The sequence below is a fragment of the Microtus oregoni genome, unplaced genomic scaffold, assembly GCF_018167655.1.
Source record: "Microtus oregoni isolate MIOR12 unplaced genomic scaffold, Mior012 000016F_ref0000370, whole genome shotgun sequence".
In the NCBI taxonomy this organism is placed as follows: Eukaryota; Metazoa; Chordata; class Mammalia; order Rodentia; family Cricetidae; genus Microtus; species Microtus oregoni.
This window is the reverse complement of record NW_024543075.1, coordinates 316,433-373,011: the sequence shown is the minus strand read 5'-3', so window position 1 is coordinate 373,011 and position 56,579 is coordinate 316,433. Positions and strand designations below refer to the sequence as shown.

Here is a 56,579-nt window from a genome sequence, read left to right as displayed (position 1 = left end):
AGTAATACAAGTTAGGATAGAAAGTAAATTAGGTACAAAACTTTTGACTCACTAAGATAGGATAAAAAGTAAAATATTTTCTCTAAGTTTGCCAAATAGAAGATGGCCTGGACATTGTAAATGTAATTCTTAGCTGATAATTGTTCTTATCATATATAGTTTTACTATGTTAGCGTTAAAACTTTTTCTTTAGACAAAAAGGGGAAATGTTATATTTGTACATTGTGTGAAAATGTATTGCTGTGAATGGTATAATAAAAGCTGAACAGTCAATAAATAGGCAGGAGGTATAGGCGGGACTTCCAGACAGGGAGAGAAAGGAGGAGGAGGAATCTAGGCACACAGGAGAAGCCAGAAGACACAGAGGGGAAACAGGAGGTATAAGATGGAAGAGAGGTAAAGGCACGAGAGATGTAGATTAATATATAAATGGGTTAATTTAAATTATAAGAGCTAGTTAGGAACGAGCCTAAGATATAGTCTGAGCTTTCAGAATTAATAAGTCTCTGTGTCGTTATTTGGGAGTTGGCTGGTGGAACAGAAAAGGACTCGCTACAGTGGGGAAGGCCCACATGCTGTTGCACACAATACCCACCCACTCCTGCTCTGCTCCCTCCCCTCCCCTAAGCACCAACTCCATGAACCCCCAAGAGGGAAGGCCAGAGCAGTGTGGCCCACACCATCTTGACATCAACAAGAGAGGTAAAACTGGGAGATGCTTTTAAACTGTATCATGCAGATTCCATCATGGTGCCCGAGTGACATCGCAGGGACAACAGATGATGCTCAGACCAAGAGCACATGTGTGGGAGGTCAACATCCAGGCTGAGAACCAAGGGACAAGAAGACAAAATGCAAAGAAGGTGGCAGCCAGTTCAAAGACCCAGGCAGGGCCTGGCCAGGGTCTCAGCACTTTGTCCCCAGTGTGGTCAGGCTAGAGGCCACAGCTTGGTCCCCACAAGCTGCCTGGGTGGCTGATGACTGACCTGCTCTTGCTGCCTCCCTGATCCCTGCAGAGCAAAGGAGCGTAAACACCAACAGGGTTTGCCTTTCGAGCCCCAGAGCCCCCACCCCAGAGGGTCTGCAGGATTCTGGGTGACACGCTGGGTAGGAGAAGAAAGTACATGTCTGTTTGTTTGTTTGTTTGTTTCGAGACAGGGTTTCACTGGCATCCTAGGCTGGCCATGAACTCACAGTGATCCTTCTGCCTCAGTTTTGTGAGGCTGAGATTGCAGATGTAAGCCTGGTTGGCCTTCCTGTGCCAGCAACACATATTATTGGCTGACATGGTGTTAGTGTAGTTTGCCTGTACCCAGTCTCAGTGTGCCTTGTTCACTTTCAACAACTCCTCTATAATCTGTTAGAGGCGGGCAAAGCCCAGCGTGGAGGCACACACAGTTTTCATCTGAACACGCTGGAGGTGGAGGCACAAGGATCAGGTCAACGCCATCCTGCCTGGGCTACTTGAGACTCTGTCTTTAAATTGAAAAGCTGGGCTAGGGAGGTGCTGGAGAGAGGCTCCGTGGTTAAAAGGGCCAAGAGTTCCTAGCACCAAGGTTAAACAGCTCAGTGACCTGTAACTCCAGATCCAGGGAATCCAACACCTTCTGGCCTGTGCAGGCAGCTGAACACAAGTGCACATGTACACATACACCCACACAAATGCACACACATAGACTATAAATAAAAATAATAAAATAATTTTTTAAAATTAAATAAATAGCGGAGCAGCCAACTTTTGCTGAATGGCTAAGGGAACGTTGAGTCAAATGTTCCCCAAATTCTTGGCCTGATACCATAGCAGGCCCAAGACACAAAAGACAATGATCTCAGGCCTCCTCGTGGGTAGGTGGCTGTCCCAACCCACTGACATCCTGGGGGCCTTTTGGAGGTTCACAGAGCTCAAGCAGGGCTCCAAGAGCTCATGCTTGCCCTAGATCAGTCACACATGTGTGGACAGATCATGAAAGGGCCAGAATATAAGGAAGAGAGCATCATGGACCATGCCACTATCTTCACTAAAGGAGGCAGCCTAGGGGACAGATGGGCAGTGTCCAGGACCAGGTCAGCAGTGATTGACATTTTAGCAAATTCTACAGCCTTAGTTGGAGTGATGGTGCCTTGGGGGAGCCTGGCTTGCTCTTTCTAGGACTCCCTGATCTCAGGGGGTCCTTGTCCATCTCTGAACAAGACATATTTGTTCACAGAACTACGCAAGGGACCCACACAAGTCATCAACTTGTAGGCCAGAGACAAGTCTCCTTATATACTGGACACCTCCTCCAGCTGTCCCCCCATGCTTTCCCAAGGACACAGGAGCATCTGTATGGCCAAGCCTCCTCTGAGAGCTATCAGGGCCAGCAAGGCTTTATTTTGGTTTGCAAAGGTTTTGCTGTTAGGATTTCCTTGAGTGGCTCAGAGCTCCAGATGCCAGGTCTGTATTTAACTCAAATGAGCGGCTGAGAAGCCATCCGGCCTGGGCAACCTGGTTCCCGGGGGGTGACCCCTGTGCTCGGAGCAGCTATTTTAAAGGAGGCTGCCATTTGGTCTTTGCCAAAATAGTTGAAAGAAGACCCCAAAATAGCAGCCGGGTCTGCCCTGGCTTAGACGGCATCGCATGCAGGCTTAGAACAGGCGTGTGGCCTATCAGCAAGCAGGCGGCAGAGGCTGCTTGTCACCCAGGCCAGGGGCCCAGGAATGGCCTTTGGACTGCCTCATGGGGCCAGGGTCCCTAGCTCTGCAGGCTGACATCAGGGAGGAGGAAGCTGAGGAGGGCTGGCCAGGTCCTGAGAATCCAAGGAACTGGCCTCAAAGCAGTGATTGGGCCAGGGGTCCTTAGCAGTCCCAGGCTTCAGGGGACCTAGGTGGTTCCCCTTCTTTCTAAATTATGGTGAAATGAGAATGTAACTCCTTCCCTGAGGAGGACAGAGGGGTCAGGGTCTCACTCAAGGTGTGCGACAGAGTGTCTGTCACCTAGCAAGGCCCCTTGGTTCCAGTGAAGGCAGGACTGTGGGTACCCAGGACCTGGGGAGAGCTAGTGTCAAGAAGCCAGGTTCTGAAATTTTTTTCTAAAAAAAAAAAAGTTGTCTCTGTTTCTGTCAGACAGGATCTCACAGTGTAGACCAAGCTGGCCTGCAACCACAGAGGTCCTCCTGGCTCAGTCGCCTGGGTGCTGGAATTAAAGGTATAGGCCACTGCATCAAGTTAGATATTTAAAAAAAAAAAAAACAAAACCTATATGTGTGCGCATGTGTGAGTGGAGGTGCCCTCGGAGTCCAGAAGAGATAGCTGGAGTCCCTGGAGCTGCAGCCACTGTCAGTGGTAAGCGGACAGAGAGAATGACAGTTGTGAGCTGTCATCTAGTGTAGGTGCTGGGACCCTGACCTGGATTCTGCAAGAGCCTTAGAACAGTTAACTACAGCCCTGTGTCTGTAGCTCTCCAGAGGTAACTACAGACCTATCATCTCTGTAGCTCTCCAGAGGGACTTCTCCAGAACATGTGTGGCTCAGTAAGGCCCCACTTTGCCAAATTTACTCAAATCCTGCCTCCAAGATACCAGACTGGCCCTGCTACTCACAGGTGTTCCCTCCCACTGAGCTTCGCTCCCTCCTGTTGAAGAGGCAAGTCACTGCCCACCGACGGCTATGAGGAGGGTGAATGAGAAGATGGGGTTCCCATCAGTGAGCCAGCAGAGACACTCTGCCCTGTATGGTAGAGTCATGTGGGATGGTCTGCCATGTGGCTCCTGTCAGTGAGGCAATCTCCCCTGTTTATCCAGAGAGTCTCCGAGCTAGCTGGCAGATCACCAGGTAAACTGAGACCCTGGAGGAGCAGGTATCAGGCAACCCTCCTCCCATAGCCTGTGAACATACTTGGCCTTTGGGGCTGCTCCTGGGACTAGGTACAAGAGGCAAAAGTAGGGGGACAGGCAGGTGACCTAGAGCCACTCGAAGTCCCCCCCACAGAACACTCAGCCCTGTCCCAGAAGAGCTCTTGTGAACTTTGCACCCAACCCTGCCCCCAAAGTGCTCTCACAGACCTGTTGTGGTCCCCCGGGGATGAGCCTGACCCAAGGGCAGACCAGTCTTTCCCCACAGGCTGAGGTGGAGTGAAGCCAGGAAAGGAAGGTTCCCAGGCCCCACCTGCAGTCAGCTGAGCTCGGCCCACACCTCCTACTGTCAGGAGAGGGAACAGGTACGCACCCTGAGGGGCTCTGGAGAGAATGGCTAAAGGCCTAGGAGTTCCCCTTTCTCCACATTCCCTTTCTCAGCTACTTTCTTCCAATTAACAAAAGAAAGGTTGACCTGAGCTCAGGTGCAAAGGCCCTGGGGCACCAAACAGTAGGACAAGGAGGACCCTCCCAGTTCACTCAGACCCAAGGTAGCCCTGGATAGTAACTGTGGCTTTGGAGAGCACCACTAATATCTTGGGGAAACAGAGGATCAGAGCCTGCTAGGGTCTTTTTTTTTCCTTCCAATGACTAGATCTTCCAAACGTACACCATGGCAGACCGGAGAGCCCTGAGAACCAGTGAGAAGCGGTGCAGCCCCCGGGCCCATCCCTGCTGAGTGCAGCCAGAAGAGCAGGGAGTCAGTTTGGACCAGCTTCTGTGCAGCTTCCAGTCGGCAGACACCCTAATACAGAACCCACAGACACAGCCCAGAAAGGACTGTATTGAAAGAGGGCCATCAGCCACCTCCTTCCCTCTACTCCGGTCCAGGAGGGCGCAGGGAGGAGTGGCAGATACAGTTTGCTTATGGGTCCCACACAAGAGTGTGTGTGCACACAGTCCAGGGGGAAGAAAGGCAAAACCAGGAACTTTGCCACCTGGGGGAGGGAGGGAGCCTTTGAGCTGTTAACAAAGCAAAAGAGGCTCAAGTCCCTGCACAGGGGAAATTAGTTAATTGAGGAGCAAAGGGCCGGTGGAGCTCTTCCCTAATACCACACCCAGCACCACAAAAACAGGCGTGGTAGCTAGTACCTACGGGCAGAGCTCTCCAGAGTTCAAGGCCAGCCTGGTCCAGAGTGAGATTCGATAGATGGATAGATGGATAGATAGATAGATAGATAGATAGATAGATAGATAGATAGATAGATAATAGGGTTAGTGAGGTGGCTCAGCCAGTAAACACACTCTCTACCAAGTCTGGTGACCTGAGTTTGATTCCTTAAACCCATATGGCAGAAGGCAAGAACTGACCCCCAAAGCTGACCTCTGATCTCCACAGTTCCACATAAGCACTGTGGTGTGTATTTGTGTGTGTGTGTGTTTGTGTGTGTGTGTGTGTGTGTGTGTGTGTGTGTGAGAGAGAGAGAGAGAGAGAGAGAGAGAGAGAGAGAGACTAAAAAGTTCTGAAGAAACAAGCTCGGTGGCTTGCGCCTTTAATCCCAGCACTAGGGAGGCAGAGACGGTGAGTCTCTGTGAGTTCAAGGCCAGTCTGGTCTACAGAGTGAGATCCAGGACAACCAGAGCTACTCAGTGAGACTCTGTCTCAAACAAACAAAAAAAACAACGTTCTAGAGAGGGTAGCTCAATGGTTAAAAGCACTTACTGCTCTTACAAAGGACCTGGATTCAATTTCAAGCACCCACATAGTGGCTCTCAACTGTCTGTAACTCTAGTCCCAGTGAATCCCTCTTGTGGCCTAAAAGAGCACTGCACACATATGATGCGCATACAGGTAACAGCTGCACAGATACAATGCTACTGCTGTCTGCTCAGCCTCTCAATGTTCCAAAAATCACTGCATTGAATTCTATCTCTACAGTTGGATGAGTCATGAAAGTTATGGAAGAATTGTCTTTCACAGTTTCAGTGTTTGAGGTGTATAAGGTTATGGAGTGTATAATAATTGACAATAAAATTTGAATTTCAGCTTTAAAAGGTACAAGGGATGCTTGGTATGGTAGGAGGCTGAGGCAGGAGAATTACTGCAAATTCTAGGACAGTTTGAACTACAACATAAGATTCTGAATCAAAGAAAGGAAGGAAGGACAGGAGGGAGAAAAGCCCACTGAGTCACACATGTAAGGTCTCTATTTGATGGGGACCAACCTGTCTCATGACAGATTTCCTAAAACTCTACCAGGAAACATCATTAGCATTCCAACTTCACAGTAAACTTATGGGGCTCAGAGATGGTAAGTGACTCCCCCAAATCCACACAGCCCATCAGGGAAGGAACAGGCATTGGGGCCCAGTTTGTCTGCTCAGAGTCTCTGCCAGATTTAGAAGATCATCGTTTCTTGCCCTGGAACCTGTGAATGTTCTAGGCTGGGGAATGGAGTCTTGCCAGGCAGGGAAATGGAAAGATTTTTTTCCCTGCCCTTTTTCCTTCTCCCTTTGGGGAAGAGAAAGGCAAAAGAGCCTTTTGGGGCAGGATGTCACTCCCAACAAGAGCCCTGTCTAGACCCTTCCTTGAGCTCAGTCTACCCTATCCATGGCTGGGGGCGGGGCACACAGAGGCCAAGTCTGACCTTTAAAATGACCTTTTACCATCTCTGTGGTAATTCCTCTGAGGTCTCCCAAGGCTGTGAGCAGAAGAGTGGGTGGGTTCTCTCTTAGCCTCACCCCCCCACAACACACACAAGCCTAGACTCCTTCTTCCCCCATCCTGTGTCCACACCAGGAGCGGACTCTTTGGGTCTCCAGGAGAAACCAAGCCTTGATTGTTAAGAGAGGGGAGTCACCCCCTACTCAGCTGCCCTCAGCCTTCCTAGTGTAGTCCCTCTGCTCACTGAGACTCAGTTGGGTACCTGAGGCCTGGAAAACTTCCAGACACATTCATGGGGTAAATGGAGACCAGGAATCCAAGAGACAAATCTCCTTTGGAAAGACCCCCCTCCACTCCTCCCAGACCTCCCCCACGATCCCCACTTCTGCCCTGGCACCCCCCCACACACACACCTGGAGCATCTACTTTCTGAAGGCCACTCTTTCTCAGTCCTGGGTCTTTCTGAGGTGTCCCTTCCCCGGGACTGTCAAAGACTTGTCCCACCTAAGGGAGTGGACGGTGGGCAGAAGATCTTGGCTTTCTCCTGGGGGTGGGGGATGGTGGGGAAGGGTGTCCCTCTCTCAAGTCTCTGGCTTTCGTGTCTTTGATTTGCTAAGGGATAGGGAGACTGGGTGTCACATCTGTGGGCTCCCAGTGGGCAGGTGGCTCCTGGTGATCGTTCACCTCACGAAACCTGACCCCTACTCAGGCCTGCACAGTTTGAGTTCCTAATATTCATGTAGCAAACATGATTCAGATCATTAGCGCAGAAGGAGAAACTGAACAAGGACAGAATGGCCTGGAGCCTGCCTTAGGCACCCCAGGGCAGAATTAAATCTTCTGCTGTCACTAACTGTCTCTGTAACCTTGAGCCAGCTGCCCAGTGCTGTACACTGCAGTGAACAATTGCCGCAGAGACAATAAGATGACGTCTGACAGGGTTTGGTCACGCAAAGGCAGTGGTCAGCCTGGCTAAGCCACTCACCCCTAACTCAATGAACTTACCCAGCGAAGAGGGCTTCAGAGCGCCCGTCACCTGGTCCTCAGTCAGTGGGGAAGGTGCAACACAGAAGGCAGATCAGAACCCAGAGGGTCAGACAGCCAGGTAATCGTGGCTAGCCAGCAAGGCAGCAGGCCAGGGCAGGTGAGAAGACGGGGGTCACGTGGCCCAGACACCACACACAGGCAAGGTAGTAGTGTGTCTGCATCTCTGGTATCCCGTCCTTTCTAGAACCGAGCACAGATGGACCCATGTAGACCTCCGAGAAGTCTCCAGAGTGGCAGGTTCAACATCACTATCTGACAGATAAAGAAACTGAGGCCTTCTTTTGGATACCACCCACTTCTCACATGGGGAGGATCCCCACACTTGCTCCTGAGAGACTCTGCTTTACTGAGCTGCAACTCTAGGAGCTGCTGTAGTCTATCTCCAGACCTGATGGGACTAGCTCCAGGGCAAAAAAAGAGCAGAGAAACATAGGGCAATTTCTGAACACAAGACCTCCATAAGCAACAGGTGGCAATGGAGCACACCTTAAATTTCCAGGACAGGAAGGACTACATAAAGAAAGAAACACACACACACTAATAAATAAGTAAATCACTAGGTAAATTTAAGACTGGGTCTCACTGTGTACCCCCTGCTGACCTGGAACTCCCTGCGTAGACCAGGGAAGTCTCAAACTCAGAGTTCCACCTGTCTCTGCCTCTTAAGTGCTGGAATTAAAGATGTGTGCCACCAGGCCTGGAATAATTAAAAAAAAAAAAAAAAAAACTGAAACAGGGACTGGGGAGGCAGCTCAGTGGTTAAGAGAACTTAGTGCTCTTGCAGAGGACTGGGGTTCAGTTCCTAGCACCCACGTGGCAGCTCACAACTCTCTGTAGCTCCGGTTCCAGGGGATCTGATTTCCTCTTCTGGCCTTCACGGATTGTGCATGCATGTAGCACACATACATAAGACATACATATAAGCAAAATACATATATATATATAAAATAAAAATTTAAAAAAATCTTTTTTAAAAATCTGAAATGGAGCCGGGCGGTGGTGGCGCACGCCTTTAATCCCAGCACTCGGGAGGCAGAGGCAGGCGGATCTCTGTGAGTTCGAGACCAGCCTGGTCTACAAGAGCTAGTTCCAGGACAGGCTCCAAAACCACAGAGAAACCCTGTCTCGAAAAACCAAAAAAAAAAAAAATCTGAAATGGACTGAGGCTGTTGCTCAGAAGCAGGGTATTGGCCTCACAGTATGCCATCGTGGGCTCAATCCCCCGTATTGCTAAGGATAGTGCCTGAAAAGGACAACAGCGCCCCTAAAACGTCAGTGTAGAATTACCATGTAACCCAGCAATCCAGGGAAGGGCTGGGGTCAGATAAGCGTGTGCCCTTTGGGGGGGGGGGGTAGTGGTACAGTATATCATAGCAGCCCCAGGATAGAAGCCCAAGGGTCCACAGACAGACAAGGAGGGGGAGACAAAACACGGTCCCTTAGCGATGGAATATTATTTAGTCTTCAAAAGGAAGGGAATCCAGGCAGGACTGCAGCTGTACCTGCTGAATACATTGAATAAATTCCAAGCGGTGAGCCAGGCCCGGCACAAAGGGCCCCACGCAGCTAGGCTGATGGCTTGTCCCTAGAGTCTATGCTCCACAGGATGTGGGCTCAAGGGGGGGGGGGGGAGGATGAGTCAGCATTTAAGGGGACATAGTTTCAGTCTGGGGAGCTGGATGGTGGGGAGGCAGCCCAGCAGTGAGAGTCGCTTCTCTCCTTCTACCACGCGGATTCCTGGATTTGAAGTTAGGCAGTCAGGCCCAGGGTCGTGCACTGTGTCTTTATCTGGAGAGCAATCCTCTTTTTAAAGACAGAGTCTCCCTGTGTAGCCTTGGCTAGCCTGAAACTTTAAGACTGGCCTCACAGAGATCCTCCTGCTTCTGCCCGCTGAGTTCTGGGATTAAAGGCGTGTGCCACCAAGCTCAGCCAATTTTATGTTTTTTTGTTTTGTTTTGTTTTTAAGGAAAATATTAGCCGACCTCCTCCTTACTCTGGAGGCCTGTAAGTGTCACCTTCTTGGAGGCTGGGCAGACCCACCTGCCAGGTCTCCCCCACCCCCTACCTGTCTGCATAAAGGGATTGCTGAGGCCAGAAGATGGATTTAAATCGGGAAGCCTTGCTGTGATTTGTAAAGCTTACCCTGGGCCCTTGAGGAGAGCCTCCTCCCCCCACTCGGGCCTAGAACCCAATTTTCATGCATTCTTATTCTTATGACGATGAAGCTGCTGAACTCTTAACAGCTAAACTGGCTGCTAGGTGAAGTGCTGCTCCCAGGGAGAAGTGGCTATTCAAGGGACTGACACAGGGACTTTTGAAAACACAGGTCATGCAAGGTCACATTCTGAGGGTCGTTGGTCTGGGCCTTGACCGCGTGCTTCAGTGCTGAGCCTTGTCCCACCCGCTCACCCATTCGCCTCCACTCACAGCCTACTGCAGTGTGATTTGTGTGTAGACTTTCAACGGGGCCTTGGTTCTTTCTCTGAGACCAGCACGTGCTGTCAGCCCGGTCCTATGGGAGTCACCCCAGCCCAGACTTTGCTCAGCCTCTTCTCAAAGGACCCCCTTCTGCCTCTGCTAGGACCCCATAGCAAGCGTTGGTCCTCAACCCTCTTTGTAGCTGAGGATGACCTTGAACTTCTGGTTTCCTGCTTCAATCTCCCTAGAGGTGGGATTGTAGGTGAGCACCATCACGCCTTGCCTGGGGTCGGTCAGTGCTGGAATCTGGGGCTTCACGCATGGCAGATAGACATGCTACCAAATGAGTCACATCCACAGCCCACAGCTTCAGCTCATTTTGTAGACTGGGAGCAATCTGTAAGTGAAAGGTCACTTGTGACCAACAGGCTAGAGGCAGGACTTGAACCCAGAGTTGATGGCTTCAAGATCTTCCTATGTCCCAAATTTGTGATAGACTAGACATTCAGAGTTGTGGCAGGGCAGAAAAGCTCAGGGCCTGAACTCATCTAAGCTAAAGTCACCTGACTCCATTCTGTCTGCCCCAGGTACTTAGAAGCTTTAGCACTGAGCCCAGCATTTACTAGAAGAGTTGCTCCAGTCCTGCCTTAGCCAGTAGTTACTGATCCACAAGCACCATTGAACACCTACTATGTCTCAAGTTCCGGAGACAGGCCCAGACTGGTCACACCATGATGGTGACAGTATCAAAGGACAGGGACACATAATAAATGAAGACTTTTGTAGTGATTGTTTTTTTCCCTTTGAGAATTCTGTAGCTCAGGCTAGATTGGAACTCACAATATAACCAGGCTGGCTTCAGACTCAGAGATGCACCTGCCTCTGCTTTCTGAGTGCTAGGATTAAAGGTGTAGACCGCCAAGCCTGACCCCAGTAAGACTCTTAAGAGCTGAGAATTGGCAGCAAATGGAATGAGTAGAGGCACACAGGCATCCTGGAGGATGCTACCCTAGGGCAGGTAAGCAGGAGGAGTAGAGGCACACAGGCATCCTGGAGGATGCTACCCTAGGGTAGGTAAGCAGGAGTCATGGCCAGAAGATCTCTGGATCTTCCTTCTAGGGAAAGGGAGGGAAGCTGGACAAGTATAACATCGGGGTACGATGACAGGCTGGGCTCAGTCCATGGGGCTCTTACCTTTACCCATGCTTCCATATTCTCCCTGACACTAATGAACATGGAGGGTGAGGGGCCTGCAGCAGTTACTGTAGGTTTTGGAGCCACAGGCAGACATAAGCACCAGACCCCAGGGCAGTTGGATGATAGTGTCCAATCCTAGCCCCCCCCCCCACTTGTCTCTGCTATTAAGAGCACCCAGAAAGTGAGGTAGCCAGGGACTCCTCCTGCAGTGTCACAGAGTCATGGATGCATCTCCAGATTGAGGTGGGGGTAGGGAACCTGCTCACCACCAGCAGCAGCCTTAGTACAGGGCAACGACCTAGGTCTGATCAGAGAGCACCCAGGAGTGCTCAGACCAAGGCCAGCAAGGAAATTAGGGACCTGTAGGTGGGAAGAGATGTGTGTGGGGCGGGAGCCCGAAAGGCCAGCAGCAGCTCTACAGGCCACTGGAGGCCCCAGAGATCCCAGGCTGCCAAGTGCATCAAGATGCCTCATCAAGGGATTTGGAGACACGGTGTAACCCCCCACTAAAGACTAGGTAGTCTCAGGACCTGGCTCCACTCCCTTTGGCGTTCTGAATAAGGTCCAGGAAAGATTGGTGCAAGCCCAGGGACCGAGGGTAGGAGGAAACCACTGCCCCCTGAGAAGGCTCTGGTGGCAATCACTGCTGTGAGGTCAGGGGTGTAGCAGGCTCTGAGCCCCCGGCTTTGCAGCCTGGTCACCTGCTGGCTCCAGGCTCCTCAGCTACCACAGAACACAGAACAGGGATATTCACACCTAGGTGCGCATTACCAGAGCTCTGCCCAGTAAGCCCCATCAAGCCATAATGGCCACAGCGGGGGTGGGGAGGGGTACTGGTGGGGGAAGGGACCCTTCCAGAGCCCTTCAGGGTTGGCGTGCTACCGGGTTGGGAAAGTCTGGCCTCCACACCCGAAAATCCTTGTTTTGGAATTGGAGGGAGGGAACTGATGACTCCAAGAGTCCAATGTCCCGCCAGTTGTCATTCTGTCCTTGCCTGAGGTGCCTGGGAGGGGAGCACAAGTCTGGGCTATCCCCGGATGTCCTTAACTCGATTTCACTTCGAAGCGCCCACTCCGTGGTTGCTGCTCGGGCTTCGACCCTCTACTTGGCAGACCTGGAAACTTCCAAGGTTCTGGGACCATCCTAGACTTGGTTCCCCACCGATCGTGCCGCCCTGGGAGTTTACCCCGATAGCTAAAATACAGTGTGGCCAGGCTACTTCCCACCCTCAGTCCAGGTCAATCCTTGGCGCACCAGAAAGGATCCAGATTCTGGCGGGTCCCCAAAGGTCCTCGCGCAAGGAGGAAGGACGAGAGATGCCCCGTGGAGCAAAGAGCCGAGGGGCGGGACTAACAGGTTCGAGTGCTGGGCGGAGCCAAAAGCTAGGGGCTGGGGTCTCTCCAGGTGACAGTAGGCACCACCCGGTCCGCGCCTCCTCCCTCGGCGGTGATTGGCAGGCGGCCTGCGCCCCGGCTCCCAGTCGACCGACGCCCCGCGGGCCAGCGAGTAGGAGGGGGCGCCGGCTATATATACCGCTGCTCGGCGGGGCTGGGCGCGCGGGGGACTGTCCCGCCACCGTTGCAGGCCCGTTTGTTCCCATAGCCTCGACCGTCGCGCAGCATTCGCCGGACTCACGGCCCGTCTCTCGAGCGCACGCACGGCCCGCGGGCCGGGATGGCTAAGCGCGGGCCGGCCACGGGCACACTGCTGCCCAGGGTCCTGTTGGCCCTACTGGTGGCCCTGGTGGGTCGAGGGGCCGCCGCACCCAACGGCACGCGGCCAGTTGAACTGGGGCGCGGCTGGGATGGCCTGGTGGCCCGCTCGCTGGCGCGCCTACCGGTGGCCGCGCAACCCCCGCAAGCGGCGGTCCGCAGCGGCGCAGGGGACTACCTGCTGGGCCTCAAAAGACTGCGGCGGCTCTACTGCAACGTGGGCATCGGATTCCACCTGCAGGTGCTGCCCGACGGCCGCATCGGCGGCGTGCACGCAGACACCGGCGACAGTAAGTGCGGGACGTGCTGGGAGGGTAAGGACCCGAGCAGCAGACCCGGGAACTGTGCCGGCTCAAGCTCCGTCCCTTAGGACCCGAGGACCAGGAGCGCAACAGCCGGCCGGGCCCCGCCTCCCGCCTTCGGAAGCCTGGGCTCCCAGGGCCGCGAATTCCAGCGCCTTCGTCCGTTCGCACCCACGGGAGCCCGGGACAAGTGCCCAGACTGAGGCCAGGCTTGGGGGCTACCAGCTCTTAATTTTTGCGCTAGGGACCCCGAGTTTTTCACCTCCACTCACCCCAGCATCGAGGTCTCCAGAGGTTCACAGGTGGACGGTCTGTGTGGGCCCAGGGTCACCTACGCTTTCCTGACTTGCGCCCCCACTCCCACCCTAGGCCTTCTGGAGCTCTCCCCGGTGCAGCGGGGAGTAGTGAGCATCTTCGGAGTGGCCAGCCGGTTCTTCGTGGCCATGAGCAGCAGGGGCAAGCTCTTCGGTGTGGTAAGTACCCGGGGGGTCTGGCTGGGCACCTGCTGGAGACATTGTACAAGGCTAGCAGGATTGTAAAACCCACACCCCACCCACACGCACGCACTTGTGTCTGGTTACTGGGTCTCGAGGTTTTCAGCCAAAATAGCCAGAAGCAGCTTGCATTTCCAGACCAAAGGGACTGCCCCACCCTATTTCTGCGGGCCGTACGTGGGTACTTAACGCATCCTAGGAGAGAGGCGGGTCCAACGGAGATGAGTCCCAACAGGCAGAACACGCGCGCGGCAGGAGATACTAGATTGATAGGAACCGGGCAGGTGAGCTGTACTCCGCCTAGCGTGGGCTTAACAACTCCTTGAAGCCTGGGACAGACAGACTTGACACCCTGCCTAGAAAGACCTCTTGGGCTCTGCTGCAACAGGTCCCTGGCTCACCCTGTGTCCTCTTTCGTAGCCTTTCTTTACCGATGAGTGTAAATTCAAAGAGATTCTTCTGCCCAACAATTACAACGCTTACGAATCCTACGCGCACCCCGGCATGTTCATGGCCCTCAGTAAGAACGGGCGGACCAAGAAAGGGAACCGAGTGTCACCTACCATGAAGGTAACCCACTTCCTTCCTAGACTGTGACCCTCCGGAGCCTTGCCTCAGCCTCGGAAGCACACCCCACCCCTCAGGAGGAGCACTTTCTCTCCATGGAGAACTGTTTGCAAAAACAGGTGTAAGATATTTAAATTAATTATTTAAATATGTATATACTGATGCCCAATTATTTATAATTCTGTTTTTTTTTTCATTTTCTGGGTGGGGGGAAATGACCAAAAGAACAAACAAATCCAATGAAGCTTAAGACTTTTTTTGGTGCAGTAGGGACGGGCTTGCTTCAGTATCAAAGCCCAGGGAGTGCTGCTATTTCATGTGTGAGTCTCTTAAAACTCGGTGACATCAGATTCCAAGGGTGTCTGGCCTCTCTGTGTCTGGAAAGGCCTGCCTAGGGCCTCTGAGCCAGTCAGAGGAGGACCCTGCGATCGCTCCTTCCAGTCCGGGAGCATCCTGAAGCAGCCGCTCCCTCAGCTCCCTTTGGTATGAACCCGAACGGATCGGTTTACTCCAGGGACAGAAGTGCGTCCTGGAAGTCCTCCCGCCTCTGTTTTTAGATCTCCATGGCTGATCTTTGAACTCTCTAGCAGTCAATCTTCCTCGACCTACCGGATGGGAGAGACCCTTAAGACAACTTTATAAACTCCTGTTTGCCTTTTTTGGACTGGCCAAACAGGGCACGTGGCTTGTAGCCATTGAACTTTGTCAGTTGCCGGGAAAGGAACTAGGAATGGACAAGGAGGTGCATGTGCCACAACTCAAGACTCTAGGGATGAAATTCTACTTTTTGTGATAGAGGATGACCTGTCAGGATATAACAGAAAGTGGTTTTGCAAACGGAGAAAAACAAGCTTCCCTGAATTTTGGGAGCTTTGTACTGGAACTCCACAATTTGAGAGTGAACTGTCCTTCCCAGCCCTAAGGCGTTCTGCCTGCAGGAGTTCGCATTCGTATTCTGTTCCCATCTACCTCAGAGTTCCTGAGTCCCTGGTGATCAAGCTGGAGACTCTGCCGGCTTCTCTTCCACATGTAGCATCGTGCGCCCTGCTGGACTCTTGTCACGTTCCAGCTATCTTTACCCAATGATTTACTTTTAGTAAGGGGTATTCATGGTGAAAATATGCGCGGCCAGCTGTCGGAGTGCACTATATGGTCACCAAGTCAAGTAACCCTTATATTTTTCTTTATATATTTTACGAATGTAACCCCTGTCGCTGAGACCAAGATGGAAGAGGCAGGGTCGGCGGCATTTAAAAAAAGGGCTGAGGTGAGGGCAAACATTTAATTTTAATGAATGACTCTTTGGAGTTTATACAAAATGACCTTAGCTCACTAGAGCGAATGCCCCAAATGCTTCTCCACAAGACGTTAAGACTTTGCTGGGAGGCTTCTGAGCCACGTCCCAAATTAACTTTATGGGAGGCTACAGACAGCAAGACGGGGAAAATCTGATTGGCATTTTTTTTGTCTTTCACATTCCTTTCAAAAACTCTTTGTTTGAATGCTAATCGGATACTTAAATACTATTCTGTACCACAGCCCAAGAAAGAAGGGGACACGCCCCAAGCTGAGGTGGGAGACTGTCCCAAACTTCCCTTGATGTTTGCTGGCTTACAGGACAATACAGATTATGTGGTTTTGAAAACAGGCCCTAGACTCCAAGAGTGTTGGGGGAAAGGTAGTTGAAGGTCTTTTGTTTTGTTGTTGTTGTTACTGTTTTTTGTTTTTTTATTTAAGACACGGACTCTTAGCCCGTGCTGGCCCTGACTTGCTAGTTACTGCGGATGACCTTGAATTTCTGATCCTCCTGCCCCCACTTCCAAAGTGCTAAAATTACAAGCGCAGGGCCACAGACACTATTAGGTGCTGGGGGCTGAAGTCAGGCACATGCCAGGCCACTCAATCAAAAGTATATCTCCCTCTTTTTTGGAGAGGCGGGGATGAGATGAGGGGTGGAGTCTTATTCTGTAGCCAGGAATGGCTCCTGCTTGAGTCAGCAAGTGTTGAGACTACAGGTGGAAGGCACTTGCCCTGCTCTGATGGGGTTTTTGGCGGCCATATTGCCTCCGACAGGCTGTGGTCCTCCCTAACATCCTGGTCCTTTTCTTCAGCAGCTTCCTTTTCTGTCTGTGTCCAAGAACAAGGCTGTACCTTTGCAATTTTGTTGTGGAATGGGTTTAAGGTTTCTGTATCTGCCCTGGTTACAAAGAGTCGGTCTGTAGTTAATACAGGTGCCGACCCAGAGAGTATGTGCTGTGCACACTGGATCGGAGAGAAGCATTCGATCATGTATAGAGAGCCCCACGGGAGATGGGAATGATTGGCGAAGATATTAAAAATGGCAAACGTGTCTCGCTGTGTCCGCTTCATCTTTTTTCTATTTGCAGCTGAGCAGGATGGGGGCAGGGAGACAGATTTTAGCCAGTTGTGTACACGCTAATGTGGCTTTGAAAACCGGGAAGCAAGGATGTCACAGCTGCCACATCCTAGTGTCCCCCCTCAGTGGGACTCTATTGCTGCCTACCTCGGTCTGTGAAGTCTGCCCACAGCCGTGGTGGGTACATAATCACCAAAGCCAAGTGGGGCCGATTGAGGACAGTCACGGGCGATACCTGTGGGTTTGGCTAGTTCAGTTGACTGTTCTCAGTGAGGAGGTGGGATCAAATTAGAAGCCGGAAAAGATGGCGTCCACTCAAGTACTGAGGTGGTTTACAATACCACACCAGGCTAAAATTTGGTGTTAGTTGTCCTTATACATTTATAACTTGCCTATATCAGGGTGTGTTTACAATTTTGGGTTTGTTTTGCCTTCATTTTTAAGATGGAACTGTAGCCCACAATGGAGTCTGAGGAGGTACTATCCCTAAAGGCTGTGAGGTTGTGGTGTACACCTTTTAATCCCAGCACTCGGGAGACAGGCAGGCAGGTCTGAGTTCAATTCCAGGACTGCCAGAGCTACACATAGAAACCCTGCCAATTAATAAACAAATAAAAAAATAGATAGATAGATAGATAGATAGATAGGGGCTAGAGGACTAACTCAGTGGCTTCAGAGTGCTTGCCTGATATGCACGAAGGCTTTGCCTAGGGTCCCCAGCATCTCTTGAGTAGGTTGTGGTGCACAGCTGTAATCCCAACACTGAGGTGAAAACAGAAGGATCCTAATTTCAAGGCGATCTTCCACTCCACTGTGAGTTTGGGGCCAGCCTGGGCTATGTGAGAGCCCATCTCAATAACAGTAGTACTAGTGGTAGTAATAATAAATGACAAAGATGGGCTCACCTATGTGACTTGTCCTCATACAAAGGAGGCCAGGCACAGGGCAAATTCCAGAGAAACACCTCAAGCAGAAAGGTGTGGACCTGCCCTACTCTGGAGGGTCCACCTGACCCATTCAGACTCCCAGCTGCCAGGCTGACTCCACATTAGAGCTCCATTAGAGCACCCCAGGAGAATGATGGTGAAGGTGTTATTCACACAGTCAAAAGCAACTGGAATCTTGAGCGGACCCTGTCCTGGCTCCTGGGGTCCTCGGCAAGGCTGTTCCAGTCAAGCAAGATGACTTGGGTTGCCAATGGCAGCCCATCGTTGACCTACTGGTGCTTTTGGATTGGCGACCTCCAGCACAGGGATAATGGGAGTGGGGTCAAGGCCCATTAAAAAGAAAGGAAAGAACAGTATGGCTTGCGTGGAAGGCACTGAGTAAGCTGTGGTCTTTGCTCTGCTTTGGTCTTGAGGTTTTCCTTGTATTTGTTGTACATGGGCTTCAGTGTAGGACTTGGGCACGGAGAGAACAATTTAGAAAAGTCAGTCTGCCTGGCGGTGGTGGCGCACACCTTTAATCCCAGCACTCAGGGGGCGGATCTTTGTGAGTTCAAGGCCAGCCTGGTCTACAAAGCAAGTTCCAGGCCAGGGTGACAGAAAAACTCTTTCTCGAAAAACCGGAAATAAAAAATCAGTTCTTGGTCAGGCATAGTGATGATACCTTCAATCCCAGTGCACAGAGGCAGGGATCTCTGAGTTCTAGGACAACTAAGTGAGATCCTGTTTTGTTTGTTTAAGATTAGTTCTTAGGGGCTGGCGAGATGGCTCAGAGGTTAAGAGCACTGCCTGCTCTTCCAAAGGTCCTGAGTTCAATTCCCGGCAACCATCTGTAATGAGGTCTGGTGCCCTCTTCAGGCCTGCGGGCATACACGCAGACAGAATATTGTATACACAATAAGTAAATAAATAAATATTTAGCCAGGCAGTGGTGGTGCATGCCTTTAATCCCAGCACTCGGGAGGCAGAGGCAGGTGGATCTCTGTGAGTTCGAGACCAGCCTGGTCTACAAGAGCTAGTTCCAGGACAGGCTCCAAAACCACAGAGAAACCCTGTCTCGAAAAACCAAAAAAAAAAGATTAGTTCTTAGCTGGGCAATGGTTTTGCACACCTCTAATCCTCGTACTTAAGAGGCAGAGGCAGGTAGATACACGGGAGTGAATTCCAGGACATTCGGGGATACACAGAGAAACCTTGTCTTGAAAAACCAAAACCAGGGCTAGAGAGATGGCTCAAAGGTTAAGAGCACTGCTTGCTCTTCCAAAGGTCTTGAGTTCAATTTCAGGCTCACAACCATCTGTAATGAGATCTGGTTCCCTCTTCTGGCCTGCAAGCAGGCAAATCACTGTATAGTTAATGAATAGGTAAATTTTTTTTACGTAAATTAACCCATTTATTTAGTTGGCTGTGCACTATTGAGTAGGCTTGGGTCTCAAACAGTAGCACTTCTACTGGTCTTTCAGTTCCTTCAGTCTTCTGATGGCAGACTTCACTGTGACAGCAGAAGTCATGTTGTAGGTCCAGGCCCTGCCAGCCACCGTTTTCATGCAGGAACCACAGTGTCAGATGCCAAGACGGCTCGTCTTGGTCTTGCCACAGAAGGAGCACGTGTACTTGGCGTGCTGGCTGATTTCAGTTTTCTTCACCATTTTCCAGAGGGAGGCACCATAGCGGGTATCAAATTTCCCGACAATCCCGACCTTCTCGGTGCATTTAGCCCTGTCGCCGGAACCTAAGCCAAGCACGGAGAGCATAAATAAATCTTTTAAAAAAAAGTTCTTACCTTCAAGTCGTTAGGTTTGGTAGTTCCTTATGCACTGGGCCATTTCACTGGCCCAGGTTTTAGGGCTTTTGGGTTGTTTTTGAGTTCGCTCGTCATTGTTTTGTTTGAGATAGAATCTCACTGTGTAGACCAGGCTGGCTGGCCTTGAACTCCCAGAGATCTGCCTGCCTCTGTTTCCTGAATGCTAGGATTAAAGACCAGCACCACCAAGCCTGACAATCTTTGGTGTTTAATTGGAGAGCTCGCACAGTCCCCACTACCACAGGTTATGAGGTCCAGCTTCTCACACTCGGGGAAACTTCGCAGTTCAGCACAACTGGAGTGTCGTGGGTGGTGAGCCTGGAGCTCCCCCCACTCCCTTTCTTCAGGAAAACCTTCAAGTGTTAAAGAGTCACTCTGACCAAATAGAGACTTTTCTTCTGGTGACAATGGCTATGAGGGAAGTCAGTTGGCACACTGGGCTGTGGCCCACCTGAAGCTGTCTTGAGTGAGTGCGTGGTGCTACCCAGTCAGGGTTCCACATGAGCTAGACTGGTACTGCTACAATGGCACTCTAGTGACGGGCAGGGAGACACACCACAGGGTGCCATCAGCCAAGGCTGTTTCCACCCTCACCTCCCTGAGTGCAGTGGCCTCCATCCCTAGGGGAGTTTGCAAAGCAGGTGACTCCGGAGGGAGATGGCACCTGACAGGTGGCCTCATTCCTTTATTTAAGGACTGGTCATAGCATGTAAAACAGTCAGAGGTTGGACAGCTGGCCAAGCCCAGAGTAGCCCTTTCTGAACAGCCTGCATGTATGCACCCCGGGTTTGCTGGGTGGATGCTGGAGTCCTGGGTAGGACAGAGACAGACACAGCTCTGTCAGCTGTCCCCTCTGCTCTCTTCTCACTGAGAGGCATCTGTGCCCCTCCATTTCATGTCAGCATGAGCAGAAATGTCTCTGTGACTGAGGCAGGCCACCTTCAGTGTTCTGAGCCACTACAGGGTTGGACACCCAAGGTCCTGCGTCTTTTGTCCCAGAAGGAAGTAGAGGCTCGCTTAGCAGGCCCTGGAGGTGAATGCTCTGCTAAGAGCCCTCATTGAGCCTGACCATTAAATAATGACAGCCCGGTTTACACTCAGGCCCTGTCTTAAAAAACAAACAAACCAGAAACCAGCAGTGGGGAAGTAGAGGTAGGAGACTTGTTAGGTGTGGTGGGGAACAGGTGCTACAGGCAGGAACCTCAGGAGTTCAAGGTCATCCAGGGCTGCACAGTAAGTTTAAGGTTAACCTGGGTTGTGTGAAACTTTATATCAAAGACCAAAAATCAAAAATTAAAACAGGAACTTTTGGAAGTGCTCTTTCATGGGAGTCTTTCTGACTTGGGCTCCTGGTTAGCTGTCCTATGTTATTGATGGTTCTGGGGACAAGCAGAGTTTGCAAGGTTTGCTGGCCCTGAGTCTTCTGGCAGAAGCAGAATCAGCCTCTGTCCTGAGTGCACTCCCACAGTAAAAAGGGACAAAGTGAGCCCTCAGTCACTGGGGGTCCTCAGATGGCTACCAGCTCCTGCTGGACCCTGAGGGCAAGGAAGGACTGCAGATGGGCACCCATTACTCCCCAGGCTCTGGAACTGGCAGAGGGAAGCCACTTATACATAGCCCAGTTTTGCAAAGTTCCTTTTTCCTGGGGAAAGTGGAAGGAGGGCACTTGGGCCCTTCCTCCTCCTATGGGTCCCCTGGCCTTCCTAGACAATATGGGCTTTCCATTGTCCCAAAGTCTATGCTCTTCACCCTGCTGGACATGGCCGGGGGAAGACAGAGTTCCAATAGCCTGGAACATTTTCCATTGGCCCAAGAGACTTCATCTGCCTGGGGAAAGCCAATCCTAGTACTGAAGACAAGACAGGACAAAGGAACAGAGATGCCCTCATCAAGACAGGAGTAGAACTCTCATAGCCATTAGCTTTGCAGATCGTGTTCAGTTCTCCCGTTTTGCTTTCTTTGGCAGGGTCTCACTTGTCCCAACAGGCCTTGAGTTCAGAGACCAAGGATGGGCCTGCACCTACACACCTGGCCTTATATTTTCTTATTCCTTGAGTTTGAGTTTGTCCATGGGGCTCACTCTTGTGGATGAGATAGAAATAGAATGTTTTGTTCGTTCATGTGCATCTTTGAAACAGGATCTCACTATGTTGCCCAGGCTGGCCTTCACCTTCTCCTGCCTCAGTGTCCACTTCACCTCCTCATCCTCCTGCCTCAGTGTCCATTTCATCCTCCTGCCTCAGTGTCCACTTCATCCTCCTGCCTCAGTGTCCACTTCACCTCCTCATCCTCCTGCCTCAGTGTCCATTTCATCCTCCTGCCTCAGTGTCCCAGTGCCAGGAAGTAGGAACTTTGAACAGCATTGGATTCCTGTTCTCAAGGAGAAACTGGGCCACCCTACAGAGTGTTGGGGCAGCCATCCTTTCTCTCCTTGGCCAAAGCAGACAGGAGCAAGTCACCCAGCCACTTGTAGAGTAGCTGCTAGGGGAAGAGACTCCCCTGCCTCCTAAGTGGCAGACTCCATCCACAGAGTACCTTCTCTGAGGAACACATCTAGAAACTCCAAATGACAGTGCCGGGGTTATGTGAGCAGTAGAGGGCACACGGGCCAAGACTGTTACCTTGACATCTGAAGATGCTCTTATTTCTATTTTTTTTTCAGTACAAAGGAACCCGTCCTCATTTCATTTCTGTTGACCGAAGGCAGCTTAGGAGACGAAAGGGTTTATTCTGCTTCCAAGTCCAGTCCATGAGAGATGAGAAGTCATGGTACAAGCTTGAAGCCATCACCTCCAACAAAAACGCACAGTGGGGAAAGGCAGCAGGAACCATGGAGGGCTCTGCCTGCCGACTCCTTTTTGGGATCATGTTTGGCTGGCTTTCTTTTATAGCACAGGATCACTAGGCCCTATGGTGCACGCCTTTAATCCCGGCACTGGGGAGTCAGAGGCAGGTAGATCACTGTGAATTCCAGGAAAGCCAGGACTATATAATGAGACTCTCTCCCAAAGACAGAAACAACAAACAAAAATTAGCCAGGCTTCACCTGCCCAGGGAATGGAGCCACCCACTGTAGGCTGGGCCTCCTACATCAATTAACAATCAAGACAACTCCCCACAGACATGGCTATAGGCCCTGATGCTCTGAGCTCTTCCTCAGCAGAGACTCGGGTGACTGTGGGCTATGTCAAATTGACCATTCAAACAGGATCCAACTCAGAGAGAGCCTCTTTCATGCCAGGCTAGCCCCCTGCCACTCACTTAGCTACTATATCCTAGTACTGTTCTTACTTTTTTTTTTTTTTTTTTTTTTGGGATTTTCAAGACAGGGTTTCTCCGTAGCTTTTGGTTCCTGTCCTGGAACTAGCTCTTGTAGACCAGGCTAGCCTCAAACTCACAGAGATCCACCTGCCTCTGCCTCCCGAGTGCTGGGATTAAAGGCGTGTGCCACCACCCCCCAGCTTGTTCTTACGCTTTTAAACCACTAAGTTTTCCTGATCAATTTAGTATTAATTAATTAATTGGCTGACTGGTTGGTCAGTTTTGAGACAGGGTATCACTCTGTTGTGCTGGCTGACCTCTAACTCACTGACTGTGTAGACAGGATGGCTTAGAGCTCACAGAGATTCACCTGCCTCTGCCTCCCGAGTGCTGGGATTAAAGGCAAGCGCCATCACTTCCTGCCTATATTTTTCTTTTCTTTTATTTATTTATTTATTTATTTAACTTTATTATGTTCATTGGTGTGAAGGTGTCAGATCTCGTGGAACTACATTTTCAGACAGTTGTGAGCTGCCATGTGGGCGCTGGGAATCGAACCCGGGTCCTCTGGAAGAGCAGTCAGTGCTCTTAACCGCTGAGCCATCTCTCCAGCCCCTATATTTTTCTTTTAATGTACACGTGTGTTTGAGTATTGGAAGCAGAGGAATAGGGACGTAAAGGTGATCTTTAGTAGCGTGGACTGAATGAGATCTTGTCTCAACAAAAATCACAAACAAACAAACAAACAAAAAAACAAAACTGGGAGTGAAAGGGCACACCTTAGTCCCAGAATTCAAAATGTGGTGAGCAGAATCAAAAGAATCTCTAAGAGTGCGAGACTCCGCTGGTCTACGTGGTGAGTTCCAGGCCAGCCAGGGGCTACATAGTGAGTCCCTGTCACAAAAGAAAAGCAAGGAATTTGGAGGCCGATTCAGGCCACTAGGGAAGAGCTCCACAGGCAATGGCTTCGATAGCCACCTTCGATGTCCCATGTCCTCAGGCTGGAAAGCCACAGCTGTGCGAGCTGCCTTGTGCCTGCAGCTCCCAGACTGTCTTCTCCCTGTGTCCGAACACGTCCCTTTTCTTTATGTCTGCGCCCTGATCTCTACCTAAAAGGATACCAGCTCTGTGGGATCAGGTCCCATAATAGTGGCCCCGTCCTACTGCATCCTGAGCTACTGGAGGCTAGGCCTCCAGCATTTGGAGACCCGGTCCCCTAGAACAAAACCTTCTCATGTGCAGTACACAGAGTCACCCCTTGGCCTCTCCTCTAGTCCTCAGGGCTTGGTAGCCTGTCCACATCCCAGGTTAGGAAGTGCAGAGTGGAGGGCATACCTGTGAAGACGGATGAGGTAGAGCAAGGCCTCAGCACTTCACCGCAGGTGAGCCTGAAGAGAGGTTCAGGCCCTTGAGCCAATCACCTAAAAGGTCAGTGCCCCCTGACCTGCCTTCCTTTTGGTGAGGTGAGAGTTTCCCTCCCATTCCCCAGGCAGCCGTGGTCTCTCCCAAGCCTCTTGAACCAGTCCAGGAGGTTTATAGAGAGGCAAGCAGACCTGGAGAAGACCCCAACCCTCCTGAGCCCCTTTGAACCCCTCCAGGGCTGGGCTTATTTGTACTTCAGAGCTAATGTCATTAAGGTTACATTTGCCACAAGAATATGCTGATGACCTCAAATAGCCCCTAATAGTCTTCTAGAGGGACAGTAGGGCCACAGAGAGGCTAGTCAGAGTTGCTCTGCCTCCCTCAGACTCAGAAGAGCACGGGGTGGGGGTGGGGGGCTCCAGAAAGATCTAAGCCTGGGCCCAGCCTAGGTTCAGCCAGGGCCCCAGATTGTCCAGAAGACTTGGGAAGGCATACGTGCTGAAGCAACGTTTTCTCCTGGACCCCCATCCACCTCCCACCCTCATATCCTCCCCGCAGGTAGAGGCTACAATGGATGGACAAGCCATGTCACTACAGTGTCTCCTGAGGCCTTCTTCTAGCAGACAAGAATTTGTGAATGTCTAAAATGGGCCCCATCCATGCTGAGGAATCTGAGGACGTGTGTGTGTGTGTGTGTGTGTGTGTGTGTGTGTGTGTTTCCTGTGAGGTCACACAAGGCTCTGGTTCGTGGTTTTGAACAACACAGACTTAAGTTCCTCGTAGTCCTGGCAGCCAGCAGTTGGCAGTGGGGAGGGCAGGGCTGTATCCCTCCCCAGGTTCAGAGCAGATTCTTTCTTGCCTCTTCCTAGAGCTCCTGGGATCCAGGACTGGGTGCTGATGACTGTCCCCCAGTACCCCTGCTCTCTCCCCTCCCCTTCTCTGAAAGGGCACCTGCTGCTAGACTTAGGTCTGCTCAGAACCCAGTATGATATTCTTGAGAACTTCAACAATGTTGCCTCTGCAGAGCCCCTATTTCCGAGAAAGGTTCCAGAAGCTAAGAGGTAGACTTATCTTTTGGGGAGTATCAGGGTGAACATCCTGCTTCCTACAACTGTGGAAACATTCCCTATCCCAGCTCCATCGTCCTGACTGGGCTGTGCATGTAACAGGCATAGACCTGGCCTGTCAGTCCCAGGCACAGGGAGCTGCCCTGTGTGAAAGTGTCCGGGGATTAAAGCAGAGACAGCACCATACTCAAGTGGATCACTAAACACTGGACTCAGCGGGGCCAGAGCAAGAGAGCAAGCCCTGCAAGCTCTCTCTGTCCAGCCAAGCCCCAGGGCCTTTGCACTTCATTGCCTCAAAGGCTTCTTTCCTGAGCCCTGCTGAAGCATGCCTCCCAAGCCCACTCATCTATCTATCTTTCTACTCTTTATGCCCCTGCCACAGGCTCTGAGCCTGTAAGAGCGGGATCCCATCTCCTATGCCTGCTTTGCTGAGGCACCCCAGCACCTAGAGCAGGAACCAGCATGCTGGAAGGACAGGACAAAGGTTTGTGGCGTGAATGAATGAGCATGAACAGGAAGTCAGGATCTGGTCCCAGGCAGCTCTCTGAGGGAATACTTCTAAACCTTGCCTTCCTTCCTGTTGGGGGTGAAGGCCTGGGTCTGTTTGGGGACCTCGGGTGTCTGTTCCTGCAGAGCTGAGGTTGGCTCCTTCCAGCTAGGTAAGACCCAGGCAGCCCCCTGGGAGCATCAAGCTGCCTTCACACCTGGTGCAGGGCTCAGGCTGGCCGTTTGCTGGTGTGTGCAGTGCCCAACTAGGGCCCTTTTGGTGAGAAATGTGCATTTTCACGAGCAACCTGGCCCAGGAAATCCCTGGCTATTCATGTGCTAACGCAGGGTCTTGTCCCTAATGGCTGCCACAAACAGGAACCAGAAGGAGCGCTGAGGGGCCGAGGTTTGCCAGGAAGCCATCCAGGGGGCTGAGGGCTCTTTTCCACAAGCTCCTGCCCTGCAGGGAGGCCATGGACGTCAGAACCCTTTATTCCTCACCCTCAGTTTTGGGCCTCAGTTATTCCAGTCAACGTGTTACTTGGTGCTCAGGGAAGCCCAGTCAGGTCACATGGTTTTCGTGAGACATGGGCCAGTGGCCGTATCCTCTCCTAACCTCCCTCTTCTTACCTGTAAAATAAGTCCCTGTTGCTCTTGTCCTCAGCATCAGGTTCTGAACAAACAAGGTTGGAGAAATGGGTTCCAGCCTGTGGCACTGTGGTCCCCCCCCCCCCCCCAGCCGCCTCCGCTGGTAGAGCTAACTCCAAATGTTCAAACAGTCTGGTCTTCAGAGAGAGTTTGTCCAGTTCTCTGACAAACTGCTGCTGTCCGTCATCCCAACACTCAGGACACTGAGACAGGATATTCATCTGAGGTAATCCTCAGCTACCTAGCAAGTTGGAGGCTACCCTGGGCTACATAAGACACTATTTCAAAAACAAGTAAGAGCATAAGCATCTTCCAAGCCAGGTTGCTGGGTTATCGGAGGCTGAGACGCAGCCCCGCCTCCTGTTTTGTTTTTTTCCCCCCAGGAAGTTGTTTCTCAGCTCTTCTTTCTGGAGCCACAAGGATTCTCCCACGCTCCTGTCTCAGGAATTGTATTGCTAAGGGACAGTGACCCTCCCAATGGGGCTAAGAGTGGCGAGAAGCCTGGATGGGGCTTTAGTCATGGCTGAGGGACTGTGCTCATGTATAGGGGACATAGGAGGGACTGGAAGGAGCATCCAGTGTGGGCACAGCCAGCAGTGGCATCATTCTCGCCTTCTTCTGTGGTCTCCTCCTCCTGGTCACCACCCTGTTCTTGCCTGATCTATGATTCTCGTCGCCATGCTGACTCTGGACACCCTGCACCCTTCCGCTACCCAGGGCTCCTTCAGCTTGTGATGAGCTGAGGAGTGGTCAGGCCAGAATGGGGCCTGAGCCCCTGGCAAGGAACTGGTGGTAAGAAAGAAAATAAGAAAATGGGGCATTGTCTTAGAAGTAGTGAGAGCCAACAAAGGAGATGGGGGTTTCTGGGGAATGCTCCCGGTGCCCCAGGAAGCTGTGCTCAGGAGGGGCCCAGAAGCCAGCAGGGAGTCAGCAAGCACTTCCAGGGTGGGCAAGGTGCTCTTAGTGCAGGGCATAGTGGGCTGGGGACTGGATCGGAAAAGTTCCAAGAGAGCAGTAGGAAAGGATGTTGAGCTGGCAGAAAAAGGCCAAGGGTGTGGGGGACCCTTGCAAGCCCTGAACACCTGCTAGGAGTGACACCGGAGCTGTTGGGCTGTTTGAAGCAGGGCAGAGGCCTTGGCTACTTGGTAGGCAGAATCTGTCCTGAGACCAGGCTGCGAGGGCAAGACACAGAGACCAGCCTGGTTCCCTCGCAGCAGCAGGGACCAGGAAATGGCAAGTGTAGGGAAGCAAGAAGGGAGAGTGGCCACGCGGGACTCAGCAAGTACCGCTGCTGAGGACAATGATGACTCCCATCCCCTAAACAAGTACCTCGGAGGACAATGACTGACTCCCCATCCCCATACAATCCCCCACTCCACCCAAGTCGGGCCAGAGGGACCGTGCTTCAGCTCAGAGCGGCATTTGTTTGTTTCTTTGCCGTGAACAGTTTATTTTCCGGCTTTTAAAGGCACCCACCTCCCTTGTCATGAGCTCACAAACCGAAGAAAGAACGCCAGGAATTTCCCAGCAGGACAAGGGCCCACGGACAGGCTGCCTCACAGCCAAGCATCTCCATCCGGCCCCCTCACCCCTGCCAGCCCAGCACCCTGAGGCTCAGAGCCAGCCGCAGCCCCGAGGGAGGCCTTGTGGGTCCTATTGGAGCTGATTCCGGACTCTGCCATCTATGTCTGTCTTTTCAGAGATCCTTGGATAGATCCCTCAATCACTGGCTGAGCAGTCAGCATCCAGCAGTGTGGTGGCTGCCAGCAGGCAGAGACCCTTACAGATATCCCCCCCTGGCTTCAGGCCATCAGCTGAGGGCTCAGGGCCCTGAGAGGACAAGACTCAGCAGGCAAAGGGGTGGTGGCAGGCAGAAGTTGGGGATGTCCCTATCCCCCAGAAGAGAGATCTTTGCACCTTTGCAGTATAATCTTGGACAAATCACTTAATCCTGTCTTCTGTGCTCTGTCCAGCTACAAAACAGTACTTATGTGGCGTGGGGCCCCTAATTAAGCCAGCTGGCATGGTCCTGGGGGCTTCAGATGAAAGGCCGATTGAAGTACAAAGTCCTGCCCCTGTGAGACACTCCCTGGCCCAGGCAGGGATGCAAACCCTTGGGTAGAGGAGGGAGGAGGTACTCTGCTGTGGGATAAGGCTGGGTCTTGAGGCCACTCACACTAGTTGGGGACACTGTCAGGCCCTGAGAGGCATCTCTGAGCTGTACTTCTTGAAGCCACCTCTTTCCTGTCCCCTCATTCTGCCTCCTGCAGAGACTGTAGGACCACCGTTGCTGACTACAGACAGATGCTGCATTTGAAGCTCTGACATCTGGGCCAGGCCAACTGATCTGTTGTCCCCACATAGGGCCACCTCTGCCCTACTGTTCTTCGGCGCTGGTGGCCTGACCTCTGCTCCTTCTTAATTCCTGCAGTCTTCTGAAGCCAGTTTAAGATGATCCTTGGCTTCATAGCAAGTTCAAGATCTGCATGAGCTACATACACGAGACCCTGTCTTAAAACACCAAAAGCTCAAACAACAGCAGCAAAATCAATACTTTGGAAGTGGAGTTGGGCGTGGTGGCACACACCTGTGATGCCAGCTGCTGAGTGGGCACTAGAAGACGAGACCTCGGCTACAGCAGGAGAATCTTTCTTTGTTAAAAAGAAGGGAAGAAAAAAGAGAGTGAGGGAGGAAAGAAAAGCCATGTATGGTGGTATACACCTTTAACCTCCGTGTTTCTGAGGCAGAGGCAGGTGAGTGTGAGGCTAACCTGGTCTACATAGAGAGTTCAAGGTCAGCCAGAGTTACACAGTAAACAAAACAGAAAACCAAACCAGGATAAAAAAGGAAGGAAGGATAAAGGGAGTGGAGGTTAAGAGCAGGGGGAGTAGACAGGGAGCAGCTGCATCTGATGGGGAAGGATCTTGAAAGGTGGAAACTATGTTCAGGTTCTATAGGTGCCAGGCTCACTGAGGGCTTTCCTGGGCACACACATGGTCCAGGCACAGCCTTTCTTCCTTTTGCCAAAATCACACAGCAAATCACTTCTCAAACAGGCCAGGGAAGCACAAGTCCCGCTGGGGGAGCCCGGGTGTTCCTGGGGAACGGAGCTGCTCGGTCCATTCCCATCTGTTCACCCCCAGCCACTTCCCCTTTTCCAGGAAGGGATAGAGAAGCAGACCGGAGGACCTCAGAGTCTCCTGTTGGCCAGGGAGGTAGTGAGACAGACTTCTCGCATCACTTCTTTGTGACTCCATGGGGCCTCACACCTGCCAGGCACCTGTGCAGGCCCCTGTGAAAGGCAGAGAGGGGAGGGGAGGCTTGGCTCTTTGAATCAGCGCCACTCCCAGCCACCCTTGGTCTTGAGGCAGCAGGCGCCGCTTTCCCACGTGTCTGACAGCAGGTGCTGGCCGCAGGAGTCTTTCCTGGCAGGATTGTGTCTTCTCCAATCCCACCATAGCCAGTCTGGGAGATCCTGGCAGGCCCTGGCCCAGCTTCCCCTTGCAGCAAGCTGGATTCTGACTCGGTAGGTTGGGTTCAACTTCATACAAATGCCAGAGCAGACTGCAAGCTCCCGTCTGGTGGTACTCTCCAAAATAGGAAGCTGAGAAACTAGACACTTCAAGTAAGAGACTTTCAACACATGTCACCAAACTCCCCATGGTGCCCAGGGCACAGAACCTCAGCCAGGCCCTTCCTGTATTCTTCTCCATCCTACCCATAGTGCTTAGCTCCTCCCAGTCACACTGGTCTTCCAGGTTAATCTGCAAGACTCCATGTATTTTCTGCCCCTTTGCACTCGCTCACTATTTTCCTCCATGTCTTCGCAAGGCAGGCTCCCCTCTCATGGAGATCCGTCTGGACCTTTTGGCTTAGCTCACCTTCATTCCTAAATGACAACCCTCAGCACAACCCCTACCAGCTCCCATTTGTTTCCTCCTGAGCACACTCGTCTCTATCCCAAGTCATCTCTCACCTAGGCTCTCCTAACTCCCACGGAGTCTAGAGTGTTGTTTCCTCCCAGGCACACTTGTCTCTGTCCCACGTCATCTCTCACCTAGGCTTTCCTAACTCCCACGGAGCCCAGAGTGTCTATTGCTGTCTCCGTTAGAGAACGCAAAATAGGTACTTGATAAGTATTTTGGGGATGTATGGGTGTGTAGGAAAATGGAAGTTGCTAGTCCCCCAAATTTAGCCTTTTGCCCCAGGTTTTCAATGAGGATGAAGATGCCCCTGACTTCAAATGTCAATTTGTTTTAAACTAATTACCAGAATCCATAGTTATCTCTTGGCTTGACCTGAATTAATAAGACAAACCCTGGTTCTTTGGAATTAACATTCCCTGAAGTTCAGCTCAGAGACAAATGAAAAAAATAAAATTAAATTAAAAAATCCCCTCCTTAAAGCCAGGCGGTGGTAGTGCATACCTTTAATCCCAGTACTCAGGAGGCAGAGGCAGGTAGATCTCTGTGAGTTCGAGACCGGCCTGATCTACAGAATGAGTTCCAGGCCAGCCAGGGCTACACAGAGAAACCCTGTCTCTAAAACAAACAAACAACAAAAACCAAATTAATAAATGAAAAAAAAATACCCTTCTTAACGCCCCCCTCCAGGTTTCCACACCCAACACCAAAGAAAGACTTAAAGGAGCATCCTGGGGTTGGGACGAGTCAAATCCAGGGAGAAGAGCAGAGCCCAGCTCAGCACTGGGCCCCTCAGAGAGCGGCTGTGCCGGTGTGTCTGTAATGCGGGCAGTCCAGCCTTCCAGATGCTCCTGGAAGGACCACCACTTCAAACACCCAGTTCTGCCCAGTGCCTGCAACCTCCGTGCATTTCAAAGGCACAGCCAGTAGAACTCTCCCTGTAATCATTAGGCCCCAACTTGCCTTTAATGGACCATTTAAGGGGGATGTGATAGAGAACACTCGGGGTCATTACCATGTTCTGAAGGCCTGGAGCCCACCTGGAGGGGCCCGCAGGGCAGCCACCTGAAGTGCCAGCTCTCAGTGGGATGACAGTCGAAGGAGCAGGACCCTGTCCAGCAATAGTCCTGACCTGTGGTGGAGGCCATGGCCGTGAAGGTGGCGTGGCCTACCCGAGAGTCATTTTCTGCATGGGAACACTGACTCCTACTCTGCCAGCTCCCTACTTGGTGTGAGTGCTCGCTCAGTCAAGCACCTTGCCTTGCTGGGTCTCTTTTCCCAATGTGGGTAGGAGTAACACAGCAGCCTGCAGCTCTGCTCTGAAGCACAGGCCTTCACACACGTCAAACAGCAAAACAAATGCTCAGCTGAATCGTGTCTGTATGGAGCATCAGAATGTCACCATTGCAAGTCAGGCTTATACCTAGCACTCAACACGTGTGAAGCTGAGGTGGATCGATTTGGTTCATATTATGAGGGCTAGGAAGCAGAGATGATAGGAAGGGGGTCCTGGATAATCTGTTCCTAAGGGCCTGCTCCAGGAACCTTCCTCCTCCAGCTATGTCCAATTTCCTATAAGTTCCACGGCCTTCCAAAATAGCAATGCCATGCATAACATTTCATATACAGATGATTCCAGTGTTCATTGTAACTTCCTCATGGGACAGGAGGGAGGAGAGATGAACTGGCCCTGAAGCAAGGTATACAAATACAAGCATGTATGTTTACATGTGTGTGTGTGCATGCATGTGTGTATGTGTTGAATGTGCACATGCGTGCATTCATATGTGAAGGCCAGATGTCAAGTCGGGTCATCTTCACCTCCTTTTTTTTTTTTTAAGGTTTATGTGTTTTTATTTTGTATGTTACGAGTGTGTGTCTGCATATAAGTCTGTACACCATGTACACACAGCAGTACCAGCTGAGACCAGATGAGGGCATCAGATTCCTTGAAATTGGAGTTATAGATCCATCTCAGAGAGAGACTCACTGAACCTGGACCTCAACGATTCAGTTCTGCTGGCTATCCAATGGACTCCAGGAATCCCCCTGTCTCCGCCTCCCCAGTGCTGGGCTCCAGTGTGTGCCATTATATCCAGCTATGGGTGCAAGGGATCCAAACTGAGTAAACATCTCCCCGGTCCCAAGATGGGCATCGAGAGCTAAGTTTAGAGGAGGCAAGCCATAGAGCAAGAGATCAGAGAAACCCTGCAAATACCCCGAAAAGACTGGCCATGAAATCAAAGCAAAGTGGAGGTCATAGCCAGATCAGGTCATTGCCACTGTGCTCACCCCTCCCCCACTGCAGATGCAGTCACCGGCCCCGCCCAAGCCTCCTTTGGGTTGAGGAGGAGTGAGCAGCCATCAGGGCTCAATTCGCTGGGCAAAGAGGTGATATTGGTCATCAGCCCATCTTATCTTACAGGAAGGAGAGCCAAGGTCCTTAGCGGACCCCAGCTAGAGCTGTCTTCAGATGTCAGGGCTGGGAAACAAGTCGTCTAGAGAATGGAGAGGCCACAGGCGACGCCCGCAGAGCTTTGGACAGCTGAAGAGTGGCATATTCCCGCAAAGGTCACTGGTCTGGAATTCCTCTGATGCCACTCTGCCACCAAGGGCCATGAAAGTCTTCATTCTTCCTCTCCCGGAAGTGCAGCTTAAAGTGGCTCTCTTTCTCCCTCCCTCTTGTCTTTTTCCTTTAAAAAAAAAAAATCTTGTTTTATTTTGTGTGTGTGTGTGTGTGTGTGTGTGTGTGTGTGTGCGCGCATGCGTGTGTTGCCTGCGTGTAGGTCTATGCCTTCAGAAGGCATGTGATTCTTTGGAGTTCCGACAGCTGTGCACTGGTACGGGGATTCCTATGACTGTCCCTTTCTACACCCCTGCCTTGGGGGGTGCAGAGGAAGCCAAGGTCTGCCAGGAGCAAAGACTTTATTCCAGCTGGCCTGCCCCTCAGTGTGTTGTGTCATGCACCCTCAACAGGCCTTGGTGGACTGCAGGCTCCTTAGTCATCTGTTCAACAGACTCTACAAGGACCAGAAGGCCCTGGTCTGTGCCAAGGCCCTCAGATGACGAGGGTTCATCCTGCCATGGAAGGCCTCACAGATCAAGCAGGAGACAGGAAAGTCAAAGGTCACCTGCTCACAGTGGACACCGGACCCAAGAACAGAGGAACACTGAAGATAATGGCCTTGAGAGGGCCTGAAGGAGTCACAGGATCCCCCCCAAAAGGGGTCTGCTTGTGGGGTGGTCAGTCATGTCTCAGCATCTCTGTGGTGTTGAGGGCCAAGAAGCAAGATTTCCTGCTCTCTGCCATGTACCCCAGACCTGCAGCTCACTAGTCTCTGGGGAGTCTCCTGTCTGTGCCTCCTGGGATTACAGACACAAGCACCACGTCTGTCTTCGTGTAGGAACTGGGCCTCAGGACTTGGCCCTCCCTCTTGTGCAGCCATTGCTCTACCTACTGCTTGTTCATTTCTTCTTTGCCCCCTTCCAGCCCCAGCCCTTCACATACAAAACTAAGGTTACACTCGAGCTTTGGCTGTCCCTGCCAAGTGCCCAGTGTGGACCTTGTGTGGACATCCCTATCACTGAGTGTCAGAGGCAGAATCAGGGGCTACATGAGCTGCAGAGCCTTTGGGGCATGTTGCCATGGGGACTTTGGTGGCCCTAGGAGTACCCCTCCCTATTCCTCGATGTCCGGAGAGGAGACTGTGTCTTCCACTCAGCTGGCAAGCAGACTCTGACCATGTGATGGGGGAGGGGGCTGTGTCGCGTCTGTCTGTCTCCTTACTAGCCTTCTGCTTCTCTGCTTCTCAAATGGTCCCTTAATTGGCCATTTGTCCCCTAAATTAAGGGTGATTAGGATCAACCCTTAAGCAATATTTCAGATGGTGGCCAAGGGGTCTGAAGTTTCTTACTGGGGTCCCAGGGTTCCTCTGACTTGGTCACAAAGAGGTCAGCCCTCTGGTCTGGATGTCTGGATGACCTCTGACCTCTGTTTGTAAACCTGACTCTGGAGACTGAAACTGGAGAGACTTGGGGCGGTGGCTTACTGGACAGTGCCAGGGCATGCAATGGGCAGGCATACTTCCATGCCAGATCCTCCTGTGCCCCTATGTCCTGGGCTCTACAGGGTACAGCCCCAGATGGAAGCAACACATGGCTACTGGGCCCAGAACGCTCCTCCTGCCTGCTGTTGGGACCTGGGCGAGCCTATGAAAGCCTCGACAATGGGGTCAGTTGTAGCCTCCACAGTGCTAAGTGCCATCAGAGGGACAGCTACGCCAAGCTCCTAGGTGGGCAACTGGGTCTTTCAGTCCCCAGGCCAGTCTCTAGGCCAGGAGTTCTCAACCTATGGGTTGCGACCCCTTTGGGGTCACATATCAGATATTTACTGTAGTAATAGGAACGGTGGAGCTGCGTCCCCAGCACCCCGGCTGCCTGGCTAGCTTATGCCCCGAAATAACAACACACAAATTGTATTCATTTAAACACTGCTTGGCCCATTATATCTAGCCTCTTCTCGGCTAACTCTCGCACCTGGACTAGCTCATTTCTAATAAGGTGTGTAGCACCCCAAGGTGCACTTACTGGGAAGATTCTAGCCTACGTCCATCCTGGGTCAGAGCTTCATCGATCGCGTCTGCCCGGGAGAGGGGAGCATGGCCTCTCTCAGCTCACTTCCTCTTCTTCCCAGCATTCTGTTCTGTTTACTCCACCCACCTATGTTCTTACCTATCAGGGCCAAGGCAGTTTATTTAACCAATGACCTTCCTCCATCAATTTACATTACAATTCATAACAATAGTAAAATTAAATTTATGAAGTGGCAATGAAATAATTTTATGGTTGGGGTCACCACAACATGGAGCTGTAGTAAAGGGTCACAGCATGAGGAAGGACGAAAACCACTGCTCTACAGAGATTTATCAGGCTTAATTGGCCCAGGGAACTTCCAGGGCTTCTATCATTTATCCACCCTCTTCCTGGACCTGAGCACAAGGTTGTGAGAACGTGTGTGTGCGTGTGCATGTATATGCATGAGCCTGTGTGTCTCTGGACTGTCTGCACCTGTATGCACACACACAGGTGGGCAAGATCCCACACATCTGTCCCGGCAGGCAGGCCGGCCTCGTACAGCTGTGCAGGTTGGAGCCTGCATGAGGACTCCTGGCTTCTGGCCAGTGTTCCCCCTGCTTGTCATGCCATGTGCCCAGCATGAGCGGCTTTTCCCCCCTGCAGCACAAACGCTGGGCAGTGGGCAAGACTTCAGAGCTGCCAACTCTTCCCTTTGTGCCAACCATGCTCACAGGCCTGTTCTGGTGGGTTGGCCTTGCTTCAGGCTCAGCTCCCCGTGGGAAATGCAGGACCTTTCTCCCCACAGCAGATAGGCTCCCTTCGCTGCTTAAACTTCCAGCAGCCACAGCACAGTAGGTGCATGAAGAACCCGAGACTGTGATCCCTGTGGGACAGAAGGTGACAGTCTCACATGGTGTTGGTGCCCAGTGTCGGTGCGTAGGCAGGTGTCGGCCGACTCTGTTACCCAGCACCAGCTCCTCAGAGGCTCCATGGCACCTGGAAGGTGCCTGAATAGCCCCTCAGATGCTGCCTCTGAAATCTAACTCCACCCGCGACCTCTGACCCTTTCAGAGCCCAAGACCACCTTCAGTCCAGGTCCCCAACCCGGGAGCCTGAAGCCATCACCTTGTGGAATGCCACACCTCAGAAAAGTAGCAGCCCCCTATGAATTGACCCTTAGTGTCCCCAGCTGCCATCACCTCTGGGCAGATTCTGGGCCTCTGAACCTTCTTGAGGGTGTGACTCTGTGTCCAAGTGACAGCTGGTCTCCCAGGGCCTTATAGTTGGCCTGTAGCACCCAAGAAGGACAGTACAGTCCCCTCACCCAAGACAACCTCAGAGCCCTGGTGGCCCAGCCATTTGGCACCAGAGGCCAGGACAAGCATGGCCACACCGTCCTGCACCGCTCAGAGCCAAGTGCCCAGGAAAGAGGCCCCTCCTCCTTGGACTCAGGCCTCCAGGTGTGATTAGGGACCATAAACACCATTCTTCAGTTGTTTGGAGGTGGGAATTAGAGGCCAGCTGTCAAGCCACAGCCCTGCACAGTTTGGCTATGGTCTCCAATCCTTAACATCCAAGTGGAAACTCCTGGTCCCGCCCCTCGGGGCTCATTGGCCCCGCCCCTCAGGCTCATCGGCCCCGCCCCTCAGGGTCACTGGCCCCGCCCCTCGGGGGGTTCTCCTAGCCGCTGGGACACTGAGAAGTAACTAGAGAGTACACATTAGCACACAGGGAGACTCTGCGAATCATGTTAAAATAGATGCCCATTTAGGACAACAGCAGCCAATACCAGGAAGGGACTGGTTACCCCACAGCCCCACCCTATGCCCTTTCTGACCCCAGCCTGGCCTCCCTGCCCCAGGGAACCTTCCTTCTGCCCCTTCACCGATTGCTTTGTAGTTTAACAGCCCAGACACACCTCTCTAGCGAGCTGCCTTTCATCTGCGCACTCTGACTCTCTCTCTCTCTCTCTCTCTCTCTGTGTGTGTGTGTGTGTGTGTGTGCGCACATTTTTCCCTTTCTACCTTCATCACATCTCTCAGATCCACACATGTGGGTGTTAAAACTATTTGTGTTTCTTTGCTGTATAATATTCCGCACCACTATTGTCTATTCCTCTCTGCCATCTCTAGGAATCCATTTGGGGTCACAGTGATGTCGGAATTTGGGATTCCTCAGTCATGAGGGAAATGTCTGTAGTGGCAGTCAGAGCCAGCAGTCCTTCAGCTGCACCTCACAAAAGCAAAGTAAGAGCTGGGGATGTGGCTCAGTCGATAAAGTGCTTGCAAGGCAACCCTAAGGGACCTGAGTTCAAGGCCAGGACCCACACAGGAATGCCAGGTGTGGTGGAACTCACTTACAACTCCATCTTTGAAGAGGTGAAGGCAGGAGGATGTTGAGGGGTCTCTGCTAGGCAATTCAGCATTGGTTCAGTGGAAGAGCCTGTCTTAGGGAGCTGGCAGTGTTCCTAGAGATGACACCCAGGGTCTTTCTTTGATTTCCACCTGCAAACATATCTTAGCAAGAAAAAGAAGCTGGGTGTGGTAGCGGCACACCTCTAATCCCAGCACAAGGAGGGCAGAGGCAGGCAGATCTCTAAATTTGAGGCCAGTTTGGCCTCAGAACAGGTTCCAAGACAGCCAGGACTACACAGATAAACTATGTTTCAATCAAACAAATACAAACAATTTCTTAAAGAAAAAGAAAGTTAGGAAGAGTTTCTACACACACACAGATTGACACGGGATTCCTCTGTGAGTCACTAAGTCAGTCAGAAAAGCGACTGTCACCAAAATCCTGTTGTCAATGGGCTACAAAAAACCGTGGAGAGAGGAAGGTGTTCCCTGTGTGCCGACAGCTAGTGCCTACTGCACAGGGTCTGTGCTTGGCCCATGTTGTGAGTAGTCTACAGGTGTGCTCAGCTCCTGTGCAGAGGCCTTTGGTCTCTCCAGCTGCTGAGATCTGGCTCTGGGTGGCTCTGGGCCCCACCAACCCACCGTCTGTTGTCTTGCCGTGTAGTTCAGGCTGGCCTCAAACTAGCAGCAATCCTCTTGCTTTGGTCTAGCGAGCACTGGGATAAGAGGCAGCCAGATTATTGTGTAGCTTTCCAGTCCCGAGCAGATCTGCTGACTTCCCTATCCTCTCTACTGGCCAGGCTCCCTTCTCCCAGCTGTCCATTACAACCGGACTTCCTTTACGCCATGAAAGCCTGAGCTAGGTACTAGAGAGCAGCTGAATTGAAGGGGGAAGAGGTCACTGCCTGCCCTGCGAGGGGATAGTGGAAAAGACAGCTACAAGGAGAAAATAAACACACAAATAAAAGGGTCATACTGCACCGTGGTGGGGTTGCAGGCTGGGAAACTCTGGCGATTGGGCTCACCACACTCAATCCTTCGGCGAGCCTCCAGTTATCCAGGCATGACCACCATGATTTCCCACCTACTACCTGTCCATCCACTGCGGAGTTGTTTGGTGACCACCTGTGCCTTCATACGGCAGGACTTTTGTGTAACCCTGAACCCTTTATCTCACAGGTACCAACTGCAAGCTTAGCCTCCCCTATAGCCGCTGTGGTAAAACAAGCCAGTGGGGTGGAGACAGCTGAGCGGTTAAAAGTACTTGCTAGTTACAGAGGACCCAAGTTCCGTTCTGAGCACCCAGGTTTGTAAATTTATAAATTTCTGTAACTCCCGCTCCAGGGGCTCTGACGCCCTCTTCTGGTCTCTGTGGGTACTGCACCAATGAAAGAAACCTGCCAGGAAATGGTAGCCTGCACCTTTAAACCCAGAGGCAGAGGCAGGTGGATCTCTGTGAGCTCGAGGCCAGCCTGGTCTACAAAGGGAGTTCCAGAACAGTCAGAGCTACACAAATGAACCATGTCTCAAAAAAAAAGACCCTAAATTAAAAAAGAATAAAATAAAAGAAGCCCTTGACTGTAGGAGGGAAGGGTAGGGCTTATCCATTTCTGGGTCTTCTCGTGACTGGCTAGGGGGCATAATTAAAGAGTAAAAGCACCTAGGTCTCGTACAGTGGTGCACACAGTGTGATCCCGCCAGCACTGAGGAGTGAGAGGAAGGTGGATCTCTGCGAGTTTGAGGTCACTCTGGTCTACACACTGAGTTTCAGGCCAGCCAGGGCTACATAGTAAGACACTGTGAGATACTGAGCCAAAGAAAGAAAGAAAAGAGAGAAAGAAAGAGAAATAAGGAGAGGGAGAAAGAAAGAAAGAAAGAAATGAGGACATCTCCATCACACCTAGAACATCCTACAGAGTAGAGAGCTATCTAGGGGAGACCCAGGCAGCTTCTGGGTCGGAGGAAGTCCTGACCATCCTGACCTGCTGTGTGTCCTCTAGATCCCCAGTCAGTCCCCCCCCCAACTCGACCGCAGGTGGTAGCCCCAATTTGTTCTCTACCCATTAGCAGCCTGAACTGGGAGCAGAAGTCTGCAAGCTTTGGGAGCTGACACCCCTATTCTTATTCAATTCCACCCCGCCTCCCTCCACCCCAGTGTCACCTGGCAAACATCTGTCCTGTGAATCAAAGCACTGGGGACTCCCAGGTTTGCCGGGTCCCGAGGGTCTCAGGAACCCTTTGGAGACATCAGGCCGGAGCCGTGAAAAGTTAAAAGGTTCCTCAGTAGGCACAAAGTGGCCCGCAAGTGTCTCCGTGAGGTCACAGCCCTGGCCGCTGAGGCAGTGGAGCTGGGACTCAGATTCCACCCCAGGGCAGCGCCTCTGACCCTCGAAGGAAAACACCGGGATGGTTCCGGCCTGAGAAGCCTGACTGGGAGGCCATTGTGCAGCGACCTAGGGCTTTGTTTAGGAGGAAGGTGACATTCAGGGACGTGTGAGACGGTGCTGTCCATGTGCCTTTGACCACTGGAGCTGCACTGACGTCCCCAAATGTGGCTACTCAGTGCTGACTGATGGAGTCACTCAACCACGTCACGAACTCCTTTGTCTGGGGCCCTGGGTCACTTTGAAAATATCGTTTGTAGGTTTCACAGTTTCTGGGCTGTGACGAGGAGAACAGTCTGTTCACTATGGGGAATGTGAGAGAAAAGACGAGAAATAAGACAGGAAAGAGCTAGCCCCCCTGTCCCCCAGCATCGCTGGAGGCCTTCACCCCTTCAGGGCCACAATCCTCTGCTCTACCTCCCTACAGGCCTCCCCTGCTACAAAAAGCCCAGGATCCCATCAGAGATGAGAGGTGTAATATGCTGGAGACAGCCAGGGTCAGGCCAGGAATCAGGTTCTGGGAACCATGACGGTCGGTAGTCACTAAGTAAAGGTCCCTTGTAGGGGGACTCTCAGAGTCCAGCCTCCTAGGCCTTGTCAGTTCCCACCAAGATGTTCCTGACTATAGGACCCTCAGACTGCACTCAGGGAGTTCTCTGTCTATACTCTGGGAACCCACTATCCACAACTTCTTCCTCAGGGCAATGCCAGGCTGAATGGTGATCCCCAGGATGCATTCTTCCAGCCCCCCAAAGTGAATGTCCACATTCAAAGGACCTTTCTGCAGGGAGTGAAAGAGACAACTTCAATAGGCTGGTAAGAGGGCATGCACCTTTAATCCCAGCACTTGGGAAACAGAGGCAGGGAGATCTTTGTGAGTTTGAGGCCAGCCAGAAGTACACAGAGAGACTTTTTCTCAAAAACAGCACACCACACACACACACAGAGAGGGAGAGGGAGAGAGAGAGAGAGAGAGAGAGAGAGAGAGAGAGAGGCAACATCCTTGCTGAGGGTGGGGCTAATCTCAAAGACATCTAGTCAACAGCAACTCAGGGAGAGCAGGGAAGGAAGTAAACAGACAGACTACTTGGAGATGAAGGCCAAGGGGGACCTGGAGCCAGCGAGGCCGAGGAGCAGGTCTCAGCGCCTGGAAACGGGTAAGGCTGCCGGTAACCATTCTTTATTTTATTTTAAAGACTTTTGAAAAGGTTTATACCTAGTTTACTTTATGTTTATGAGTGTTTTGGGCTGTGTGCAGGTGTGTGCACCGCATACCTATTGTGTGCCCTGCAACTAGAATTACAGACAGCTGCTAGCTGTCATGTGGGTGTTGGGAACCAAATCCAGGTCCTCTGGAAGAACAGCCGATGTTCTTAAGCATCTCTCCAGTCCCCACTTATTTATTATTATTTGTTTAAATTTTGTTTGAGATAAAATCTCCTATAGCCCAGGCTGGCCTTGAACTCGCTCTATAGCCAAGGATGATGCTGAACTCCTGGTCCTCCTGCCTCTACCTCTCGAGTGCTGGGATGACAGGCAAGCACCTTCACACCCGGATCTCTGACTTCCAGCCTTGGGTGCTATGAGGGGTCAATGTCTATGAAAGTCACTGTTAGCCAATGGTCATTTGGCCCCAGCTCTGGAGGGGTCCATAGAATCCTGTGCCCCGAGTTTGCTGCTTGCAACTGGTCAGTGTGTGGAAATCATCCCCTCATGATTGGTATAAGGAACAGCAGTCACTCTGGAAGGGCTGTCAGGTGACCTATGTCCTAAGATGACTGTGGCCATTCTCATAGATGCTGATCATTGCTGAGTAGAAACTTCTGGAATAGGAAAGGCGCCATGTTGCCCTTCAGGGGGCTCTTCAGTGTGAGCTCTGGAGAGTGGGTAGAGGCTTCTGGAGGTTCTCAAATGCTACCAAGTGTGCCTGTGGTCATAGTCACTCACAGCAAACCCAGCACCAGCTAGAAGAGCAGGAGCCAGACTTCTGCACTAGATCCCAGGAGATGTCACATAAACACACTCGAAGCCACCAGGCCCCAGTTCAAGAGGAACAGAGACTGTAACTAAGTGTCTCACAAGGAAGCATCCAGAAGGATCCCTTAAAACAAACAGAAGGCGTGGGAATCAGGCACTGGAAATGGAGGGATGCATTTCTACCCTGGTGGCTCCGCCCACCTTGTTGGGCTCCCCGCGAGCACCACCAGCAAGAGTTCTGCCGACAGTCAGCAGGAGACTGAGCCACATTAAGTTAGGACCACACAGACCCCAGCTGTGTGGGGCATGCTGGGCACTGGACCCCAGGAGAGCAACCTCCCAGCTGTGGCTAGGATTATGCATTGTCCCCATCTAAACAATTGAGAGCCAGCCCAGCCCAGAGGGCTGTGGGAAGGTACCCTGCACAACCTGAGCTGGGCATTTGCTCTCACACCCTGGTCTGCCCCTGGTGGAAAGCCAGGAACCAGACCAACAGGAAGAAGACCACTTGATCACAACTCGGTGAAGGGAGCCCTTAGTGGTGAATCCGGGGATAGCTGGTAGGTGCTGTGAGTCCCAACACCAGCTCCACTCAGCCAGAGTTGCCCAAGTGGCTCTGCCTTCCTGCTCTGTGGGCCTAACCTCCTGTAGTCAGGAGTAGACACCCACAGTCTCAGACATCCCCTGCAGCAGGGTCTTCTTGCATTTCCTGGATGGGGAAGCTGAGTCAAGGGCCATTCCCAAGATGCCCAGGGGATCCTCCCATGAGATTTTTGAAGGTGTGATCTAAAATAAAATGTACCCTCTGAGAAGTTTCATTTTCCAAGTTGAAAGGGGTCCTGGAGACAACGGGTGACACCTATTTCTACAATGACAGGCGACGCCTGGAAACAGTCGGCTGGGCACATTCTGTGTAGTGTCTTGATGAAAAAGAAACAAAACAAAACAGAAGGTTTTAAATTAACGCACATTTAAAATTCCGATGCAGCCCACTCTGTAAAATTTAGAAATTACACCACAGATTCCACCCTCCACCCTGATATGAAGAGCATAATACGTGTGTGTGTGTATGTGTGTGTGTGTGTGTGTGTGCACGCGCGCGCGCGCACGCGCCCATGCCACGGTGCATACGTGAGTGAACCCAGGCAAGCACTTTTATCTGTTAAGTCATCTTGTCAGCCCCTCAGAGCACAATTCTAAGAGTTTTTGTTTGGTTTGTTGGTTTTGGTTTTTCAAGACAGCATCTCTCTGTGTGTGTGTAACCCTCGCTGTCCTGGAACTCACTCTGTAGACCAGGCTGGCCTCGAACTCACAGAGATCCACCTATCTCTGCCTCCTGAGTGCTGGGATTAAAGGTATGTGCCACCATCCCGTGGTTAATTTTAAGAGTTTTAGCAAATATTTTCCCCCATTCATGATATGGAACTTTCTAGTGACCTACAATCACCTTCTTTCCCATGAGTGGTCAGCCACCCCCTCTCCCCGTGACTGCGGACTGGCCTTCCCTTCTGCCTGTCTTTCCTGAGTCTGACACTGGATTTTGAAGGAAATAATACAGTCAGCTGTGGCAGCTCAGACCTGCAATCCCAGCACATGATAAGCTGAGGCAGGAGTATTGCCTCAAAATCACAGTCAGCCTAGGCTTCCTAGTGATTTCCAGGATATCCAGGGCTACACAGAGAGATCCTGACTCAGAACAACAACAATAAATAAATAGAGGAATAAATAAATGAATAATTGAAAAAAAAAAGGACACTAAGCTGGGAGGGAGATTTTGTGGGGTAGCTTTAGGGGAGCTGAAAGGAGGTCATGGTAGATGGACCATAATTAACACAACTGTCTAGGACTGGGGCTGGAGGCCAGCACTGACATCAGGCAGCTTATAACCAGCTCCAGAGGTCTGTCACACCTCTGGCCTTTTCGGGCACCTGCATTTACCGGCACATTCTCACATACAGACACACATGCACATAATTAAAGAAAATAGCCGGGGGTTGGTGGCGCACGCCTTTAATCCCAGCACTAGGGAGGCAGAGGCAGGTAGATCTCTGTGAGTTCGAGACCAGCCTGGTCTACAAGAACTAGGTCCAGGACAGGCTCCAAAGCTACAGAGAAACCCTGTCTTGAAAAACCAAAATAAAGAAAAAAAATAAAAAAAAATAGTAAGAGACTTTCAAAGGATAAAAAAAAATACTTGTTTTTTCTTTTTAATCAATAGGAAAGCCCCTAAGCCAAGCCCTTCTGGCCATCTGGGCTCGTGAAGGCTCTGAGAAAACAGCAGAGGTCCCAGGAGTCCTGCTCACTGATGCCATCACACTAACTCTGTGAAGTGTCAGCCTGACACAGGCTTAGCAACACACAGGGCACTGGAGATTCAGGAGTCCATATCTGCGACCAGAAGCTACAAAAGGCAGGCACCCCTTCCTCTCTCACCTGGAGAGTCTTAAGGTGGCAACAGCACCACCTGCTGGCAAAACAGCTCTCCCCTTTCCTTTTTTTCTCCCTGGTGTACCCGCAGAAACGGGATCGTGAGGGCACACCCCCACATTCTCTGTCTCTATAAGCCTCATTTTTCTTCAGGACTCACCCCTTACTCCCAGACCATTGCTGAACTACGAAAGACCAGTTATAACCCACTCTCGTTCTGTGTGTGGACAACCCAGACTCCTGTTCTATATATGAAGAAAGGTCTGAACGCTCTATGCCCGTTCTTCCATATCACCCACAAGGCAAGCCCAGAAGCAGGCTGATGCAACTGGCCCAGAGTTCATCAGGTGCCCCGGGAGTGACCAGCTGTGGGTCTGCCGTCGCCACAAGCCCTGAGACAGACCATCCTGCCTGTCACACATACAAGGCTCCATCTCCACCTCTCACGGAGGGGCAGCATTGTTACCTTTCAGAGTCCCTGTGTCCCTCTGATCAGAGGTGGGAGTTAAAACCCACCTCAGGAACCCTAAAGACATTTCTCTGGGCATCCATTACCAACATCGCCAACTCTTCCGGATGTCTCCGAGAAGGGAGCCGAATGGAGGGGGATACTATCAGCTATATTCCACCCTCCAGCCCAATTTGGGGGGACTCCTCAGTGAAGCCTCTGCCAACCTCCCCAGCACCCCACATTTATCGCGGACATTAAAACGAAAGCGGCAGGAGAGGGCAATTAAGATTAATAGTCTGCGCTGCCGATTGAGAATCACAAGGGGGGAAGTAATTAGATTTTACAGGAGGCACCGCTCCCTAAACCAAGCCTCACAGCATGGGAGTCCCCGGTCCAGAGACCCTTCGAGGACGTCTTTTTGTAAAGACTTTCCTGGTGACATTCTCCCAGCGCTCCGTCATTAACGCCAGCCACTGACGGCGTCTGAATGTGGCGTGTTCCTCATTGAGATTCATCAGACCTGCCATCATCCCGCCCCTGCAGACAGACCTCCCATCACCACAGAGCGAGGCCAGTACCTCTTTCCTCAAACCAGCCTCTGGGGCCCCACACCCAGGAGTTGGAAGACTGAAGGCATAATGAGAAAGGATAAGGGTTGAGCCAAAGCCCCCTGCGAGGACCCTTTCTTCCAGGCCGGGGAATTCTCTGCAGGCTGCCTCCTTTCTTTGCAAGAGTGGTTCGCGGAGGGGCCCCTATTCTCCTCCCACCTGACCGTAGCCAGCAGCATCCACCGTTGCTCCTAGCTGCCTCCCTCCTCACTGGCAGGCAGCTGTCCCCCCTCGCGCAGACTCGAGGGCCTGACCACCCACACAAGAGGGGACCCGTGGCCTGTCCTGCCTCTGCATGTTGGCCAGCCCACCCTCCTTGAAAACCGCAGCCCCAGTGACTCTCTCCTTGTGGAGACCACGCGCGAGGCAGGCAGAGGACTCGCAGAGCGCGGTTGGCAGCATAGTGGAGGCCGAAACTGGGGCTGAAGCGCCACCTAGTGAGCGCGACGCGCTCCCACGGCGTCTCCACTGTCCAAGGAAAATATCCAGGAAAAGGGAACCTAGATCTGGAGCTGGGAGAATGTGGGAGGGTCGGATCTGCGAGGATAAGCTAAGGGAGAGGACCCAAGACTCAAACTGGAGGCCAAGGAGGCAGAGCTCTAAAAGCCTGGCTGTCTCTAGTGACCGTTTCAAGCGCATCCCTCTGAGAGCCCAGGGCCGGGAGACCTCAGTAATTAATAGTGAAATTAAAACCGCCTATTCTATAATAACCACCAGGATGATACACATTGAACAATTGCTCCCCGGGGCACGGTGGCGAAGGAGAGTGGGGGCTCCTCCTTCTGCAGATCTGGTCGACTTGGGCGGGGTCACTGGGCTGGGCCTGAGAGGGTGTGTACGGGGGGGCGGAGACTTGATGCAATTAGGAGGAGAAATGCTCTGCTGCCACGGTCACCTACCCGCGGGCCTGCGGGATGAAACGTATATAAGGCTGCGTGCCCGAAGCCACAGAGCCGTCGGAGCAGCAGCGCTGCGCGCCCCGCGCCGCAAGCGCCCAGCTGCCTTGTTGGCCACGGACTCTGTGCGCCTGCCATTTGCGCTGCACCGCAGCCTCCACGCCACCTTTGTAGTCGTGCCTCACGAGCCCTTCCTTGGTGCCATGTGGAGAACGCAGAACGGGCGTGCAGTGGTCCGAGCCCTGGTCCTGGCCACTCTGTGGCTGGCCGTGGCTGGGCGTCCCCTGGTCCGGCGATCCCTGGCTCTGTCCGATGAAGAGCCACTCATTCTCTACGGTTGGGGCAAGAGCACCCGCCTTCAGCACCTGTACGCCGCTGGTCCCCACATCTCCAACTGCTTCCTGAATATCCGGAGCGACGGCTCCGTGGACTGCGAGGATGAACAAAACGAACGAAGTGAGTGTCTGCCAGCGCGTTCCCTGGGGTCCCTTGCGCCCCCAGGAGTTCGCGGGCGTGCTAACTTGGCCTTAACAAATCCCCTGGACTCCCAGACTGGGTTTGGGGAGGGGAGAAATAGTGTGGTTCCCACGTGTTGCTTGGTGCCGGCTGCAGCTTCTCCCTTCTCTTGCCTGCAGGTTTGCTAGAGTTCCGCGCGGTGGCTCTGAAGACGATTGCCATCAAGGACGTCAGCAGCGTACGGTACCTCTGCATGAGCGCGGACGGAAAAATACAGGGGCTGGTGAGTGTCCCCCACGCGGCGGAATGCTCCGGGCCGCGCTGGGTCCGTGTTGGGTCTTTTCACCCCCTGCTCGGGCCCAAAAGGAACGTCGAGGGCCAGGTATCTAGTGCTAGCGAAGCTAACGTTACTCTCCTCCCCCCTCCCTGCGGAAAGTGATGGCCCCAGGCTGTAGCGGGGGTCTGAGGAGGCCCGCAGAGCATGTCTAATCCTTCCTAAAGTTGAGCTCGGCTGGCTGCTGGGTCCCTTTCAGCTTTCGGCCCCTTTGATATTGAACAGGAAAACCCACCTCTGCCCTTTTCTTCTCCAGCCATTGCGTGTGTGGTCCTCGATATCCTTTCTCTCCCTCAAGCAAAAGAAAAAACAGAAGAAAGGAAGTGTCTTTTCAATTTCTATGTCCTTGGAACATGGTGATGTAGGACTAGGCTGCTTTAGAATGTCCCTAAAGGGCTCACCTGCTTGGGAGCTGGGGGGCTGGGGGTGGGGCGAGCTGGTCAGGTCTAGGTACTCCTGAAATCCGGGAGGCTGGAAGTGGGAAGGCTAGGGCTTTTGGGAACAAAGGCTGCGAGTTCAAAGAAGCCTCCAGCCCTCCCTCTAGCAGTACGGGAGGCAGCCGTGTGAGGTCCCTTGGCCAAGGCCTCCCAACCAGTCCTGGGCTCCTGGAAGGAGAGGGGACCAGTGGTAGTAGACGGTTCTCTGTGGGGAACGATGGCCACCGGGCTCCAAGTTTTTGTCGTTTCGCTTTTTCTTTAAGAGTCTTTAATTGTTTGTGGCTCTTCAGGTCGATTTCTCTACATGAAAAGACCACAAAGAAAGAAAAGGGAGAGCAGAGAAGAGAGGGGTCTTCGGGGAGGGAAGGCCTCTGCAAAGGAGCAGGTTACAAAGAAGTGGGTCCGGTGCCTGTCCTAAAGCTGATACTCCAGGCCCGAACAAATCTCCCATCACAGTGTTTCCTGAGATATTTGTGGTGAGGGTGCTGGGAGGGGCGTTCGACCTCCAGTCTATCTAATCTCACTGGGGTGGGAAGGCCTGTGGCAGCTTTGCCCCTCAATTCCAGTACTGCTCCGAATCCATTGGACGGACACAGTCCGTCGCAAATTCTCCCTGACTTTTTTTTTTTTTAAAAAAAAGAAGCCCCACAATCTATTATTCCTATATGAAGAAAGGGTGACCAGTTCTCCCAAAGAATTCTCCAAGAGAAACACATCCCGTGTTTATCTACACTGCACCTTTTTCTGGGAGCACGGCCTCTGCTGCCTGGTGGCTCTATCCCCGTGCTGTCAGCCAGGGCAGGAGCCGCGCGTTCACGGAATTAGCCTGTTATCAGAGCCTTATCTGCCATCGCTCTTCCACCTGCAGTTCAGCGACCTCAGCAGGCTTAGGAGAAACGCGACTTGTGTTTACAGAACCATCCAGGCTCCCCAAAGGGATGTGGCACCAGTTAGGGAGACTGCCACTGGTACCTGAACCCTGGGGGACTAGGAATGTTCTGGTATTGAGAATGGGGGACAAGTTTCCGGCCACCCACAGGGTCGGGGCTTGGCCCTGGGTGTGGGGGAGGGGCTGCGGATTATCAGGCAGATCCTGGCTTGCTGCCTGTGAAGGGGGGCTTCTCTACTCACAATGGTAGGAGACTCCATCACCTCAGCATTAGAAAAGCTTCCTGTGCTACAGGTCTAGACAGGAACTCCCTCTTCCCCCGGGGCCCCAGGCAAAGCCTAAAACGCCTAAAACTGGGAGCAGAGTTCTCCAAGTGGTAAATAACACCAGACTTTAATGTCACTAGTTAAAAGCCAGGGAAACTTGCACCCTGCCATTGGCTGCGAGAGGATTGCCCAGCCAAGGGCTGGGATGGATAACTGGTACCTGCCAGGCATGTTGGCACGCACCTGCCAGCCCAACCCTCTGGAAGCTGAGGTAGGAGGACTGCTGTAAGGTCAAGGTTATGGAGTGAGACCCTCTCTTAAAGACGTGCCAGGACTAGGGAACAGAGCTCAGCTGGTCGAGCCCTGTTGCCTAGCTGCTCCAAGTTCTGGGTTCAACTGAATATTGCATAATCTGAGCACCTCTGCTCCCTCACTTGGGACTGGAAGGCAGGAGGATCAGGAGTTCAAGGTCAGCATAAGTTACGTGAGACTGTTTCAAAAAGAAAATGCAGGCCTGACAAGATATTGGATGCCTTTAATCCATGTACTCCTGGAGGCAGAGGCAGGTGGATTTTTTTTTTTTTTTTTTTTTTAGTTCAAGGCTAGCCTTAATGAGTTCCAGGCTAGCCAGGGCTTCATTTACTAAGATTCTGTCTCAAGAGAAAGTGCTAGGATCTAACCGATATGGAAGTAGAAAAGGACAAGATCTCCTGAGTAAGTTGGGAGCATGGAGACCTTGGGAGAGGGTTGAAGGGGAGGGGAGAGGCAGAAAGGGGAGCAGAGAAAAATGTAGAGCTCAATAAAAATCAATAAAACTAAAAGAGAGAGAGAAAGTGCTAGGGTACTTCAGGAGTGGACTATCAGGGCTAGTCTCAGGCAGCCTAGGCTAGCCTTTAACTCCTGATCTCTTATCTCTGCCTCCCAAGTTATGGGATGAGAGGTGATTTTTTTTTTCTCTGTGCTTAAAGGCAATTGCTAGAGAAGCACACTGGTGGCCATGGGGATGGGCCACCACCACAGCGCTTTTGCTCATGGTTGTCTGTCTCTTTCTCCAAAGATTCGTTACTCGGAGGAAGATTGCACCTTCAGGGAGGAACTGGACTATTTAGGCTACAACCAGTACAAATCCCCGAAGCACCGCCTCCACATCATCCTCATCAGGTCCAAATACAGGCAACAGCTCCAGGACAAAGCGCCCTCCAACTTTATCCCCGTGTTTCCCCGGTCCTTTTTGGAAGCCAGGGACCAGCTGGAGTCTAAACTGTTTCCCCTGCCCCTGGATCCCGACAGCATGGATCCATTCGGGATGGTGGAAGACATGGAGGTGAAGAGCCCCAGCTTCCAGAAGTGACAGACTTCCCACAGGATGAAGAAAACCCCAATACCCCATGAATTCCCCTTTAGGAGGATGTGCTAGAAGCTGTACATATTCTAAGTGTCGTTGACCGTGTGTGGTTTTAGTGGCTAGACTTGATCGTGAACCTAAATTGACTACCTGCCCGGCTACCATCTGAGTCCCACTGACTTAGGCGGCTGCTGACCTGTGGCTAGGTGACTCCAGTTCTGTTTGAATACCTCCACTAATGGGGAACTCACTCCTATGAGACATTCTTAATTTTGAGCCAAATCTGTGTGGTTTGGACATTTTCAGCAGGGTAGCCAGAAAATGTGAAGTCTACTTAAAATTCATGTGCAGGAGGTGGGCTCAGAAGTATGTGTTGACTGGCTGGACCCTGTGGGGTCTCAACTTGCCCCCAAGTGCCTCCTGACTAGAACTGATGGGGGTCACAAACTCGGAACAAAGAGCAGCTTGGAAAACCTTGGGAGCCTTGCAGGATGATTTTTGAGATTAAGAATTCCAGCTGACCACTTAATTTCCCTTTCCCATACTTCTAGATATCAGATGGAAGTGGCCCTCAGCCAGGCTTAGGAGTGGACCCTCAGCTGAGTGGGTAGCCAAGCTGCCACCTGTGCCCCAGCAGTTTATCTGCCCAGGTCACACCCCTTCTCAGAGCTCACCTGGGCTCTCCAACCCCAGAGTACGGAGCTCATGGGCCGGCTGTGGCCACTTGTGCTCTTCCCCAGCTCCTGGCTCTTACCTCTGGTCACCAGGCATTGTGTGGATCGGTGGTGTGTCCCCTGCTGCCTGTATCAACCTGCACCCTGCATTTGCAAAAGAATAACAAGATTGGGAAGCCCTAAATTTTTCAGCAGCTGCAGGGGAGCTGTGGCGCCTCTCCACCGCACTTACTGGGCAGTGTGATATTTATAAGTAATTTATTTTGTAGACATCTCTTATTTTCTTACTTTATTTATGCCCCAGATCATATTTATGTACATGACATTTGTTTTCTACATTAAAAAGCAGTTGGTTTGTATCAAATTGTTCTGTTCCAAGTGGGATGCAAATGAGGCAGAAAAGAACCACGGGAGGGGTGACAGCCCTGTCCCAGATAGGGGGCCTGGCGCCTTTGTTGGCAATGAGTAGCTTCCTTTCTGCCTGCTCAGACCACCAGATTAGGCTAGGGGGACACAATAGCTTAAGTCAGAAAGTCTGACCAGGCTTTTGCTATTTGAGGACACACTGGTTGGTGGGATGGCAGGGAGGCTTGGTCTTTATAAGACAAGTTTTTATTATACAGCTCTAGCTGTTCTAGGACTAAGTAGGCCATGCTGGCCTCTAACTCACAGAAATCCACCTCTTTTGCCTCCCTAATCTTTTGCTGAGATTAGAGGTATGTGCCACTATACCCATCTATGTATGTATGTATGTATTGGAGAGTCACCAGAATGCAGAGTCTTTGTGTTCACAATCAAGGATAGAGGGAACCTGGCATTATGCCCAGGTCCTGATGCCTGTACTGTCTGCCTCATTGGGAAAGCCAAAGCTTGCTTAAAATTTTATGGAATTCCTCTGTCATCTAAGAACCAGGATGTTACCATAGGGCCAGATGTTCACTCTCCCCCAACAGCAAGGCAGGCTGGGAGAGCAAGTGTGATTCAGGTGCTATTGCCAAATGGATCAAGGAAGCAGGACAGGATGAGGACAATGTGGCCATGTGCCTTCAGCTGGTGGGTTCAAGAACTAGGGCTGTTAGTCAATTCTGGAGGAGGGGCAGGAGCGGGGCGGCTCTAAGGGACTTCCATTTGCTGTCCCCTAGGGACTCCGAGAAGTGTGGCTTCCCCAAGGGAAGCAGAGGGCTCAGATCTTCAGTCTCTCCAAGCATGGCAGTCATCACCCAGCTTTGATTTACCTCTTCTAGATCAGAAACTGACTCTAGAAAAGCTCCCAAGGACCAGAAAAGGAGAAGGCGGGAAAGGGCTGAGTGGCCAGGGGAACAGGAGCCAGAGATGGGAACGGGTCAGACTGTGGCACCGTTTGTCCTGGTCCCCATTTCCTGTCAGACAGCTTCTGATATCCCGGGAATCTCAGAAAAGATGTGTCTTTTGGTATGCTAATAGCCTTCCTGAGCTGGAATCCCTCACCCTCCAAGCCTGGAGTCCCACCCACCCCAATTTCAGGGAAGCCTAGAGACTGATGTTGACCCGATCACCAACGCCAACACAGGTGATCTGTTCATGCCTATTTCACGAAGTCTCCACAGGAACATTTAGCACCTGAATCAGAGAAGCTTCTGGGAGCTTCTGAACTTGTAGCTCAGGCAGCATCTGGAAGGTCTGGGAAGCACAGAGCCTTCTCGCCAGCCACCCTGGTTCCCTGCGTCTGTCCGTCAACGTCCTTTACACTAAACAGCCTGAGCCTGGGTGGTGCACACCTCTAAATCCTAGTCCTTGGGAGGCAGATGCAAGCAGATCTCGGTGAGTTTACAGCCAGCCTGACCTGCACAGTAAGTTCCAGGAGAGCCAGAGATATGTGTTGAGACCCTGTCTCCAAAAAATCATAATAAATACACAGTCTGCTGGTTTGTAGATCAAATTATTGGAAATCCAGGAAGAGTGGTCATGGGTGGACTCCAAACTTGTCGGTGGGGCCAAACTAGGAGGAGTGATAGTTGGGGGTGGGGAGCCTACCAGCAGGATCTGCTGCTGCTTCCCTGGGCAGGGGACTGCTGTAGAGGGGGTCTCTATGGCAGTCACTTTGTAGAGGTGAGAGACCGTGAAAGGAATCTGCATTGTAAATACACATTAGGGAAACTGAGTCTTTCCTCCTCAGACTTGGGCTCCCCTCCCCCTGCAGTGAATGTTGTGTGGTAGTGGTCGGAGGCTCTGCCCAGGGTGTCAGTTAAAGATAGGATCTCTCTGTGTTATCCTGACTGTTCTGGAGCTAGCTCTATAGACCAGGCTGGCTTCAAACTCACAGAGATCCACTTGCCTCTGCCTCTGGAGTGTTGAGATTAAAGGCACGTGCCACCACGCCAGGTTTGTTTATTTTTATTTTATGTATATGGGTGTTTTGCCTAGGTGTAGGTCAGCACACCCATGCACACAGTGCCCATGGAAGCCAGAAAAGGGCATCAGATCCCCTAGCCTTATAGATAGTTGAGGGCTGTCCTGTGAGTCCTGAGATTGGACCTGGGTCCTCTGCAAGAGCAGCAAGTGCTCTTGACCACTGAGCCATCTCTTCAGTCCCTGGATTGAAACTTTTAAAGTTGATGCTAGCGGTGGGGCCCAGGGTCTTGGGCAATGGTCAGGGTTCTTCTCAGAGGGTCTCCAGACCTCAGGCTGGTGGTCCCCAACTCTCTAGCCTTCTGCTTCTGCCTTGCACTGGGGTGACAGGCAGAGGCCTCGCTATACAGCTTCAGGAGATGCGCCTTATAGAGATTGATTACATGGATCAGACTGGATACTACATAACATTAGCTTGTGAGAAGGTAGCGTTTTATGTTAAAAACAAAAACAAAATCTTGGGACTGCAGAAATAGCTCAGCAGTGTTAAGAGCACTGGCCGCTCTTGCAGAGGACCCAGGTTCCATTCCCAGCACCCCCACAGCAAGTCACAATGGCCTGGAACTCCAGTTCCAGGAGATCCAAGGCCTCTGGCCCCCTTGAACACCTACACAGATGTGTGTCCACCCATGTGCAGATACATACATTAACAAAGGTGGTGTTGGGGAATCAGACCCAGTGTTATGATTTAAGAAAGCGAGAGAGAAAGACGCCATGTGACAGAGCCCACAAGCAGGGGTTTTCATTAGGGGAAGGGGAATGAGGAAAGTGGGGGAAGGAGGAGGGAGATCAGCTTCTGGGGACGGGGTGGGAGGGGGATGGATGACAGGATTTGGGCAAAGCCCACCTTTGCAAAAGGGAACTTAAGTGCACGGGAGGTGCTCTTAGTGGCTAGGGTAGCCTGTTAGGGCCCTAAGGGCAGGCCAGTACTGATGCCTGAATACTGCCACCCAGGACCTCATGAACAAGTGGCAAGAGCTTTGCCACGGAGCTACCGTCCCCACCTAAAAGAGCACAGTGATATCTGTCAGCAGCACACAGGGAAGTATTGCAGACTGTGGAGCAAAAGCAGAGAGTTAATCTCATCTCAGTCAGAGTCAAGGGCTGAGGGGCAGAGGACATGGTCTCCACATATATGAATCTGTCTATGAATAACTGAAAAAGAATCCCAGACACAGAGGTGTGGATTGTTTTTGTTTGGGGACAAAGTCTTACTGTGTAGTCGTGGCTGTCCTGGAACTCACTTGTATAGACCAGGCTGGCCTCAAACTCACAGAGATCCTTTTGCCTCTGCCTCCATGCACCACCAAGCCGGCAACGTGCGTGTTTTTGATGCTGTTTGGGCTGGAGATAGCACCCAGGGCGTCACAAGCCTGTGCATGCTCATTACTGAACTGTGAGTTCCAGCCCCTGCCCCAGACAGGCTCTCTGCATGTCTCCCTCCTGGAGGAGGTTGGTTACAAAGGCTGGCTGCCCTGCATCTTCTGCCCACCTCTGGGTCCCTGTATGACCATGTGGAGCAGAACCCTGTGACCTGCAGTGGATACAGGAACTGCTAGTGGCTGGGGAGCAAACCTCGGGCAGCTCTGTGGAGTCACAGAGATTTGAGGCTAGCCTCTCAGGGTGGCTGCGCCATCTCGTGGGCACAGTCTCAGGGTGTGGCACAAAGTAGGAGGGGTAGATAAGAGCGGGACTACAGGAAAGGAGGGGCACAAACATACATAACATACATCACATACATCGGCTCAACGTAGACCACTGGCAAAAGAAGACACAAGAGGATGCAAGGGGGAGGAGCTTGGTCCTGCCTCAGCTTGATGTGCCAGGCTTTGTTGATTCCTGTGGGAGGCCTTATCCTTCTGAATGGAAAAGGAGGAGTGAATGGGAGGTGGGAGGTAGAAGGGAGGTGAGGGAGGGAAGGAACAGGAGGTAAGGAGGGAGGGGAAATTGTGGTTTGAATGTTAAATAAATAAATACATAAATAAATAAGGGCTGGAGAGATGGCTCAGTGGTTAAGAGCATTGCCTGCTCTTCCAAAGGTCCTGAATTCAATTCCCAGCAACCACATGGTGGCTCACCACCATCTGTAATGAGATCTGGTGTCCTTTACTGGCCTGCAGGCATACATGCAGGCAGAACACTGTATACATAATAAATCTAAATAAATAAATAAAAGAAGGCATAAGGAATAGAACTGGCAGGGATGGTTGGTGGGGGCTCAGTGGTGGATTATGGACTGAGTAGGCAAGAGGCTCCGGGCTCCATCTGGGGCATGTTGTAAAAAGACAGGAACAGGTAAGAATTTGCCTTCGGGGACAAGGGAGGTGCTAGAAGTCTTCCTCTATAACCTTCTTCTGTGTTTCTTTTTTCAAAAACCCTTTAAAAGGATATGGAGGGGGTTGCAGAAAAGGAGAAAACTGGATATCATGTTAAATGGAAGAAGACAGACTCTGGCCAGCAAGAGGCTCAGCCAGTAACTGGCTCGCCCTCAAGCCAGACACTTGAGTTCTATCCCTAGATCCTGCAGAAGAAGAGAGCTGGTTCCTGCAAACTGTCCTCTGGCTTCCCTATGTGCACACACACAAAACAAATCTATAAAATGCTTAAAAACAAAACCAGACTCAGACAAGTAAACATAGCTTGTTCTCTCTCGTACACAGAATCCAGATTTAAATGTACATATGTGGAGGCTGGAGAAACTGCTCAGCAGTTAAGAGCGCTGGTCGCTCTGGAAGAGGATCCAAGTTCAGTTCCCAGCACCCACACAGTGGCTCGCAAACTGAAACTCCAATTCTAGGGGATCTTACAACCTCTTTTGGCCTCCTCAGGCACTGCACACAGGAAGTGCACATGCATACACATGCAAGCAAAACATCCATATATAGAACTTCAAAAAACAATTTAAAAATAAGAACAGTTTTATGCATATATTTATATGAGTGTATGTGTCTGTGTGTCATAAGACTAGACAGGGGTCGTGAGAGGAGAGGAAGAGATCTTGAAGGAGCTTGAGGAGGAAGAAAATGGAATTCACGTGACCTGAATAAAAAGTAGAGGTCTAGGGGATGGCTCAGTGGTTAAAGCAATTGTCAGGCCAGGTGGTGGTAGCACAAGCCTTTAATCCCAGCACTCGGGAGGCAGAGGCAGGTGGATCTCTATGAGTTCAAGGTCAGCCTGGTCTACAAGAGCAAGTTCCAGGACAGGTGCCAAAGTTACAGAGAAAGCCTTTCTTGGAAAAACAAACAAACAAACCAACAACAACAACAAACCCAAAGCAAAAACAAAAACAAGACAAAGTACTTGCCAAGGCATAAAGACTGGATCTCAGTACCCATAACTGGGGTATGATGTGGGAGTGTCATATATCAATCTGTTAATTTCATTGGTTAAGTAATAAACAAACTGCTTGGCCTCATAGCTTAGAACATAGGTGGGTGGAGTAAACAGAACAGAATGCTGGGAGTAAGAGGAAGTGAGCTCAGAGGCCATGTTCCCCTCTCCCAGGCAGAGGCGATCAATGAAGCTCCGACCCAGGATGGATGTAGGCTAGAATCTTCCCGGTAAGCGCACCTAAGGGCTCTACACACATTATTAGAAATGGGTTAAGAGGCTGAAACTAATGGGCCAAGCAGTGTTTAAACGAATACAGTTTGTGTGTTATTTCTGGTGTAAAGTTAGCTGGGCGGGAGCCGGGCAGGACGAAAAGCAGGCCCGCAGCTCCCACAACAGGGGTAGAAGCGGCACCCATCTGTAATTCCAGTCTCTGAAGATGGAGACAGAGGCTCCCCAGAGCAAGCCAGTTAGGGAGACTAGCCATACTGGTGACCTCTGGGTTGAAGTGAGAGACCGCCTAAAAGAATTAGGTGGAAGAATGTTAGAGGTTCCCAACATCAGCCTCAGCTCAGGCCTCTACACACACACACACACACACACACACACGGGAGGGGTAGGAAATTAGTTAACAAGCTAGCAAGTACCAGGAACCAGCCAGAGTGCTGGAAAGGCCAAGGGGGA

General features: G+C 51.7%; 2 protein-coding genes and 1 pseudogene across 2 annotated transcripts; 2 read left to right on the top strand and 1 right to left on the bottom strand.

The window, feature by feature from the left end:
• Positions 1-12,831: 12,831 nt before the first annotated feature.
• Positions 12,832-14,262, top strand: LOC121457319 (fibroblast growth factor 4). Its single transcript, XM_041665962.1, has 3 exons — positions 12,832-13,159; positions 13,541-13,644; positions 14,086-14,262. Exons 1-3 carry the CDS (start codon positions 12,832-12,834, stop codon positions 14,260-14,262), a joined length of 609 nt encoding a protein of 202 aa, XP_041521896.1.
• Positions 14,263-19,001: 4,739 nt separating this feature from the next.
• LOC121457610 lies at positions 19,002-19,307 on the bottom strand (annotated as a pseudogene).
• A 26,672-nt stretch (positions 19,308-45,979) lies between these two features.
• On the top strand, positions 45,980-50,406 carry LOC121458067 (fibroblast growth factor 15-like). Its single transcript, XM_041667190.1, has 3 exons — positions 45,980-46,232; positions 46,412-46,515; positions 49,216-50,406. Exons 1-3 carry the CDS (start codon positions 45,980-45,982, stop codon positions 49,507-49,509), a joined length of 651 nt encoding a protein of 216 aa, XP_041523124.1. The 3' UTR covers positions 49,510-50,406.
• Positions 50,407-56,579: the final 6,173 nt, after the last annotated feature.

What these genes read in the sequence shown, in the direction of transcription:
- LOC121458067 (XM_041667190.1), top strand. Translation starts at nt 45,980, where the DNA reads ATGTGGAGAACGCAGAACGGGCGTGCAGTGGTCCGAGCCCTGGTCCTG. An exon ending in GGATGAACAAAACGAACGAA is followed by an intron (nt 46,233 to 46,411) that starts GTGAGTGTCTGC and finishes TCTTGCCTGCAG; the next exon opens with GTTTGCTAGAGTTCCGCGCG. An exon ending in ACGGAAAAATACAGGGGCTG is followed by an intron (nt 46,516 to 49,215) that starts GTGAGTGTCCCC and finishes CTTTCTCCAAAG; the next exon opens with ATTCGTTACTCGGAGGAAGA.
- LOC121457319 (XM_041665962.1), top strand. Translation starts at nt 12,832, where the DNA reads ATGGCTAAGCGCGGGCCGGCCACGGGCACACTGCTGCCCAGGGTCCTG. An exon ending in GCACGCAGACACCGGCGACA is followed by an intron (nt 13,160 to 13,540) that starts GTAAGTGCGGGA and finishes CTCCCACCCTAG; the next exon opens with GCCTTCTGGAGCTCTCCCCG. An exon ending in GGGGCAAGCTCTTCGGTGTG is followed by an intron (nt 13,645 to 14,085) that starts GTAAGTACCCGG and finishes CCTCTTTCGTAG; the next exon opens with CCTTTCTTTACCGATGAGTG.